This window comes from Toxotes jaculatrix, chromosome 3 (genome assembly GCF_017976425.1).
Source record: "Toxotes jaculatrix isolate fToxJac2 chromosome 3, fToxJac2.pri, whole genome shotgun sequence".
In the NCBI taxonomy this organism is placed as follows: Eukaryota; Metazoa; Chordata; class Actinopteri; family Toxotidae; genus Toxotes; species Toxotes jaculatrix.
The window spans coordinates 10,202,530-10,272,796 of NC_054396.1; the positions used below are offsets into that span (position 1 = coordinate 10,202,530).

At 40.5% G+C, this 70,267-nt stretch overlaps 6 protein-coding genes across 9 annotated transcripts in view; 1 reads left to right on the top strand and 5 right to left on the bottom strand.

Annotated features, from left to right (window-relative positions):
- Positions 1-5,929: 5,929 nt before the first annotated feature.
- myorg (myogenesis regulating glycosidase (putative)) lies at positions 5,930-12,961 on the bottom strand. Of its 3 annotated transcripts, XR_005893861.1 has the most exons (4): positions 10,797-12,857; positions 10,242-10,626; positions 8,192-10,085; positions 5,930-8,158 (listed from the first exon to the last, which is right to left on the bottom strand). XR_005893861.1 is itself a non-coding variant. In XM_041034064.1 (3 exons), the coding sequence occupies exons 2-3, from the start codon at positions 10,502-10,504 to the stop codon at positions 8,291-8,293; spliced, it is 2,058 nt and encodes a 685-aa protein (XP_040889998.1). In that variant the 5' UTR covers positions 10,505-10,626; positions 12,868-12,961; the 3' UTR covers positions 8,190-8,290. The 3 variants fall into 3 exon arrangements, 2 of the variants coding, with proteins under 2 accessions (XP_040889998.1, XP_040889997.1); XM_041034064.1 differs by lacking the exons at positions 5,930-8,158; positions 10,797-12,857 and adding an exon at positions 12,868-12,961 and having other exon boundaries at positions 8,190-10,085; XM_041034063.1 differs by lacking the exon at positions 5,930-8,158 and having other exon boundaries at positions 8,190-10,085.
- Positions 12,962-16,888: 3,927 nt separating this feature from the next.
- zgc:109965 (uncharacterized protein LOC619266 homolog) lies at positions 16,889-21,431 on the bottom strand. Its single transcript, XM_041034450.1, has 15 exons — positions 21,284-21,431; positions 20,815-21,005; positions 20,410-20,554; positions 20,081-20,178; positions 19,925-20,002; positions 19,651-19,754; positions 18,952-19,040; positions 18,695-18,834; positions 18,441-18,619; positions 18,228-18,315; positions 18,064-18,102; positions 17,516-17,688; positions 17,359-17,412; positions 17,198-17,276; positions 16,889-17,022 (listed from the first exon to the last, which is right to left on the bottom strand). The coding sequence occupies exons 1-15, from the start codon at positions 21,429-21,431 to the stop codon at positions 16,966-16,968; spliced, it is 1,662 nt and encodes a 553-aa protein (XP_040890384.1). The 3' UTR covers positions 16,889-16,965.
- Positions 21,432-22,301: 870 nt separating this feature from the next.
- fam219aa (family with sequence similarity 219 member Aa) lies at positions 22,302-32,565 on the bottom strand. Of its 2 annotated transcripts, XM_041034940.1 has the most exons (6): positions 32,351-32,565; positions 28,234-28,330; positions 27,588-27,681; positions 26,806-26,886; positions 25,572-25,626; positions 22,302-25,072 (listed from the first exon to the last, which is right to left on the bottom strand). In XM_041034940.1, the coding sequence occupies exons 1-6, from the start codon at positions 32,408-32,410 to the stop codon at positions 24,914-24,916; spliced, it is 546 nt and encodes a 181-aa protein (XP_040890874.1). In that variant the 5' UTR covers positions 32,411-32,565; the 3' UTR covers positions 22,302-24,913. The 2 variants fall into 2 exon arrangements, with proteins under 2 accessions (XP_040890874.1, XP_040890873.1); XM_041034939.1 differs by having other exon boundaries at positions 24,955-25,626.
- A 629-nt stretch (positions 32,566-33,194) lies between these two features.
- Positions 33,195-52,993, top strand: dnai1.2 (dynein, axonemal, intermediate chain 1, paralog 2). Its single transcript, XM_041034166.1, has 20 exons — positions 33,195-33,236; positions 33,411-33,470; positions 33,619-33,717; positions 33,894-33,974; positions 34,227-34,350; positions 34,607-34,662; positions 34,830-34,985; positions 35,161-35,220; positions 35,343-35,471; positions 35,795-35,879; positions 36,043-36,160; positions 36,334-36,377; positions 36,499-36,746; positions 38,043-38,132; positions 38,383-38,470; positions 38,623-38,702; positions 42,204-42,352; positions 45,375-45,474; positions 48,720-48,905; positions 52,883-52,993. The coding sequence occupies exons 1-20, from the start codon at positions 33,195-33,197 to the stop codon at positions 52,982-52,984; spliced, it is 2,097 nt and encodes a 698-aa protein (XP_040890100.1). The 3' UTR covers positions 52,985-52,993.
- An 11,196-nt stretch (positions 52,994-64,189) lies between these two features.
- On the bottom strand, positions 64,190-66,482 carry LOC121179366 (transmembrane protein 233-like). Its single transcript, XM_041034167.1, has 3 exons — positions 66,052-66,482; positions 65,308-65,442; positions 64,190-64,801 (listed from the first exon to the last, which is right to left on the bottom strand). The coding sequence occupies exons 1-3, from the start codon at positions 66,235-66,237 to the stop codon at positions 64,790-64,792; spliced, it is 333 nt and encodes a 110-aa protein (XP_040890101.1). The 5' UTR covers positions 66,238-66,482; the 3' UTR covers positions 64,190-64,789.
- Positions 66,483-68,192: 1,710 nt separating this feature from the next.
- The window catches only part of LOC121179763 (RNA-binding protein Musashi homolog 1-like), a 23,498-nt gene continuing 21,423 nt past the window's right edge, over positions 68,193-70,267 (bottom strand). Inside the window, exon 14 of the mRNA XM_041034784.1 lies at positions 68,193-70,267. This exon is cut by the window's right edge and continues 275 nt beyond it. The gene's annotated coding sequence lies outside the window, so the exon portion shown is untranslated.

Consider the following 70,267-nt stretch of genomic DNA (forward strand, 5'->3'; position numbering starts at 1 on the left):
AAATGACACTCATACTACACAAAATAGTTTTTGCCTCAGCATACTTTACCTGATATTTCTTCTCAGGTTCAATGAGTTACAACATCCCTTTATTCTGCAGTACACGAGACACGCAGCCACACAGAGTATGAAAGCATATTAAAGACAGACTGGCAGATTATCATTTTTGCACCATTAAATTGTCAGACCACTTCAAGAGAAGAGCGGGCTGTAAAAGGAAACCTGGAGCGAGAGGTTTGAATTTGGCTTGAAGACTTTGAGTCTACTACTGCCTGTCACAGTTCACTATCTTCCAATCACAGTTTCATTATGCCAGTCAAGCGTGAAGCGATGGGAGTCTCTTCTAGCCGTAGGGGGAGCTTTAGGCAGACAGCAGGTGGGCTATCTAGAGACCTGTACAGGTCAGGGCACCATGACACCTGGCGCCCCCTAGCTGCTATGGCCGGGCAGGGGAGGGTCAGAGGGGCCAACAGGAGATTGATGGCCCACCTTCACTCATGTCAAATCACCTGTCAGCACGCCCCTGGCACTGAATCCATTTTGTTCCAAGCCACCATTAACCTTGGACCACTTGGATTCATTCCCCCTCTCCATGGACTAGGGCCCCCGCAACCTTTGTCTACTACAGCTGCCAAACTAGTTACTGGGCTCAACTTTTATCATGTTCACTGAGCTTCCATCAACATGGCCGACTTTTAAACAGTAAACAAGGAAACAGTTGACGCTGGCTTTCTCATCAAGTCTTTTGGGCGCACAAAACTATGACTCTGCGTGTGATTTTTGGAAAACAATAAGATGACAAACAACATCAGAAACGTCTCATTCATTTTGGCTTTATTGATGCGCTACATCTGGTGAGCCTTAAAGTGCCCACTGTTGATTCTGTTATTGATGAGATGTGCCTCAAGGCTACAAACCCCCCCCCCCACCACTACCACCAATCTGCCACTGTACAAACCTTTGGATAAATGTATTGTATTGTCATTGTTAGATCCTGTTGTGCTGGATGATATCATGCAGGATTTGATATTGTATGTATGATCCGTCTATATATGAAGCATGGTTATGAGCAGATGTTTGATCATTTCACAGGCCTATAAAAGGGCGATTGGGCTGCCAGTGGCCGCTGTAATATTGATTGATGGTGGGCAGGTGGGGGCCACAGTTCTGCCCTCAGACAGACTCTGTTTATTTATACAGTCTGCCGTCTGCCCACCTTACCCACCACAGGGCTACATTCACTGAATTTACAGTCATCAGGAGAGAAAAAATATGCAAATGATGCCACGTAGCCCTGAGGAGAAACAAAAACATTTTCAATCCAAACTTTCCACAGTCGTATCAGTTATATCAGGCTGGATCTTGTGCACGTTCAACACCAATATGGCGAGTACAGTATCTCAGCTCTCCACAGTACCAATCCATTATTTGCTACTCTGTCCCCTGGGGCATACATAAATTGGATCCAATAATGAGAGGCAGTAATGATTGTCTTTGCATATTTGGTCTTGATTTTCAATTATATATAATATAATGATATTATTGTTGTGGATGCCGTGTGTTGTGGTATTAAATTGAACTTCTCCGTAGAAATGGACTCAGCATCTTATTGAACATGCAAGGGAAGCATTGTTTTCAGGCAAGGTTTTATTATGGCCAGCCATCCAGCAGGCTTATTCAAATCAGTAATCTGTGTGACCGCTGCGTGCACACTTGCACTGTCTACAAGGTGCCGTTATAACTTCTGCTGCTTCCCTTGATCGGATACTGAATGCACTGTAAAATCTTGATTAAAAACTGTCTCTCAAGGCAGAAATAAGGATAAGCGCATACATTCTATTGCAGTGGCACTGCAGTGCAGTGGCAGAGACAGAAAAATGAGAGACAGGGAGACAGTCCTCTTCACACCATTAAGGATGCTGAATAGTGAAGTCCTTGTTCCATTCCAATTTTCTGAGCTTTGAAGAAGTCAGTGGTTGGATGTGGGCTGCCTCACAGAGTGTGTCTTCTGTTCCACTGAGCACACAGTAGCTTAGGGATCAGCCTGTGTCCCTGACAGGAATGTGTGCCACTGAGTGTTGGCCTGTCCACTGAACAGAGCTGCAAGCCTCAGATCAGTGGCATTGGCTGGCTTACGGGTTGTTCTTTATGGCTGTGTCGCTGAGTGGCTGGCTCTCCGCTGTGCACACGGCAGCCCTCCAGATGGATGCTGGGACAGCGGAGGCCACGGGGCTGAAAATCCCATCAAGCGGCAGTTCCAGGCCCTTGCACTGAGAAGATGAAGCGCACCGGCACGCCAGGGGACACGGGCCAAACCCTTCTGCACCTCCATCACCCCCCAACCCCAATCCCTTCATGGCCCTCTTTCCTTCCTCCCTTCATCCCTGTCTTCCCCTTTTTTCTTCCTTTTACAGGAGAAGACTGCAAGCCCAACCAGCCAGAATATGAAGTGTGGCCCTCGGGGTCTGTGGCCCTCGCTTGTTAAATAAAGGAGCTGACTGGCTGATTGATAGACCCTCAGCAGTCCCTGCACCTCACATGTTTCCCGGTTCGCTGCCTTATATAGGAATCCTTTGTTGGCCAGGCCTGCGTTAGCGTTTGTTAAATGCAGTGTTTGATGGATGGCACCAATTTTCCTCCAAAACCCAGATGAACCACCTAAGCACCTTTCCCCCTCCCCTGGTTTCTCCCCAGGTAAACCCCATGAGCATGAGGGGACAGGAGTGTTCTAAAATGGTATCAATCAAACAACCTTGTGCACAGCTGCAGCAACAACGCAATGTTTCAATTATGCATCTGTTCCTCAGTGTCTGACATTTCGTTTCAACCTCGAACCCCCATGAAGGCACAAGGGAAGTGCCCTGCTTGTTGTCCTCACCTAAGTCCATCATTTTACTCCATATTTCTGTGCATCTGTCGCCATTTTCCTCAACTCTATGGAACACGCAATATTTGTGTACATTCAGTGACCCAAACTCAGTGATCAAATTGCCATTTTTTTCTCAATAATGTGATGATTCATTTGGTCTATAAAATGTCAGAAAACAGTGAAAAATCCTAAAGCTAAAGGTGATGTCATCACATTGCTGGTTTTGTCCAACCAATAGTCAAAAAACTAAAATGCCGTTTAAGTTTACTCTCACGTTAAACAAAGAAAAGAAGACAATCCTGACATTAAACTATTAATTGATTATCAAAATAGCTTATCAAAATAAATAATTTTGCTGTAGATCAATTTCTCAAATAATAGATTAATAAGAAAAATACCAATGGAAGGTGGTTAAGAGGAAAAGACAGTGTACCAATAAAGACAAAGAAATCAATGCAAAAAGTTTTAAATTGTAGTACAATATAAAATATAAATATTTCATGTGATAATATTATAAAATACAATATCAAGTTAAGAAAACAAACATGTAAGTGGACTTATACACGGTAACATACTATCATGCCCAGTCCCAAAGATAACAAATGCTGCTACCAGCCAACACCGACTATCTCTGTCCCCGTAATGCCAGAGGCATGCTCTGAAATCCACAAAGGCTGCAGAGGAGTGTCAGCCTGATGCAGTGCAGTGAGCAGACAGGTGAAAAAGATAAACAGATGCGAGACCAGTCTCTGGGGTGTTGGGTTCATTTGTTACCTAGCGAGGACAGACATATTCCTGTCAGACAAGCTGTGGCAGCACCAGATGCGAGGTCATTCTAGTTACGGAGTGAAAATCTTGGGCTAAGGACAAAGATTCTCACTTCACACAAAAGCCGACCATGGGGTTTTATTTCCCCTGTGGTCATTGGACGATAAATGCTCATTCCACATTTAGCTCCAAAAGGCCGGAAGGCTTTTTTTTTAAAATAAAGCTGAATCTTATTCATCACCTGTTTGTCTCCTGTTCAGTTTGGTTTCTGTGTGAGATGAAACAACAGTTCTAATGATATATTTGGTATCTTTAATATTTGTCAGATCAAATGATCGTACATATGCATAAAAAAAAATCATAAGCTGTTTGTAATGTATACTTTCCATGAATCAGTTATTAAGCTGTATGTTGTTATATTTTTTATTTGTTCAATATTGTGCCAAAGCTCTGGCATTAAACAGCACTTATAACAGGAATATATGCTACAATACTGTGCTTAAATAATTCCTTTTTGCTCTAACCTGTCAGATACTTCCATAAACAAAGGACATAAACCATTGCTCTGACTGGAAAATTAAGCTGGAAATTGTGCAAGATGAATCTCTTTTAAATTTTTAATTAGTTTTGACTCAGCTGTGTTTTTATGGTTGTTCTTCATATCACCACTTCTCTCTGTGTATAATATACATGCCTTACAGGGGAGGACAGACAGCTGACAGACTCATGGAAGGAGGATATGGGAAGGTACTTGAGACACACTGGCTCCTAACCAGAACAACTGGCGTCTCTCCTCTGCAGATGGACACACAGGTGGGCTCACAGGTGGGGAAGGAAGGGAGGAAGTGCTCTGCCAGTTTTGTGTCCTGCTTGGTGTGTGTGTGTGTGTGTGTGTGTGTGTGTGTGTGTGTGTGTGTGTGTGTGTGTGTGTGTGTGTGTGTGTGTGTTTGTGCATAACATCTGGACCATGGTCTACTGACATGTCAGAGAAGGAACTCATCAGTGAAGCTACACTGCACCCTTCTGGACGTCTGCAGCACCACATGGCCCAAAGCAGCTATAGATTTCAGATGTCTCATCATTTAGTTTTCAGTATCTGTGAAAGATTTTAATGTCAGCTGTTTGACAGATAAACCTGTGAGTTTTCTTGTTTCCTTTTTTAGTACTTACATTTTTTTTTCACATTTAAGGTTTCATTCTGTTATCTCCAGTCTTATTTCTATCAATTAAATATGCATTTCTCGTTTTTTCTGAATAAACAAATGAAAAAAAAATTGCAACAACAGTGAAGCATGTGCCTCCACACGCTGAGCTCAGCACAAATTTAATTAATCTAGCCACTATTGTTTTGATATAAAAATCTTTTGTTTTCTCATTCTTTTCTCTTTTCAACCGTCCTTCTAGAAATCTGCCAGTTCCTTCTACAGCTCCTACATAAATTATTTGTCCAGTCTAGGAAAAGATTGGCAGAACCAAACAGTATGATTGTAGAACGCAAACTAACTAATAACATTGATCCCAGCAACACAGAGACAGCTAATCAATGACTGTATGTCCTCCCCGCACAGGCTGCAAGTCCAGATCAATTCTGAAGAGAGATGAGGCATTGGCAAATAAAGTGAAGTAGTTCTGAAGCATATCCCGCTGTTGTGAAATGGAATAAATTCCCCAAACATATGAAAGATCGACTGTAGCTGTGAGAAATGGTCCAGCCAGGCTGTTCGAACTCAGAAAGAACAATCATGTTTAATGCTGTAATTCTAATAAATATCATTGCTATTATCACCCACTGTTGTGAGTTTATCTTTCTTATTCTTGTTGTCTAGTCGTACACTTTTATATCAGTTGTTCTCTGGCCTCACATCATGAACCAGCAGATGATTTATTGATCTGAACACAGCCTCCAAATAACCTGCACAATTGTTTCATCACCTTGTCATTATTGCCCTATGATGAGGCAGACGTCAAAAAGTTAGAAAAGTCCCCTCAAGGGTGTCTCTTTCAATATCGAATTGATAGGCACATTAGTTTTCATGTATTGCAGACTCACAAGAGGCTAGAGGTTGCTATTGGCTATCTGATTGCATGCTCAGCTTACTGACCTGAATTTCAGGTCCAGATTTTTTTTTTCTTCCAGTATTTTATTTGCTGTTGTGTGTAAAATGTAAAAGTTGACCACATATTGATTGATTTAAAATCAGCCATCTGCTGATGGTGGTCATGTAGAAACTGTGATTTAGACATGATGTTTAAAATACGCTAAATAAGGAGAACAAAATTCAAGCGGTCAAACTTAAATTCTTTTAATACTTTCATACAAAAGGACATCAAATATGTACTTTTGCAGAAATTAATGCTGCCCTTCAGTCACATGCAAATGTTGCCAACCTTTATATAAGTAACCTGAGGCAAACAGGACAGACTGGGTCACAAGAGCCACAAGCAAGGAGACATTCAGTCCAAGATTCAGCCTCTCAGTCTTGTCATAAAGCAAGACAGTCTGAGACAGGAATAGCCTTAGAGATTGGCCTGGCCCAGATGCTGAGTGAGAACTGCTATAAATAGGTAGTGTTGTTATGATGAAACTACGTCAAAAGGCACCAACAAAATCCACCAAGGTCAACATGTAAACCACATGTCAAAGCACACAGAGTGAGCATGGGGCTGGATAATGTGTGAAAGGCAGACAGCATTAAAACACAAAAACAAGCAAATATTGCCAAATGGGAAAATTGCATCATAAGAATGTGGATATTTCCTTACTTCACACAGAAACAATATTTTGTCATTGCAGCTTGAAAACTCAAACTACCAGAAGTCGAAAATGGGCATAATTAAACAATAATTTTCAAGTGAGGTCTGGGATTCTGTAAAAATAAAATGCTGATGACAATGATTATATCATCCTTGCTTCCTTACCCCGAGTTTAATGAAAGTATCAGCATCAGTTTCGTCTCTAGATACCGTGATACCGATGCACTTGCTCTCTAAATATGAAATGTTTTTTAGACGTTTGCAGGTACATAGTGGAAGGAGGTTAGGAGATAAGGTTCTGTAGCACACTGTTGACCAGGCTATTGCCCATAAGGGTTAGCTCACCAGAAATATTTCATATTAAATGTACAATAAGTAACAATATAATAATAAATGTATAGCAAACAACAAATCATAGATATTATACGGCAGCAATTATTTACACATAGCATTGGAGGCATCACTGCAGTTACAAAATATTCACATTAACAAAACGCAAGGTGACAAAACACACTGTACCATTTAATGTGATGGTTATTTCTTGAAAGTCACTATATCTATGGACTTCCACACTGCATACACAGTGGGTATAAGGAAACCAAACCTTTATTATTTAGGTTGTTGTGTTTCAGAATTCCAAAAATCAAAACATCTTACAAAAGAGACGCTCATTATCTTGGATGTGGTAGGTACTGTATTATAGTATCACTAGCTGCATTCAGAGTAAATGAAGCACATTAAAGATAGTTAGCAGACACTTCAAACACACCACAGCCTGAGAAAACTGTTACCTGAGGAAGAGCATAAAATATTTAGCTCCTAATAAAAGGCATCTTCTCCTGGGCTAAGAGAAGTTACATGGCACTGTGTTACACAAATGAGCGCACATGCGATTTGTAATGATTAAACTTCAAACATTCATCCCAATAAGTGAAGTATAAAACCTTACTTCCTGAGAAGTATCTTGGAGCAGAAGAGTCATTAGTGTCAAAGGAAAACTAGGATGTCTCAGTCAAACTGAGAATTTTATAGATATAGGTTTCATGTAGCCTACTATCCGTCTTATGACAATAACGACTCCCCTTCTGTCAACTTCCCATCATACAATTTGTTTGGCTTATGGCAAGCTCAAAGTACTGTGATATACAAAAACAACTTTATGGCCGACCATGGCAATCATGCCTTAATCAGTTCACAGTTTGCATATTCCCTTTTTGACAAATACTTCACAGATGTGACTTGTACAGCCTTTAAAATGAGACTGTCAACTTCGAAAGATTAAATAACACATTATTCGCTGTACAAATGAAATGCTGAATTCATAAGCATTAAAAACACCCTCACTCACTTTAATACACGCTGGGGTTTTGCTGTTAGTCTTATTTGGTCTGGTATGACCAGTAGCTTATCATGGCTAATGCAACCTAATATTAGCCAACTTTAGACAGATATTGCTGTGTAACTGTTGGTCAGTTTGTCAACTATGACCATATATATATTACCATTTATCATTAACCTGTAATTGTCACTTACTGTATGCCACAAGGGTTAGTTTTGCTTTAAAGGATACTGCTTAGCTATCTTTCTATTAGACCACAAAAAACACATGATGTTGTATTCATTAGTTTAAATGAAATAATTACAAATTAAGATAAGGTTTTCAGAATTCACATTTGTAATTTAACATGGTGTTAAAATTGACATTTCTTTAAAAAAAATCATATTTTGTTTGAGGAAAGCTTTTCCATAAAAAATGTTTTTTTTTCAGAATCAGAATCAGAATCTGATTCTGAAAAAACATTTCCATCCTGTGTCTCAAGCATAAAAGCTAGATGCACAAAGCTTGACTGGGGCATGGATTAATCACATCTGTCTCTTCAAATTTAAATTCCCCTGCTGCTACACCCAAACAAAGTAAGCAATTTCATCCAGGTCTACAGGATAGTCTGTGAGGTGTAGTGGCTCCTTGATATCAAATCTCTCCCCCTTGTAGCTTCTCCAACGGCCAGCAGGGAGGTAGATGTCACGTTCTTGCTTTCCAGGCTCTAAAACTGGGGCTACCATGAGGTCATCCCCAATCAGGAACTGGGAGTCGATTTTATAGGCTGTCTCATCACCTGTGGCAATCCACCACAGGGGCCGTATGATTGGGTCCCCGGTGTCCAGCACCTCGCCAGCCAGCTCTAGGACCCGTGGCGCCACAATACTCTCGTGAAGAGCTGTGTATTTCCGAGCAATTTCAACCACCTCATTGTCGTATTCCCACGGCGGAATAGAAAACTGCATGGAGGGCATGAAGGCTGACAGCTCCAGCCAGCGGATATAGAGTTCCCGATCGGGTAATGCACGATTTCCATCTGTGCGGTTCAGATAGGCATTCCCTCCGATCATGTCAGGTAGAATGAACTGATAGCCAAGAATGCTAATGGTGAGCACTGTGGGGATAAGAGATTTGAGACCCAACTCATAGCCCCACACAGAGTCTCTATCAATTGGTCTGAAGAAGCAGGATATGTTCTGGGACTGGTAGCCACTACGCAGCTCAGCTCTATCATTGTAGGGAATAGCCATTTCCGTGTAGCGTCTTGTGAAAAAACTTGGGTCTCGAATGGGAGTTCTTGTGCTAAATTTCCATGGTAAGTAGTTGGTCTCTCCTGCATCAAATTTAAAAGATGACACCCCATACCTGGAGCGCAGTGAACGTAGCTGGGAGGAAAACCAATCACGGGCCTCTGGATTTGTGAAATCCAAAATGCCGCCAATGCCATTCCACCAGCGCACCAATGCTGGTAGCCGTCCTGTAGGCTCCCTGACAAACAAGCCCCTCTCCACACAAGTATGGAAGTTTTCTGAGTCATAGTTAACAAAAGGGTGAATCCAGAGTGACACCAGAAATCCATCTGATTTCAGCTTTTGGAACATAGCCGAGGCATTGGGGAACTTTGTTGGGTCAAATTCAAATTCCCCGTAGCGGCTGGTGTAGCGGTCATCTAGTTCCAGGTGACTACAGTTGAAGTTATGCTTGCGGATGCTGGCAGCATATGCCAGGAGTTTCTCTTGGTCAATGTCAGTCTTATGTAGTGCCCACGTCGACCAAATAGGATGGCGAAACATGGCTTTGGCCGGCACTTTGTTTGGTTTGTTGAAGTATCTGCGGACCATGTATTTGTGTATGGATGTTACATCCAAGCCAACGCAAACTCTGTAGCTAAGTTCAGCACATGGAGCCTCCCCTGGGTTTGGCTTGAAGGGACTGTCATTGTATCGCGCCTGGAAGTACATGGTCTTCTCTGTGTCATTCCAGCCCAGATGGAAGGGAACAGAATTATTGATCTTGATAGCTGTAGCATTGGATGAAAGCCAATAACTCTCCAGAATTCCACCAAATTCATTGCGGTTCGAGTAGATGTCACTAGTAACAAAGGGTTTGGGAGCCTGTTGGCCAGAAATAGAAATAGGCCAGTGCTGAATTGCTGACACCGCACCACCATACCAATGTGCAAACTTGTATGTCATGGCATGCTCAACAGGAATGTCAGGAACCAGTTCTTCCCAACGCACACGGTAGCACTGCACCGTGTCCTTAGGTCGTACTGTCTCAATGAAGAAGTTAAGTCTTCTATTATCAGTGGTGCGTCCACAGCTCAGAATCTCTCCTTCTTTAGAGCAGGAATCCAAATCCAGGGTCCCTGACCTGCCAAGGTTTAAAAATAATTACATTCTCATGCAGTCCCTCTTCGTGGCATGTTTAAAATAAGCATTTGTATATTTACATTTTATGTAAATTTTCTGATGCATCTGAAATCTGTACACATACATTATATTTTAAACACCACTCAAATATACCAACCTGAAATCCATTCTGAAAACAATAGAGCCTCCCTGGTTGCGGATAATGTAGCCATCTTTATTCAGATCCAGGAGCTGAGTCTTAAGCAGCTCAGCTTTGCGTAGAGAGGCTATGTAATAACACCACGCAGTCACTGCTGCAATCACCAGCACCAGGCCGATTACTCCAGCTCCGACTAAGGGTCGAGTGTCCTTGCTGTGTTTCTGCTTGGGGATAACATCTGTAATTGTTCCCCCAGCTCCTCCCGGCACCACTTGGTACATGATTTGTACAGTTCAGCGGGTAAATCCGAGAGTTAATATTTTACAGATCATGGAAATGTTTTGCAGGGAACCTCTTTTGTTGCACTCTGGCCCTGCCGTTATGTCTGTTTGCGTGCCTGTCACTAGAGAGAGAAGAAAACATTTTGAAAATCAGTGCCAAGGTTTTCATGCAGTATTTGCTGTTCTCACAAACACTGCGTTTTTATGGTAAATGTGATCAAAATAAAATGATTACTACCAAAAAAAACGTTCCTGTCACCTTTGTACAATACATTCACCTAACATTGCTTACCAGCTGTGAACAGTCAGAATAAACCGACTTCAGACATCCAGGAAAACAGCCCCAACCAGATCCATGCACATTCAAGATGTCAACCTGTTTCTTAGTCTACCTTGTTTCACTGTCAGTTCAAAGCCTCTGTGACATTTGTAGCATTGTCTTGCATGCCCCGCACTGCTGCACAGCAAGTGATTTCACAGCACTTAGAGGTATTACACTGTCAGGAAATAAACTTTAAAGATGTGTTTGAGATTTAACAAAACAAATCTACTGCCAGTTACCCATAAGAAGATAAAGTGGACGTCCCCAGCAGTAATTCTAACATATGAGTTCAAATGAAAGAAGACTCATTTGTATGTAAGGAAGGAGAGAAGCAGAAAAGGGGATTTGGGCCTTAAAGCTCTGCCAATGCAGAGAGGAGAGGAAAGCATACTAAAATTTGTACTCCATCAAGCCAGACCAACCGAAACTGGAAGTTACCTGGTTCACTCTAGCCAAAAAAAAAAACAAAAAACAAAACAAAAACAGCTTGAAACAAAAACAGAAAAGACATGTCCACTTCCATTGCATGCAGTCCTTACTGTCCCACCCATCAGCGATACACGAGAAATTCTTACGGGTAATTAACTGGTTGATGTTAGGTTTTGTGGCTGTGGCTAATCAGAATAGATTAAATTAGAATGCACTGCAGACCAAGGGGAGTTCAGTCCTCTCCAGCTTCCCTGTTTACTGACTAGTCCTAACAGCAATTGACCCTCATGCTCTGCGCTGGCAGCCGGGGTCGATGATAAAAAATGCTTGCTATTAATTAGCAATCTAATTGACTAATTCTGTGTTCAACCACCCTTAGTATAGATTTCCCCCAACAACAGGAGTGATAACATAAGCCCATCATTAATTAACGGAGAACTAACTGTTGGTTCTTTGGAGGTCCACTGAGGATGCTGCACTCTGGTAGGGGAAACTGACCAGCAAAGTCAGGAGAAGATTTGCTATATATCAGACCTATGTAAAAACTGTAAGAAAGTTACATATAACAAATATATGATTTTACAGCTACCTCATTAGGGCTGCAACTAGCAAGAACTTTAATTATCAACTGACTTGATGATTATTTTCTTGATTAATCATTTATTCTATAAAATGTCAGAAACTTATCCACCACTGTTTGCTAGAGTGCAGGGTTACAGCATCCAAAACCCAAAAGTATTCACAACTGGAACTAGAAAGGAAGCTGGGGCCAGGAAACATTTATTTCAAATTACTTTAACGATTAAACTGACTACCTTTTTTTTTCCCCTTGTACTTATTTTAGGGAATACACACAAAAATCCAACAGTAGTTCATCTATCCATCAATTTAACACAGTGGAAGAAGAAAAAAACTTTAACTCATGTCATGTTCTTCTCATTGAATTAAGGGGATGACAAAGCATTAAGCTTTTCACACTAGGACTTTTCTTTGTTTATGGTTTGAGGTTTCATTTCTGCTTTTTCAGCCGATTCCTTATCTATTCTGACATGAGGAAAACAAGCAGAAGCGCTGATACAGATAGAGCAGAAGTCTGGGAAAGTCTCACTACCTCAAACACGGTGTGCGTGCGTGTACGCATGCGCACGTACACGCGCGCGTGTGTCGGCATGTTCCAACTCGCTGTTTATGGTTATGTCTTCGGCGTATAAACTTGAATAAGTAAGTACACAGGAGAAGTTTACAAAGCACCGAACGCAACAGTGACGATCTTCACTTCGGATGTGTCTTGTTTAGAGTGAAACTTTATACTTTGCATAATTTATGTACCCAATTATTACAAAAACGTGCCATACACACAAACACGTGTGTATTAAGGTAACAATGGTACAGAAAGGAAATCTTGTTTACTGCACTCCACAACTACATAGAGTGCTATTTAGTCCGACGTATTCTATAGAAAGGCGTTGTTGTGCGCATTGCTGGTGGGTGGTGCAAGAAAGTTAACGGAGGGAAAATAATACGAAGTCCGCGAAAGTAACGTGGCATAAATAGCGTTTATGCTTATTCTGTTTCCCTGTGAGTTGTTCATTAAAAATAGCTTTTTTCCTACCGATCAGCAGCAGCTCCCACAGCGACTCCAAGGGACAACTTGTTTGCCACAGTTCACAGAAAAGGACCGACAGAGGCATCAAGGCATGCTGTTGCGTATCCGCCTTGTCTACGCCCTCTACAGCATGGGAAATGTAGTCCAGTAGATTTGAACAGCACTCTTTTATTTTCTCATTCCGCACAGATTCAAGAGATTTGAGAAAATGACACTGGCTGAAAAGCTTCACAAATAGTGACAGGGAAATATACCATTAAAGAACTGTGGGGGGAGCAATCAGTAAAGTTAGATTAAAAAAAAACTTTTAATATTTTTTATGGGTACTAAAGGTCTAGTAGTGCTATGCAGTATGGTGTTTATAATGACTTTTTTTTTTGGTGGTATGTTTTGTGTCCTATGTGGTTTCACCAGCCAGTACCTATAATAATCATCATCATCGTGAATCTGTAAAGCCCCTGAGTAATTTCATTGTTTGCAGTTCTATTTCTGTTTTAACTAAATGTGCTACAAAGAATGCTTATACCACGTTTTAAAATAAAAAATTCTCCAACACTAGAATAAAATTTTAATGTCATTCACATTAGGGCCACAGTTCCTTGTTCGATTTGATCACCACCAAGCCCTTATGGGAAGATTTTGCTGCTGATTTAGTACTTTTAATTGTAAAAGAGTCCACACTGCGTCCAGGGGGATGATAGCAATGAGAGTGCAGCCTACAGTTACATGATCAATTCTTACACTTTGTCTCACTGGGTTAATTAGTAAAGAATTAAACAATAGTGAAGTTAACAATCCCTCATTTTGCAGGGGATGCCCCCCTGGAGGCCCCCTCAAGGATCTCTGCAGGCCCCCAGTCCCCAGTTTGGAAGCTGGTGCTTTAATAGTCCTAACGAAGGCATTCAGACACAAACTCTGGGTGTATGATGTAGTGTCCAGCTTGGTAGGGCTTCACCACATGGAAGCAGCTGTAGCACCCGCTGTTAGAAAAACCATAGGAGCAGAAATTAGACCTCAGGGGTTATTATTTAAATGACTGAAGAGAGGCATATTCTTGTCCAGTAAATTATGTTTTATGGTATCACATGTGTGTGAATATGCACCTATAATCCAGAGTGCTGTTGCAGCGAGATCTGCGATATTGTGTCCGCGGAAATCGGTGTGGAGCTGCAGGAGGGTTGCTAGTTTGGGGTCTTGTCCGAATCTGATTATCTGCATGTTTCCTGTCAGAAACAACGCTAACTTCAGTTTTTTTTTTTTTTGTTTGTTTGTTTGTTTCTTTCTTTCTTTCTTTTATTTATTCACATTAACAGGATTTGTAGTATCACTCAATAATGCTCATCAACCTATCCAGTGTTTTAGGGCGTTCAAAGGCCACAAAAAGAGGTAAGAGGTCAGTTTCTTACCTGAGTTGCTGTGCTGAGAGTGGGTGCAGAGTCCTGTAGAGAAAATCAATCAGAATCTGTATTTCTTTAGTGTTATCTTTGGCCCATAGATTGACCTGATTAATCGTTACCTTTGTGGGTTCTTCAAAGCTGTATGGAGCTGAGCACCAACGCCGGCAGGAGGTTTAGCCGGCTGTAGTTTCTGCAGTCTATCAGCAGAGGGCAGAGCTTGTTCTGCCACTGGGTTGAGAGGAGGCATGTGTTGTGGTCTGCCTGTCTCTGCAGTTTTTAGAAAATTGTCAGGACAAGTTGTAAATGGACTGTGAAATGACAAATGTCTGACAGGAGGGAAGAGGGGACGGCCAATGTCCACAGGGGGCGAGGGGTGTGGTTGTGTGCAGGTTGACTTGTAGCTGGGCTGAAGGCTCCGGGGAAACAGAAAGTCCTGGGAAGGCAAGGAAAGGGAGGAATTGTATGGATAGAACTATAAAAAGAAGTAAGAGAAAAAGAAACTGGCTATCACTGTCACAGATCTCTTGTGCTAGTGTCTGCTCGACTGATTGTCTTCTCAACATGTAACTACTGTATATGTCACATCCCATATAATATAGTACATGCACTTTATTAACAGACATTCTTCTTTGTCCTTCTTTTACTCATGAAATAAACCACAATTATTACAAAATAGTTCCTTTCTTATTTATCTGAATTTTATTGTAGTGTAAGAATGTAAAAAAAAAAAGTCACCATCATTCCATAATACACTAAAAATTGTGAAAATATGAGTTAGTGTTGTGCAAAATGTAAGATTTCTGTTTGTTTGTCTCTTGAACACATTATTGTCATTAGCTACTTTTTTCTTTACAGTAAAGTGCCTGTACGCTCCTCTTAGCTCTGCTTACTCCATGTCTGGATAAACAAATAGACATGGAGGAAGTACTGAATAATAGATGGAATACAGCTTTTACCAAGCTCAGGGAAATGTAAACAACCATGCTCCAATTAGTATTAGACACTTCAGTCTGGCCGAATGAAGAACAATAGAATGCCAATAATAAGTAACCCAATTAGTCCTGTCTTACCTTGAACCACCAGGAAACATGAATTCTTATTGTTATTATTATCCATTATATTACCTAGACTGAAGAACTACCACTTCCGCAGACTGACTGATTCTGGAGACTCGTTTTCTCGAGAAATTCTACATCTCTTTGCACAGTCATAAATAATTAATAAATTGTCCTTTTTAAACCTCTACAGTCCATGTGTGCTGGGCAGTAGGCTGTGCATCTTACCGGCCGAGGCTGGGGGTTGTTCCTGCGGTGGGCAGAGGTGGGCCGAAGTTGTGCTCTTTTAGCTCTGCCAGGAGAGGCGAACTGCTCTTTGTATACAGTCATGTAGAGCTGAGGAGCCATCTTCACTTGCTGTCTGACTAATTTTCCACAGCTTGTCCCCCAGTCTGCCTGAAAGTCATGAACATCCTTCTCCTCCCCTGTCACTCGGTGGCTCCTCCCTTTCCCTCATACCTGTGTACCTCCTGTTCATTTATTTCCTCTTTTTTCTTCAAAGCTGTCAAATATGTGAGGGTTTTTTTCTGTTTTAAATTGTTGCTGGGCTGTGCATGCCACCCATTTTGCTGCTATATATTACACTTTTTGTGCTCATCACAACACAGTGTTTCTCTTGTGCATGCTGCTGTAAATCCAGCATGGATTCAAGTCATCGACCAAACAAATGGTGAAAACCTTTTGTTTAATCATGTATCTACAGTGATGAATCTTCTGTGCTGGAAGTAGAGCCAGGTTAAGAGCATCCTTGCTGAACCAGAACAACTCTTTGTGCTACCTGAGCACTCAGCCACTAATCCTCCTAAGCCCCAGGCCCCCTGCAGAGACACACATACCTGGGGTCACTGTCCATGACCTAGTTCCCTCCCAGGAGCCCTGGCAAACTAACCAGCACTGACCTCAAACACCAAGGCTCAGCTTCTGGCTGTTTAACCGCCTTGTGTCGATAAAATAGACTAGTTTTATTAGATCTGCAGAACTGGGACAAGCCAGGGGAGCAATGGGATTTCTAAGATTCTCCCACCACTATCCAGGGTCACCTCTATTCACTGTCAACATGCCACATGAGTATCAATAATTCACCAAGTGCTGTAGGGTGCCTTTGTGTCTCCATCGCTCTCACTGAGTTATCTGTGACAGGAACTGGCTGTTCATCTCGCTGCAGTGGCTGGGCCTTGTTTGACAGCCATGTTAAGCCCAGTCAAATCCATGTCAACAGATGCAGAGCAGAGGACATGGAGAATCATAGTGATTATGTGGTAGGAACGTCCTTCACGGGTGCTCAAATCAGATCCGAGCTGTGGTTTGTGTTCCCTATACTTCAGTATACTTTGAGGCAAGAAAATTCCCCACCTTTGTGCTTTATTTATAAATCTCATCTTCTTCAAACAACAAAATTCAGTCTGTTCTTATGAGAAATGGCTCACATTACAGTGGATGTATGTATAATGAATGGTATAAACAAACATCTTCAAAACAATATACATTTCAAAGCAAATACACACTTTTTAGGTTGTGCATATGATTAGTCTGAGAAGACTGTTGTTGCATTGCTTTCATGTTCTGCACAGCCAGTGAAGCAGAAGTCCAACATGTGCGGCGCAGACTTCAAAGCCGCCGTCACAGACTCAGTATTCGTAGTCTTACAGGATTTACTGGCGCTTGGACTTCACTGCTGCTTTCAGTTTTGTGTAGAAAAAGCCAAAATTCTGTAAGAGAGAACAGACAGATGAAATAAGAAAACAAATCTGACATCAAGCAGTATCTACCTATCTGTCTGTGCTTTGAAAGTAAATGAAAACAAGCAAGGTGACATAGTGTTTGCAAGGAAGAACTGCAGAAAGATGATATGAAGGGGCATTATAAAAGAGAGCACTGACAAACCTGAATTGCATAGTAAACGATCCCCAAATAAGCTGCGATGCAGCCACCAAGGAAAAGATCAAAGGCTGCAGGTTTCACTCTGGAAAAAAAAAAAAGTGTCATTATCCAAGTCATGTTCAAAGCACCTCAAACACAGAAAGAATCATAACACAGATGATTACCTATACATCACTACTGGTTGGTCCATTTGATCAAAAAAGGTAATATCCGGGTCCCTGGATGGAGAGTATTAAATATAATTAACCAACCAAAGCAGGAAAGATGAATGTTGAAAATATACTATTTACTTATTTACTTAGTTGTACCATCACATGATACCTCTTGTCCTGTCGAAAATTGTGTCTGTGGACTTGCTGTAGGTAACGTTTAAATTCGTGCTCCAGTGAGTTGACCAGCAGGATGTGACTAGGCTCCTTGTCCAACAGCTGGGTTGCCCGGGGGACGGACGTCAGGAAGGACATCAGACTAGACATGCGACTGTCCTGAAAGTCCTGCATGAAGGATTTAGATTCACAGAGGGAAAAATGTAGCAAACATTTTGTGTGTCATAACAAGAAAATAGTATTTGCCATGTGCCATATTTCTTTGTGTTGTAATGTTTCTGATTCTACTTAACCACAATAGACCCAATTTGAAACTTACACTACTCGAACACTGTGCTGTGCAAAAAGTAAGTTTGGAGAATTTTAAACCTCTTAATATATGGTAGGGTTTTTTTTTTAATTCCCGGTTTTCAAATGCATTAAATCAACAGGCTACAGTTATTACATGAGCATGAACCTTTTAAGACACAAACACTGTGTAATGCCTTAAAACAAACACCAGAGGTCAGCCATTTCCTATGCATAAAAGAACCAGGCTCTTACCATTTGGCCTTTAAAAACTTGCACATCTTTTGGTGAACCCTGGTGGAAGATAACACAGAGCAATCACACATCAGCATGCTATAAAAAAAACTGAACAAATAATGAATACTCCATTTCTGTATTCATTTACAGTGTGTACACTCTGTTTTCATGAATTTAATCACCTTGTCAGAGAGATTGTACATATACCGTGCCAGTGCCTCTGCTATGATGATGCCATTACGCTTCAGTTTCCTGAAATCCACCTGTGACCTGTGAGAAGATAATCACATGTTCAGGAAACAGCCAGCATAGTAAGTGTCTCTCTGACTCCTCTCTTTATATCAGTAAAGTAAACAAGAGCTTTCAGCAGTTCATACACATAATGTTGTACCTACAGTGTGTCCAGTATGGAGCCACGGAGCTCAGACTTGGGGTCCTCCAGATGAGACAGAGTGAAACCAGGGATCCTGCGCAGACTGTAGCGCTCATGCTCCCAGGCTACCGTGGACTCCACAAGATTGATCTTCTTATGGACCAAACCCACCTTCACCCAGGGAAATCTGGAGGAAACTACCTGGAGGAGACACCAGAAACCTAAGACTTAAGAGACTTGTACGTATTTCGCAAATGTAGCAGTAAAATGTTTTACCTCCTCCAAGTGTTGAATGAAGGAGTGCATGGGAGTTTGGGGTTTAGGAGGGCGGGACACATGCATGTACAGCTCATCAGCGTTGGCCAGCGTATCCAAACATAGAACAAATGCCACATTGTCATGAAGCAGGCTGGACTCTGGAGGGAAGATGTTTGGCTTGAATAAATCAAACTGGACAGTTCATGTTGAAATTCTTACTGGCACACACAGTAGACATTCCACATGCTCAGCGGGTCACAAAGCCAAAAACTTACCTGCATGGTCCAGATTCTCTTCAATCCATCTCTTTGTGCCAAGGAAGTTGTATTTTCCTCCTCCAGTCAAGGAGAACATTAAATGATATCTAAAACACCAAAAACCAGTCTGAGAATAGCCACATAATCAAGCTTTCTATCCTTTAATCCATTAATATAATTCTAAAGTATTTTTACTTATTACACAATATGGGCCAGTTTTTCAGAACATTAACATTTATCAGTATTTATATAATATGTACATTCACAGTAGTTTGCCAGTCAGGTTTGGGATGTCACTTTCCTGGGACACCCATAATAAAAATGTATGTTCTCATAACATTACATGTTTTTATTATTGGTGTAAGTAGATTATTTAGATACATGTGTTCAGTGGTTGAAGAAGTATTCAGATCCTTTGCTTAAGTAATAGCAATACAGCACAGCACACAGTGAAAATACTCCATTACAAGTAAAAGTTTTGTAATCATACTTCTATCTACGTGAGTAAAAGTATGTAAATGTTTCAAAGTATCAAAAGTAAAAGTACATATTATGTATTATCTACACATTATGTAAAAAAATGGTCCCTGCCAGTGGTTTGTAAAGTTGCATGAAATGGAAATACTCCTAGTTGAGTAAGTGAACTTAGTTACTAGCACCACTGCATGTATTGACCAAACTGCAGATACTTTTGTTAAAATGGGAACTGTAACTCACGGCGGTCTGGTTCTTGTACTGCTATAAAGCTTCTGGAAAAGGCGTGCCAACTCTAGCAGGATGGTGACACCACTGCCGTTAGAGTCTGCTCCATAAGACACCCACTGTGTTACACACAAACAGAAGCATATTACCGTAATGCATGAACAGATTATCATACTGTACGAGTTGACATCTTAAGAGGGGGATGGATCAAACAGTTTAACATGGTAGCGCTTTAGAAACTGTTACACACAACTCACATAAAGTGTGTTTTCATTTACATGTAACTCACCGGGGCCAGCCCAAATGAATCATAGTGGGCGGTGATGACAATTGTGGGTACATCCTCCCCTTCTCCTGGAAGCACTCCCTGAAAGACACATTGCCAATTACACAGAGTAGAGCTGAGAACCAATCACTAATCAAATTAATCATATCCCACACTCACCTCCAGCGTGGCTATAGAGCTGTCAGTGATGGCCTTGATAGGGACGTTGTTGCTCACTAATATCTGAAAGGCTGTAGCTGTGACCATGCTTCGAAGAACTGCCAGCATTAAAAATAGGATTGAATTTGAATAAAATCAACATGATGCTTTTTCTGTCTGTCATTTTAGCTTTATTATAGCTTTATTATAGCTCCTTCTATCAGTTCTGCAACTTTTTTCTATTCACGTTCTGTCATCTTCTCTTTAAACTTATGTCTCTTTCGTTGAAATAGTAATAGTACATCTAAACCAATGTACAGTTCCTCCATATATCCTCTTGCTCCTCTTACCTCTGACTATTATAGATGATGTTCTGGTGGCTGCGGCCTGCTTGACCTCCTCATACATGTAAAGCAGCTGTTCATCCTCAGGTGCCACATACACAGGCATGAGGGTCTCCTTCAGCAAAGTCTCGCTCTCACTCACCATGAAGGACTGACAGACGAAAGGGACTGTTAAAACACCTGGGTGAAGAGAAGACTGAAAAAGAGCTGCTTGATATCTTCCAGGCTATCCTGTTTTCTTTCTACTTCCAAAGCAATTGTATGAGGATCCATAATAATACTTCAACATTACCTCATACCTTGGAGCACAAAGATATTATCAAATTCAAAAACTGTATCCTAAATACTGTCTAGTAGAAGATGCTTTTTTTTGTAGCTTTACAGCCTGACCTGGAGCACAAAGAATGTTACCTGTACAGTTTCATGAGGGATACTGGAGATGTTTTTGGGCAGTAGGATCAATATGGCAGCAGCATTCTGTTTCTGGGCCTGCAGGTATTTCTCTGTGGTGAAGTCCGGGACCTTCATGATGACACAGCGGCGGGTCAGCACCGGCTCGTCGGCTGACCGTGCCTCCGCCACCACAATGGCTCCACGGCAACCTCAGTGTACACACACACACACAAAAAAGGGTAAAATTAATTTAAATATCAACTTGATATTTCCATTTTATTTGACAGTTATTGCTACTAGTTGATTTGCAGATTGAGATTTTACACACAAACATATGATCATCTTACAAGATAGGATACATTCCCATAGCCAACCTTAATTTCCTCAACCTCAGCCAGAAATGGTCAAGCCCATGAGTAACTTCAACCACTTGAATAAATCTAATTAGATACTTTTCCCACCACTGGCAGTGACTTTCTGAACTTACCATGCTTCTGTTGTGCTAAGTTGTACTGTTGCATCCTGTAGGCAGTGAACTCATAGGAGGATACAGCAGGAAGAGCAGAGCCATGCAGAGACTGGACACAGAGCAGCAGCAGCAGAACAGCAGCTACACCCAGGCCTTTCAACAACATGATATCACGTCCTGTTCTGCTCTCAGTCTACGAAGGAAGGCCAACATTAGGCTTTAAACAAGGCCAGACTACACACATCGTAGTGCACATGCCATTTAACATTTAACATAGCGAAGTAGACCAGAATTGGCAGGACAGATAAGACGACACCATGTTTACCCAAATCACTGTGTTGTATGGTAAAACAGCTAATAAGGTGATCTCTCATTTTTTCCAGACCCCCTCACAGATATTCTTATATATCATTCTGACTCCTGATGTCAATTATTTGCAGCATTGTGGATATTGAATGGTTCCTCACCAGTCTTCCTGCGGTCCTGTCTCATGAGCCTTCTTACTACGTCTTCCTCAACTTCAGTGCTACTCCTTGCAGTGTGGACTCGCACTACTGTCGCTCCTGGGATTCAAGGCGTCTAGGTAAGCCACCATTCACCATCTGCTCCCAAGGGATCAACTCACAAGCTAATCACAAATACCCAACCCCCCACCCCTCACACTCACTGCTCCTCTATCTATATATCCATCCCTCCTCTCCATCCTCACTTTTCTGGCTGCAATGTTACATTCATTCACTTCACTTCAGTGGGTAATAACACATCACCAGCAGAGACTCTGTGTGGGTGGCAAGCAAACTGTTTCATACAGTAGCTATTTGTTTCATTTCCTGCAGGGACAACAGTTTGAAGCAGAAATGTTGGATTGGAGCTCTTGCATCTGACGGAGGCTGCATGGAGGCTTCACCCCCTAATCTTTCTGTCTTTGTACTGGTGGAACATGTAAGACACGGTCTAAAAAAGAAATGGCTGTTTAAAAAAAACAACAGCTACAAATACAAATTACAGAGGCTATGTGGCAACATCAGAATTCAGATATCTAGTATTTATTTATTTTTTAATATGTTGCACTATACACAGAACTTTAACACTGTTAAAATCTAAATGGAACCAGTTCACAATCATCATAATAAACATCTGACAAATAAAAAGCATCTGTTTGTATATGAATTATTTCCCAACCATGAAAAATAAATTAAAACACACGCAACTGCAAATAAATAGCTTCTGTTACAACGCATTACTTTAGATTCCAAACTCAGGAGATTAGTGAAGCTATGCCCCCAGTGAGACAACACTGGCCAGAAGTAGTGCACTCAATAGAAGACGACTGCGACAACTTATGTGTGAATCTATCAGGATTATGTTAATGACTAAAAAAAAAAAAAATGAAGCACCATAATCAGTCACACAATCAGTCCTTCATTGTTAATATTGTACTGTACTGTACACACCTACTGAGCTAACACACGCCTCAGTTAGTAGATGCCTTGGTGACATCTCACCTGATCTACTGTGCTATTTGTCTTTTTCTTTTCTTTTTTTTTTTCACTTCATACACTATCTACACACATGGCACCTTATTTGCAAAAAGTAATTTTTTTCTATGCTTGTGTACTTTTGTAAATCAAATGCTGTGTCACTGAGGTTGTATCAGGGATATCAGCAATTCCTTTCTTGACCACACATAAGCTTGCAGCCCTGTCATTCTGGAGTTATACATTACACATCGTATTTCCATTCAATGAACCGCGTTCGAAACGTTCGAACCAAAATTGGCAGAACATCAGTTATGAAAGATGTTAGGTTCCCCAAAAACACCCTCATATATTGAAGAAGATTCTCGAAATGAGACTGTTCATCGTAGATGTGCACAGTGTTTAAAATCCCTCGTACATGAGTCAACAGAACATTCTGAACATTTCCAAGAGAAAATAACTTAGACCACAGTGTAAAGTGCACACATACTTAGACTTGTAGTTAAATTAACAGCTTCCTTCCCCATTCGCTGGATAAGACAATATCTAGGGTTAAGTTATTTTAAAGAGAAAATGTTTGTTTGAGCCTTACTAGTTAAAATATGCATCAGAACATCTTACATTTGTAAAAACTCTCTTTCTTGAGGTGTTTTCGGGAAACCCAAACTGATCTTCCACCGAGCAGATCCACATGCAGTCTACTAGGAAATAACTGATGTCTGCAGAGCTCTAGAGACATCTTTAGAATGATGTAAACATGAAAAATAAACAGTATGCATTCAGTACTTCTGTACAGCAAGGACTACTTCCTTTTCAACATCATGGTAAACATCCATTGGCATAAAGCATTGACCATACACAGCTCTGTCAGGTGCTACATCTACAGTTCTTGTCCCCAAATCAGGCAAATTTGTCATACTCAGATTCAAGGGGAGTATGGGCAAATATACAGCCATACAAAACAAATACACTTAAAACAGAACTTTAAAGAAATGAGAATGTTTTATACTTCCCTTGATATGCAAAAAAAGTGTTTTTTTCTGAAAATAAAAATCCCATTTTCATCTCACTTTATACACATCCTCAAGTATGACCAAAATTGCACAACTTTCTATGTATCTGCACATATTCTAAGCCTTTTATCCATTCACTGGTGAAATTACCTTAGGTTTATGAGTTATTTTGTAACCACATTCATTAGTGGAAGAACACACTAACTCATGAGCTGTTCCTGCCATTGTTTCTAAATCACTAGATCTACTGATATCACAGTGGGTGAACCTAAATATTACTATGTTTTTCAAAGCGCACCTCACATAATGTCTCAGGATGTGTTTAGGGGTCAATAAAAACGGATAAATTATCGGCACAGGCTGGGCATTAGACATTAGACTGTTAACAGGCAACATGCAAAACTATTTGTTTTCAGTGTCTTTTAACTGAATGTGAAACAATTAAGCAGTACAACCTTGTTTTAACAGACAAACATTCAAAGAAAAAATCTGGAATTACTATTTTAATGTCGTGACTAAGTATTTGTGTTTTGTCAGCAACTTGGTTTCGCACTACTTTCCTGGACATAATCAGACACACACGTCATTTCCATGTTTGACACATATACGCACAGGAAGACAAAACCGACTGGCTGAAATGATAAAGAGAAAAAAAAAAAAACGGCCACTACAAAACTTCCAATCTCATCCATGGGTGGTGCCAGTGATGACACCTTGTCACCTTTACAAGCATTTGGTCGAGTTCCTGTCATCATCCCATAACGCCATTTCTGTTCTTCCATAACATCGCACAGTTCTTCATGCTCTTTGCAAACCAAAATATCCACAAGCACGAGATGGAAGTCAAACAGAGGAGAAGCAAAGCAACGTGTTTTCCTTAGAGGTAAAGTTTCTGCCATCAGTCGACTCCCCGCTGAACCAACAATGCAGAATAAGGTGCACAGATCCAACCATAGGAGGAACGTGCACAGATGCTGTACATATTGACTCTTCTCAAGACTTGACCTATTTTCGCTTCTTATTTTAGCATTTATAAACCCTTGTTTTCCCTTTGTGCCATTGCAAGCTGATAGTCTTTCCTCCTTGCCACCACTCTGGTCAGTAGTTGGCCTCAGTGAAGGTGGCAGGCAGGAGATTTTTTGGGGGGCAAAATGGTGCTACTGGATTTGACAGGCTGTGGAGGGAGCAGCCTGGCAGCACATGCAGGTGGGGTTAACTGCTTTAGGCGGGATCAGATCCAGGTCCTCGTCATCCGGGATCTCATCGAGCCGATACCCATCCTTTAGGAGCTGGATGTTCAGGTCCTGGTTGATCTGCTGTAGAAGTCAATGTACCAAAATATCAGCAAAGCGTCTGGACAATTCTTTTCTTTTTTTTCCAAGTTTTGAAGCTAGGAATGACCTTTTCAGTCAAATTAGTTATTATGCCGATTCAAAAAAATATCAGTTTTAGGTGTTAAAACCAATGTTGATCTAAATTAATTAAATTTTTTCAGAAACAAAAAGAAGCAACATAGAAAACAAACAGGTCTCAGGTGGTAATGGGACGAGGCAAGAGGCAAAACCAAACAAAATATACTCCAAGTGGAAGACATGAACAGGAAACAGCCTGTTTGGATGAGAAATGGGGATACATCATTACAGACAACTGTTAAGTGGATGCTTGGCAGAGCCAGTGCATATTTTTTTCAATGGGTGCACATATACCTGGTGTGAGTATGGGACTGGGTGAACAGGTGGTGACACTGGTGGGGGTGACACTGTATAAACTACAATATAACGTGTGTATAGATACCTGGTCCCTCAGACATCTCACCTCGGCTGAGGAGTATCCTGATGAGGAGTATCTGGACATGTCAAAGTCATCATCACTGAAAGACAGGAGACATCAGCAGTTAGAGCCCAAAAAAATGAGGGTCCAAAGAACAGCAAAACATAGGAAAATAAAATCAGAATTTTTAAAGGGTTAGACCAGCAATTTAGTATTGTACATTCATATGGCCTCGCAAGAGTCAGATTTTTAAAAATCATTTAAAAAGAAGCATCGGAGCTTGAGGTATCCTGACTTCTTAGGCCCAGTATGGGTCAAGCCTACAAGATGCGAGATCATACATTTCCCATGATGCAATGCAGTCTTTTTTTACCCCCCCCTCCAAGTAAAAGCCCATCCCTTTCCAACTCTATGACCCCTGTTTGTAACACAACACCAGCTCTTTTAAAAAACAAAACACTTATACTAATCTATAGTTGCATCTCATATTTTAATTGACAGACAGGGTGACTAGAAAACATAAAGTGTTTTTCATTCCTAAGGTACTGATTTCACATTATAACCTCCAGAGACATTATGCTGCAGTCTCAGTTTCTATGTAAATAACTGCTCCCATAATGAGGCTGAATGAACAGACAAACAGCAGCATGCACAAGTTCAGGTCAACAAACAGAAACCAACTGCCTTTTTTATATACAATTTTAGGAGTCGTAACATCATGTATGCTCACAGGCTTTTCCCTCAAATGAGCAATCTGCCTTTCATACACTGTAAACAGACAGAACAGAGAGACATTGTGCAAAGGGTGTGCACGTGAATGTAAAATGTGGACAATTAACAAATGGGTGTCCTGTGTTGCTGTGTGCCAGAAAGCTCGTCAGTGGGTGTATGTGATGCAACACATGATGTAAGCTTGGTTTGCTTCCAGAGCGCTCATTTCACATGGGAGAGTTTCCCCTCACGTAGCTGCATACGAAGGGTACAAAGGGTGGGACTCATCTGTGTCAAATACAGACCTGCTGGTACGGAGCGGAGGCGAGTGCTCCCTCTGAGCCGCTTTTCCCTGTCCAAATCCTCACCCCGCTATCCTCTAATCCTGAGCCCTGGGAGAGGCTTTGCCCCTTTTTAGGATCCCTTCTGTTAAGAACTCTGTCAAGTTGCTCTATGGATTAATGTACCATCATGAGAGAGAGAGACCTACAAAACAAGTTAGCCAAATTCTCCTTTGCTCTCCTTTTAGGTCAGCTGTTATAGAAACGGATGTGAAGAATCTATGTACCTGTCAGTGTCCAGTGCAACCAGGGGTTTCTCATCTGGGCTCTGGTCTAGGGAGGAGTAACCTTTGTTTGGCACCACCAATCTGAAGAAGAACATTGAAAACAAGACAAAAATTTTCAACACTCAGCAAAAGTCTTTCACAGTTTCCACCAAGACATACAACACATTCTTACTGAAACACTCACTGAAACACATGCAAACATTTCATATCATTGACCCAAAACAGGATAACTGTCATGAGTTTTATAGTGCTCTCATTTCAGGCCACAAACACACCAAATACTGGGGCAAATCTGTAGCCTTCAGACTGCAGGCATCCCTAGATTATCTTTCTGCCTCAGAGACTTGGGGCTCAGGCCAGTCGGTAGCCCTTTCTTATATTTCCACTAATCCGCCAGGGAGTGGGATTAGACAGATGAGCCAGTTGTCAATATTGTGGGTTGTACTGGTTTTATGCTCAGTGCTTTGACTCTTTTATCACTGCTCACACATACAAAAACATCAAATTCCCCTTCTCCAAAAAGCCTTGTTGTTTGCACTGTTTGTGCTTGGCTGGTTCTACCATTAGGGAGTCTGATGGCGTTTACAGACGGCTGGCAGCAAATAAAGCCTTTAGTGGCGAGCCGTGCAGTCCACGTGTTTTGCATTTCAGTTAGTTGCGGCATTTTGCATTGAATGGTGAACAGCAGATATAAAAACATATTGCTTGAGATGCTAATTAATGCATTTGTGGTTGAGTTGGTCAACATTACAAAGAAACAAGCAGGCAGTGGAAGCTGTTACCTTGTCCTGGCATTCTTCTTGGGTTGTTGATTGACAGGACTTCCCACGGTGCCATTCTTCACTGATCCCTTCCTGGCAAGGTCCCTCTGTTTCTCTGGGCAACCACAGGATGTGAGGTCATCAGTAAATACATCAATAAATCTCACCTCAATGTTTGCAAAGTTAAAGTTAAAAACATTTGAGACTACAACTAATATAAGTAATTAATATAAGTAATGTAAGTTCTTCTTCAGACACTGAGTTCCAAAATAAATGTTTCAGAGGATGGAATTATTTTAACTTTTGAGTTATTGACTGGTGAATTTGAGAAAACAATATTTTTCAACAAGCTTTCTGGAGCAGAACCCTTAGGACTAAACAGAAATGGGGAATCCTCGGTGTGATTAAGGCTTCCACAGTGTTGTAGCAGTGCAATAACAGAGACAGCTAAGAAATGTTCTGACACCTCTGACAGCAGAAATAAATTGCGGTACTGGGGAATATAATTTTGCTGACAAACAATAATCCTGGTGAATTAGTTTATGGCAAATTTCATGCACAAATTTCACTAAAGTGCTGAACGCTTTCAGTTCCACAAGGGGTTTTTATATTCTTTGCTATAGAATGTAACGCTATGCATCCATGTGCAGTGTGTGGGTTGTGATACCTATTTGGACTTGCAGTGGTGAGGGCTTGTAATTCATGGCCACAGTCTCACCCTTGGTGTCAGGGTCTGCCTCTGAGGTGGAGGATGCTGCTGGGTCCTGTGGAGGAGCAACATACAACACAGAGCATTTTAGTTTGGTTTCAACCAAATAACAACACTAACAACTAACGTGATATCTTACTTGCGTACAGTCTCGGGTCCTGTCCAGGTCCTGTCTCTTCATATACGTCCATAATCCTAGCTCTGTCACTGCTGCAGAGTTTGCTAATTCAGTAGCTGACAGGGATTAAACTTGAACCCAGTCTGTTTTCTAGTAACACACTTCCAATTATCTTGTGCTATACATACTTCCTTTGGGCACATGAAATTGAAGGCAGTCCTGAGGGCACAATCAACTCAGTACTGAGTGCAGCAGGCTACCATGGGGCCACATCACTAAGAAAATCAGTTCTTTTATAGAACCTACTTGTGTCCAATACCCTGGCGAGATTTCCCAAGCCTATGGGCTTCTATAGCCGCCTGGTTTGCAGCATCAATAGGCTTGAGTGTTCTGCCTATGTCGCTGGCTCTGTCTCTTTTATGTGTGAGCAGTGATGGCATAGGGAGGAGGCGTGGGAGAACAGAGGGGGTTGCTGTTGGAGCCACGGTTTCCCCAGATTGAGAGAGGGGAGCTGGGCTGTGCTTCGCCTGTTCTGCTGACAGAGCTCCACATTATGTTGAACCTACAGGCCTCCCCTTGTTGCGCTTAGAGGGACTCTACAGACCACATGGGCGAAGGCTACCAGGCATTTGGCTTTCAATAACTCTGCATTTTATTAAATGACTGGAGCTGAAACTTAGACACTTTTGTACAGTTTAAGTTGAAAATGTATACAGGCTCAAACCACTGCTTTATAATGAGATACAGTATGTTACTGGTATAAATATCTTTTAATTTTGTATATAAAATTAAAAATATGTAAGTTTTAGACATCTACATTTAAAAGGCTAAGGTGTGTTTGTACTTGAAAGCATTTTAAAAGCCCAAGTGAAGACTGTGAGAGGGGATTACAAAATATAGGTCTAGACACAGATATGCCTGAATCTATTGCACCAAATCCTTCTTTATGATATTATTGGGAAATACTTAAGGAATTCAGGCCAATTCCATGAGACCAGTAGAGCTTATACACTATCACAGGGCCTGATGAAAAATTCATGAACATTTAGCATGGACAGTGAGAGGCTTATTTTGCATCTTGATTTTCATGTAACACATTTAAGAACAAACTGCCAGCACCACAATCTGGTAATACAGCACAGCAAAGCGCTACATGTTCAGATTCACGCAATGTTTCTCAGCTGTATGTTTTTTGTTGTTGTTGTTGTTGTTGTTGTTGTTGTTGAATGCAGTCCAGTGTAGCCAAAGATACCTTCATTGGATACAACAGTATCATCCTCATCTGGTGATGAAGCATTGTTCACTTGGCTGGAATAATTAAAACGAGCTGCAATAGTGACTACAGTACACACACTAGTAGGAGCTGTGAAAGCACAGGATACAGACAAGGTATTCCCACTGTAACAAGCACAAACATGAGCTCTTTCTGTTCTGTGACAGGCCCTTCCCTCGGATCATTAGGCTTACCCACAGCATTTTTTTTTCTTTTTTTATGCTCATGTTTTTCACACTTCCCTTCTACCACAGAACGACACTGTAATGAGGTGGGGTCATACTGTCTGTCAAATAAATCCTTTTGATTTTTTTTTCAGCAGGGCTGGCAGTGAATAATGAAAGAGATTCAGTATTAAGCTGTTTGTGACAGACTTTCCTGCTACTTCCTGAACATAAGACAGCACAATTACCGATAGGAAGAAGCGGGTAGACCACAATAAACAAAGTAAAACTCCTCTTGAAATATAAGAGCTTACCTTACATCAGTCTAAAGTTTTCCCAAAAGCAATGCTACCAAAGGTTGTTGAGTAAGAAGTAAGTATTCACTGACCTATGTTATATTTTCACCATCTTCATTTTTGGTAGAGTAATAGGTACGAGGCAATGGCAGCACACAAAGTCAACTAGGCCTTATAACATACATTTAGAGCCTACAGTTCCTATGAAATTTGGTGTGACACGTCATGTATTAAAAGTAAAGCAGGTCCTTTCACCATGGAACCTTCAACATGCATTCACACACTCAACACCTACATTAACTCATGGTCTCACACACACACACACAATGTGTATACACATCCGTGTATCATTTTCATCAGCTCGTCCTCCTTTACTGCCTCTGATGATGAAGAGCCACAGGGTTGCTGACACAGCACAGGCACCAAGCTATTGGTAGGATTACACATCATGGCCTCCCATTGGCCAATAGCAGCAAAGACTGATACATCAGGTGACCATTAAAACAGTTGCATGCTATCCTTATGAATAGCAATGACAGCTGGGCTAAATTGGAATCTCAGTGTTTTGCTAGGAAATCTGTCATCAATGAGTTTTAGCCTATAGTAGTCATTCTCAAAAACTGGTTCCAGTAAAGGGATGATTAAAAATAATTTACAAGTTTATATTTCAATCTTAAGCTTGAAACATTTGTCACTGATATTTGACAATTATTCAAATCACATAAAATTCTATATAGAGCTGTTTCATTTGTGTGAAATTTATTCTCAACAAGGAGCCAGGTGCAAGTGCATTCATGCGGCTTAGGAATCACAATGAAGTTATTAGCATTAAAATGCACAGCCATGTGTGCCACAGCAACTGTGATCCTGGCACAATCAGATATGGTGTAAATCTAAAAGTGAGGGGCTGTTTCAGAGGTTGAAACTGCAAAAGATACGAATTAACAAAGAGGAGGCCCACAGTGTTGTTTGACTCACATGGGGCATTATAGCTACAAGGTGAAAAGGAATAAACTACATGGTTTCAAGAGTTTTAGGACACATGCTGACAACATTTCAGCCACAATCCAAGTTTTTTTCTGATATTGGATTCAATTCATCAGAGATCTCACTGGTGGATGAAACATGAGAGCAGACTGATCAAATCTTCATGTGTAGAGAGAGCAATTGCTGCTGCATAACAAAAAAGGAGACTTTATGTGCCAGAGAAAGTATGTTCTTCTGTGATTTCTGCTAGAGTTTAGCCTCAGGGGTAGCAGGGGCTGAACGTTAGAACTTGGAGCTCCGCTTTTGCCTGAACCCCTGAGGCAAAGTATGAAAAAAAAAGGACAGCTGTTTGAGGCTGCTTTGTTTGAAGTATGGAGAATAAGGCTGGCATATTAGAATCATCTATGATAATAACAGGATGTATTGCTGAAATAAAAGCAGAGCTCAATTTTAAATGCAGAGAATAAGAGCAGTGGATCAGTTCATTTTTGGCAGCCATATCAATTCAGATCTTGTGCAGGATTGGGATTATGCTATAATGGCATTCAAACAATGAAGAATAATAATATTATTTTGTAAACAATGAATTACTATGTTTATATATCTATCCTAAATTTACTGACAGGTCAGAAACTTGTCATATCATGGAAAGGTGAGACTATTGCCTTACTAAGGGCCTCCTCGCCCTGACCATCATCATCAGGGCTGCACTCTGCAGTATCTTTTGGACACAGAGCTCCTATTCACGCGATCATCTGGGCTCCCAGCTCATCCCGACCCAAATCACACGTCACCAGATGACGAAAGGTAAAGACAGTGGCCTCTGTCAGCCACTGATGTAAACAAGCGCATCCTGACGTGGATTAAAAAAACAACAACACGATTTTAGTCCAGTGCATAGTTTAATTACTATGATGCAATAAAGCAATAGGGTTTTTTTTTTATCATTAAATAATGATCGGTGTTATTTGTGTGTTTAGTGTACGGGGAGATATAGAGCCGCTACCCTATCATCTGTAGATAATCAATGTACACCCATCCCAAAGATCCAATTTGTCCTACAGCTATCCGTTAGCTCTTACACGCAGATTATGAGGCACAGCTGTCACGATAAGCCACACAGTCGAGATAAAAAAAAAAAAAAAAAGAATAGAAAAGAAAAAGAAAGAAACGTTTCCATTTGCATTCAACAGAAGATGATTTGCTTAAAGGGCATTTTTTGTCTTTCGTCTCTCACCAAAGGCTGTGTCTCCCCGTTGACTGGAGGCACTTGGAACCTGTCGATTTCTTCCATCATTTTGGCAAAGCGTTAAAGAAACGACGCTGCAGTTTAAGATAAACGGTGACTTGTGTCTAACTATCCCGGTTAATGATGCTCGCTTGTCGGGATCCTTCGTTTTTCAGCATGATAGCAGTTCGTTTTCCTCCATCCTGACAGAGGTGACTCGACAGCAAAACAGCAGTACCGCCCCACTTCCGGGTCTATAGAATATTCATGAGGAGTTTGTCCAATCACAGAGGAGACGATATTCAAATGCGTAGTGAAGCAAATTAATAGTTTTAAATTTATGTTTTAATCCTGCATTTTCAATATTTTTTATTCTCAAGCTTTCAGATATTTGATAGTGTTTTTACACCCCTTTCCCCTTCACAATAAAGCAACATAACATAATTATTTCCAACCTAGCATAATGCTTTCTATATTCCAACACTTAGAAGGAGAGGCACTCAAAAAATAAGACGTTGTTTCAAAAGTTAAAGCTAGCAAGTGACCTAGACTTTATGTAATGTATTCATGAGCTGACGCCATCGCTAACACAATTCACAATCGAAAAAAAACGGACATCAAGCGTAGAGATCCGGCCGAGTGAACTATCTTGACTTTAATAGGATCTTTGACTCCTCTGAGTGACCGGCCAAGACGGTTGGTTGTCTTGGCAACCTGTATACAGGAGCAGCTAGTTGCTACAAAGCGATTCTAACTATTTAAAAATTTCTTTTTTTAAGCCTCTTTGTCGAAAAAAGACATTGTTTGAATAGCTAAATTTTTGGTCAAGTCTTTAAACCGGACTCTTGTCGCAATGCCTGTGCATAACAATAACGTTGCAGCATCAGTGAGAAAGGTAAATGTTAGTTTAGTTTAACTTACGGTAACTATCTAATAAAACGGTGACGCCACGTCCCACTAACTCAATAGAAAAGTAAGAGTAAGGTAGTTAATGTTAAGTATGCTTGTTGCGTCTTTTATTATTCTAATGTCACAGCTAACCATTTAGTTGGTCATTATTTTGACACAGAGCTCAAATGTTCAGAAGGTACCTGGTGCGAAGCCAGCCAAAGCTGCAAGTAAGAAGAAGGTGGGTGTATTAAACTCCATAAACTGACAACAGTTCTGAATTTTGGCTGAATGCAGCAGGGAGAACTATGAGAGACATGTGCTGTTACAACATGATGTAATTTTCCATTTAACCATGCCATAAATCTCTTTTGTATGTAATGCTATAGGATGAAGAAGAGGGTGTGGATACAGGCGATGGACGGGAAGAGTGGTCTCATAGGAAAGCACTTAATAAACCTGCAGATCAACTGGAGCTCACTGATGCTGTAAGAGAACCAAGTACAAGGCAGCCACATGGGCTATGTTAAGGGGACTGCTTCAGAATATTCTGCTGTTTTTATTGGTCTCAATTGTCTAATTAGAATTTTTCATTATTGTGTTTTGGTCACTTTTATATGCGATCAGACATGTCCGCCCTGTGTTGTCATCACAATATCATTAGGAATTAAAAGAGGAAATCACAAGGATCTTGACTGCAGACAACCCACATGCACCTCAAAATATTGTCCGCTACAGCTTCAAGGTAAGGAAGTTACATCCAAGCTTATAAATTCACATCACTGACAGCAAACGCAAGATATTGCCACCTCATATCATAGACTGTTTAATTAGAAAGGCAGTCCTTCTTGCCTCCCTGTCAGCTATTTACATTAAAAGATGAGTAAACTGTGTCTGACCAATGTTCCTGTGCTTTTGTCTGCCAACTACAACCAAACAAACTTAACAGGTTCCCCTGCTTGCTATTCCTCACATTCTTGCTTCTTGTGTTTCCCAGGAACGTTCCTTCAAGCCTATCAGTGTGGATCAGTTAGCTGTTCACTTTGTGTTGGAGGGCAGTCTCCTGCATCAAGACTCTGATGAGGCTCGTAGGCTGAGGGCCAAGGAGGCTGTTTCTGAAGGTAGATACTGAAACATGATAAATAATTTTCTGTCTGTAGAGCACAGTAACACTCTTATTAGCTATTCAAAGGCAGTGTTCCTTAGTGTGTTTTTAGCCTGTTTTTTTTTCTCAGGTGTAGTCCATACTTGGTGCCACAAGGTGTCACTTTCAGCATGTTTCAGAAAATTAAAGAAATGTCCTGACTTCTGAGTTTACATGTGAACAAGTGATGTGTTTGTTATCTACATAGTCAAGTTATGATTTAATGTTTCCAGACACTGAAACAGTCGACACAGGAACAGAAGCTGATGAGGAGAAACCAGAAACTCCGGTAAAAATATCTTTTGCTGAACTAAAACCAGACCAGTGGTTTGTGTGTGGCAGTATTTCATATTCCATTTTAAAATGCTTGACCAAGGCCTGTTGATCAGTGTTTCCTCACAAAAGGTTAAGAGTGTGACTAGAGCTACAAAACTTCCCTTTGTTGGTTTTCCACAGGCTACACCTGTAGAGGAGGGAGGGGAAGTGGAGGAAGCTGGAGAAGAAGACAGACCAGACAGTGTTGCCTTCAAAACTGACAAGAAGGAGCCAAAACTTATTAACCAGTTCAACTTCAGTGAGAGGGCCTCCCAGACCCTCAATAACCCACTGAGGGTAGGAGCAGCTAGCAGTAAAGCCAGTCACCTGTATAATGGTTAAAATAACAACATTTAAAAATCGAAAGTTTTAGTATAAGAGGGAATGAAAAACACATTGATGGGTATATGATAAAATATTCATAGCCTAGTGCCTAAAGACTTTCAGTGGAGTCATTTCTATTTTCCTGCAGGAACGAAGCTGCCAGACTGAACCTCCTCCACGCAGCGTCTTCTCTGCCACTGCTAATCAGGTACTGGATTCCATGATTTGTTTGAAAGAGATGTTAGGGCAGGGTTGTTTTCACACTACCGAGTATCAGCGAATATATAGGCTCACATGGGCTGACTGTAATAACCAGTATTCTCTTTGCAGTGGGAGATCTATGATGTATATGTGGAGGAGCTGCAGAAACAAGAAAGAAATAAAGAGAAGCAGAAAACCATGCCATCACAGAAAGACGGTGGCAAAAGCAAGAAGAAGGTGATGCTAATGGAGACTCAGGTAAATTGACTTCTCACCATCTTCTCTGTCTAAACTTAAAATGTACCTAATATTTATATCTGATAATAATGTTGCCACCATACTTACCATGCATACATGACCATACATGACAATCTTAATGACTAACAAATCGTAGTGTCATATCTTCAAAGCTAACAAATTTGACTACCCAGGACTCCTGATAATTCTCTACCATCATGCTTATGTTCTTATGTTAATCTATGATAATTTAATGAGGACCGATAATTAAGCAGAAAATATAGCAGTTTGATGTATGTTTTCACAGTGTTTTCCTCCAAAATTTTATCATGTTTCTGTTACAGAGCGATGACATCACCAAAGTGAGGAAAGCATCCAAGATCATTGAAAGAATGGTCCATCAGAATATGTTTGATGACATAGCACAAGGTATGTCCTGTTAAAACACATGACTCAGTGCTAAACTACAGTCTCATTTCATATTCAGGTTGTTAAATATTCCTCTCTTCTCTTCTCTTCTCTTCTCTTCTCTTCTCTTCTCTTCTCTTCTCTTCTCTTCACTCTTCCCTGGCCTTCCTTCATGCCCTCTCAGATTTCAAATACTTTGAAGATGCCTCTGATGAGTTCAGGGGCCAAGAGGGTACCCTTCTCCCTTTGTGGAAGTTCCAGTATGACAAAGCCAAAAGACTGTCTGTCACTGCCCTCTGCTGGTAGGTTTGCCCATCATCTCTGCTAACATTTCCCCAGAATGATCTTCATTATCATTCTGAGGAAATGGGTAATTTTATATCTCTTTTACCAGTGATTGTATTCCAGTTATTTTATATCACCCCTGCTGTTCTAAGAAGGGCGGATGACTGATTAATGTACCTGTCCTTAACAGCAATAACAAATATCAGGACCTGTTTGCTGTGGGAATGGGATCATGTAGGTACACAGAGTAGTGAGTTTTGATTTTAATTTTATTTGATCTAATCAGATTGTTTTAAGTTATTTACTTATCTATTTTTGCATCCCATCCACTGTCCTCTGTCCCTCTCTTCACCAGATGACTTCAGTAAACAGGGGAGTGGTATGCTTGTCTTCTATTCACTGAAGAACTCTGCGTTTCCAGAGTACATCTACCCCACCAGCTCTGGCGTCTTGTGCCTCGACATCCATAAGCAGCATTCCTACCTGGTGGCAGTGGGCTTCTACAACGGCTGTGTCGCTGTCTACAACTTGAAAGAGGAGGGACTGGAGCCTGTGTACAAGAGTACAGCTAAAACTGGCAAGCACACTGACCCTGTCTGGCAGGTGAGAGTAAAGGACAAGGCAGAAGTGGTGGGACTTCACGGTGTGTGTCTAGCTCAGCCAACTCCACCTTTGCACAATTGCCTTATCTCCATATGTGCAATCACATTTTAATGGAAGCCATTTTTAGAGCTTGCCGAAACCCTCTAACTTCAAGCAGGCAGCAATGCTGAGTTATTATTCTCCCTGAACAAACACAACATTTCATGCACTGGAGAGTAAAGGAATTACCATAAAAATGTAACCTCCTCATCAGATTATTTTGATCCAGTTCATAAAATGTTTTCACAAAAAAACATCCATTTTCTTTTGTTTTCAGTGGATTTATTCATTGCTCTGTTACGATATGATACGCTTTATTTTCTCCACAGGGAAATTTGGACTCAGGTCATACACATGTGTAACCACCTGCACAGTGATATAAAAAACAACATATAAACAAAGCAGCACATACTGTAGCAGATCAAAACCACAAGTTACACAAATTGCACATTACACACATACTGCACATATTGCACGGCCAGTGAGGAGTTATTAGAACACCATGAAGCTATCATACAACTGCTGCAGCGTCAAGCAACATTATTCAAATTTTTAATTGAGGTAGGCACAAATTACAAATACATTGGGGTACTCTGTATCATCTGCCAGAGGGTGAGAGCTGATACTCAGCATGGAGAACATGAGATGGGTCAGATAATATTCTCTGTACTCGGCTGAGAACAGACTGCTCATATACTCACTGAAGGGACTGGTGTTCATTCCTCCCCATGACCTTCATGGCATGTTGTACCAGACGAGCTTAGATTTTGAATGTGCACTGAGATTGCTGTGTCATGCTGACACCCCATACCTAACCATGCTCTCTAATACAGCCTGGTAGAATAAAAACATAATCCTCTGGTCCACCCCATACACACTGAGTCTGTGTAAGAAGTACAGTCTCTGCTGTAAACACATTTTCAATATGGGCCTTCTAGCTATGTGTAAGAGCAGACCTGATTGATTGGTTTATCATGTATGACCACAGTGGACTAAGATCTCCCACTGACCTTGGCTCCAGAACCATCTCCTCAGCTTTTTCCACAATTAAAATGAGATGGTTGGCATCACACAATAGCACAAAACTCTGTTTTGGTGAAATAGGCTGAGGGACTTGTGTCCTTGTGCAGTAGGCTGGGGATGGCAGTATCATCAGAAAATGTAAAAATGCAGTTCCTAGGGTCTCTGGATTTCTTTGTGTGTACAGGTGACTGAATCTTGTGTGGGTCAACCACCGACCTGTTGTATTTCATTCAGGTGCGCTGGCAGAGCGACGACATGGACAACAACCACAATTTCTATTCTGTGTCATCCGATGGCCGAGTTGTGTCTTGGACACTTGTTAAGGTTAGCCAAGAAAATATACTGTTTTTATTTACAGACACTCTCTTTGGGGCTTGTGTTTTCACTGGCTAGTCTTTAATCTCAGCAGAATACAAATACAATGCAACTTTGAAGATGCTTGCCAATCCGATGCTTTGTGTGTGAACTCTGGATATATGTTCAAATGTGCACTTGTTTATGTGTTGTTGTTTTTTTTAAATTGCATGTGCATATACGTGTTCCCCTGCATCGCAGTGTGTTTGTGTATTTGCAGAATGAGCTGGTCTTCACAGACATTATCCGACTGTCACTGAACGGCGCTGTATCTGAGGGGCCAGAAGGTGCACAGCAACTTAGCATCGGTAAGACTCACTCACTCAGCATGTCATGTTGTATGCGTGTTTAAGCATGTAACCATAACATTTTTAACAGTTGTTACTAACATAAAGCACTAGACTTTATATATTATCAGACAGTGTGTGTAATTTAAGTGCTTGATGTCTCTTTTCCACAGCATGTGGTACAGCGTTTGACTTCCACAAACAGATCGACTATCTCTTCCTAGTTGGCACTGGGGAGGGGAAAATACACAAGGTATGTATCAAGGATTCCACTATACTGGCTTTGGCTCGATGAAACAGGTCACATCTGACATGGTTCACTCAGGCTGCCGAACTGGGAATAGAATCGTAGTATAACTTTTGATACAGTAACATCAAGCTACTGTACACTGGCCACAGTACAAATTACATGACATAAACAAATCTATAATAAACAGTACACTACAGTACAGTACAGTACAGGACAATCAATAATGGTATTACATTACAGTATGTGTATAACTGATGTAACTGATATGAGTATGTGAAGCAGCATAATAGTTTTTAAAGAGCAGGAATGATGCCTTATTATTGAGGTATCTTAAGGAACCATACAGACAGTTTTCATTCAGTACAAATTGTGTACTTTGCAACATACTACATTAGCAGGTAGTATCCATTTGATAAATGTACTTTTCTGTCAACTGAACACAGATGTCTTAAGTAGTTGTCCTCCTCATCCTCCTCATTCCCTTTTAGTCAATATATAGCTATGTAGTAATATTTTCCAAATGTTATGTTGACTATAATTTTATGTTTTAATTTGTCCTGGTTGACAGTGCCAGACCATTGGTTCAACATAGAGTCAGTGTCAAATAAGCAGCAATACTTGATGCCAGTGTATCAGTTATGTATCATGACAGTGATGAAAGTGGTGTATATGATTGTCCCCTGACCAGTTAGCTATACAAAGGAGGATAGCCAAACAAAATAAATCTGTAAATTGAAACGTAGTGGAACATATAACTAAAATCACACCATTCTTCTTTCTTCACACCAGTTTTGACCATAAGGTACTTACAGATATCCTGCTGGGCTTTCACTCTAGGGGGTACATAAGCTATAAAGTTTCCATTAATAGTTTTTTTGTGTGTATGTGTGTTGGTGGATGTGTGTGACTGTCCATATGTGCACTTGTGTGTGTCCATGTGTCCCATTGGGAGGCCCTCAAGCTTGACATTAAGCATTTAATGTGTCTCCTTAAGCAGAGGCTCTCTCTCTGTCCACATCAGACAGCTGGTAGTTTTTGGCTGGCCTCCCACCCTCTCTACGCTCATCTTCCTCATGCTCTTGTTACTCTAGGCAGAATGACACTCATAAAAGTCTCATTTATTTGCACTTACTGTCCCCTCATTCTATTGATTTAATAACGTGAAAGTGTTTAAACAGCTCACTGACTAATGCACAGATCACTGAAATCAGCTGATCTTTATCAAATTAAACCTTGTCCTTGAGGGAAATCTATCTCACATGGCCGAGAGAATACCATATTTGGTAGCGAGATTAAGTTAGTTTAGGTTCATTCTTGGCTGCGGAAACCTAAGGCATGCACAGATAAATTTGCCTATTTAAGCACACACACTGACAAGCAGTTATAATGTAAAAATAAAGGATAAGGCTGAATTCCTTTATCTTTTCATTATTATCAACATTAGACCCTGAAGCCCCAACATTTGTTTTATGTTTTAATGTGTTACCAAATACTGTCCGTGTCCCTCTTGTCCAGTATAGCTTGAGCACCAGTAAAGAACTTCACTGTCATCCAACAAACTATCATATAAAACAGTTAAACCATTGCATTTAGTGGCATTTTACTTCATTTGCGAAGATAAAATAACCATGTTTAGTATGGTTCCCCTTGGCACACTAACAGCATGTGCCTGTCTAACTGTCTTACACTGTCTTTCTCACTGCACCTGGTTGTAATCAGACACATTTTTTGCTTGCATGTTGTTGGGATTTGTATGAGGGAAAGTACATGACCAAGGAAGGCTCACAAGTCGCAGAAGAGAAAGGACTCACACCTTGGTTGCACTCCTGTGCAATAACCTGACTTACCTAGCTGTTCTTGCAGACATGTTGCCAGACACACACCCAGTATGTGTGATGAAATATGTTCTGTCTGTCACCTCAAGGTTCAGTGACACAGAAACCCCAGGAGAGGACTGATTAAGAATCTATGACCTAGCTGCAGGTATCAAACTGTCAGTGGTTGGAAATTCAACAGCTGTCCCCACAAGCTATGAAGCTGTTTTATCTTTTGTGGATTGTCTAGTTAATTTATCCTTGCAACCTTAATCTGCTGTTGTTTTTGGTGCTTTTGTAAGCGTTATTCTATCAGTGGTAAACAAACTGGAAATTTAAAGGGTAATTCAACACTGACCCACAGAGAATTGCATTACACTCTGGGTTAAAACCATCGAGCATATTGCACTTTTGGCCTCAATCCAATCGGCGATGTCACAGCACGACTTATCCATCAGCTGTCAGTGGACAGCTTCACATGTGCAGCTTCAGAAAGCATTTACAAGTTTTTCGTCCTTAAAAAACAAAATTTAAATAAACTAGAAATTTACTCATGCTTTGTCCTTTTCACTTTACTAGTCAGGAAGAGTGCTACTCAGCATGGGAAAACAGTTGTATAATCTCTTCTGTGGCCCTGGAGGGGCCCTTGTCAAGTCACAGTGGTGTCATTGGTGTTATCTCAGTTTGGGTTACAGATATTTAACAGAAAGCCCATGTTATAATTTTGAGGCATTATAGACGTGTCTTAATAAAAATCTCAATTGAGCTGCATTATGGGAAGTGTAGGATCCATATGTTTGGAGCTTGATACATGAAATGGACTTTTTTTTAATCTGTCTCCACAAAGTCCCTCAATATCATGGAAGTGCAATGGCAAAAAGCACTGGAATGCTCCTGTTAAATGCTGTTTTCCAATGCACAAATATCCTTCCCAAAAAATAGGGGATGACAAGAACTTATCCTGACTACTGTGAAAGAAAGACGATTTTCACTGGCAAACTGCATTAAAACTTGCCAAGGATGGTTCTGTGAGTCAGAAAAACACCCATGAATACTTCTTTATTTTGTCTTGCCACATTTGTGGCTTCAAACTAGACATGAGTAGTCCAGTTCAAGCTTGCTTTTCTTTCAACGAAGGAAAATAACAGTTTTGACGGCAATGGAAAAATTGAATTGAATTTTGTGCATGGAAACTTTTTTATGGCATTTTTGCCTTTTTTGTTTGAAAGTTGGCAGTGGGAGAGGAGTCATGCGACAAAGGTTCCCCAGTTGGAGTTGAACCTTGGAGGTTGTTAAATGGTTCACATGATAACCATCATCTGCTGGGGCACCTTACCATGGAAACTTTAATGTGTACCTGCCGGGTCTTGCGAAATCATTTAGTATGCTGAGAGTTTGTTTGACATGGTTTTTTTTTTAAAGCCTTTAAGTTTTCTGTTCTCCATTGCCCTTTAATTTATGGTGTTGAAAAATTGCCGTTTCATTGCCAATACAACAAGTTGTTGATTGTTCTTGATAGTTCCCAGATATTTCACTAATCCTACATACACAAAAGTTTACTGCAGGTGGCACCTGGAGGTGTTGAATACATTCAGTCACTGAACAACATATTAAAAAATAAATTATTAAGAGAAAACATGTTTATACCCTCTACTTTGGTCCAAATTAAGACTTTGCCTTTATTCCCTAGTGCTCCAAGACTTACTCAAGCCAGTTCCTGGAGACCTATGATGCCCACAGCATGGCAGTGGATGCTGTAAAATGGAACCACTTCCACCCAAATGTTTTCATCTCTTGCAGTTCAGACTGGACTGTCAAGATCTGGGACCATACCATCAAGTAAGATAACTGATAGAGTGAATACTAGCATCTAATGTGGAAATTACTTTTTCAGTCTGTACACTGCATATCATATCGTATCTTTAAAATTATGATTCTGTTTTGTTTATACTTTATCTATGTTCCATTAGACACTTGCCATCTTCAGTATGGAGTTTTGTTTTCTTTCATCATCTGATGCCATTTCCATTACTATGTATTTTTTCTAGTTCCGCATTATTTTTATTTCATGTATCAAGATATACAAAAACCATGTCCATGACAAACCTGTTGTGCTACATGTTGGAAAAAATTTCTAGCATTCGGATGAGGTTGTGCTGTTAGCACTGACTGATTGCGTTTGTCCGCCATCTCCGACGCTGCTGGATTAACTGGGCATCATGTTGCATCAAGCACAATTGGCAGTGTTGGCTGGTGGGAAGTTTTTGAGGGATCACGTACTTGGCTGGGGCACATTTGCAGAGGAGGGTGGCATTGCTTGAAATACTCACTGTCACTGTGAACCTCTTCAATGTTGGGTGAAAAGAAGGAGGTTATGACTCCATATGTGTTGGATGTGACACATGACAGTATATTCTCTGGGGAGACAGTGGGAGTTAAGCAGTGACAAGGGCTGAAGTGCATAAGGAATTTGGCCATTTCAAATTGGGAGTGAAAGGGGAAAATAAGTGAAAAAAAAATAGGGGATCTGAGTTAATTTGATAGTTGTTATTTCAGTTTAATGGACTGTTTAGTTTATACTGGCTTGAAGAAGACGTAAGACGCATTTGTAATTCACCTCCAAAGGGAAGTACATGCTGTGGTTAGTCACAGAATTGCAACTGCACTTTTGTGCTGTATTATTCCTCTAATCGTTCCATAATGTTACAGTATATCAGTATTTATTACCTTCTTACACTCATCATGGACCTGGCAGAATTTCCCTGCCTTATTTGACTAACCCACAGTGCCTCCCACTTCTTGTCAGCTCAGGCAGCTTGACTGAATAATGACAGTAATCATCTACCTATTATGAGAGACAGGGTTTTCAGGAACGATCCATAACATCCCATAGATACAAGCCTTATTGTTTCCAGATCAAGCAACTTTTCACAAACTGTTTTTGGGAAACAGTTCAGAAGTGTGAGAGCTTGACACTGAAAACTGCTCGTTTTGTTTGACGGATGAGACTCATATATCCTGTAAAAATGTCAGATGACGTGAGCCAGTCCTGAATGAACTGAAAGGCTTGTAGTAATAGAAGAGACTTGCATCAAGTCTTTCAATCACGCCAAAGGTTAGCTTGATGAGTCTGCACCTCAGCTGGGTGATAAACTTCGACACAATTTATGAATCCTAATAGCTCTGACTCTGGATTTACAGTAGGTGCAGTGTCATTCTGCTGTAAAAAACATCTTTTGAAAGACTCTGGGCCAGATTTATAAGCCTTTGTATTTCATTTCAAACATTTTTTACACCTACCGGAGTGCATGTTATTTATCAAACAGACACCCCATCATGGAAGTACAGTTTGTCTGTCATCTGAGGCACATCCTGCACAAAATCATTAAGGGAGGTTGGTGGAAATAATGGAAAGAGTTGTGCTAAGGGTGGTTGATTGCACATTCTGGTTTGTATACTAAGGTTCATGAAATTGTGAGGGTCTGATTTGCACAGAGGATACTCCACCCCTTGTGGAGAAAAAAAAAGTATGCAGTGGAGCTGTAAACAGAGAGGGGGTAGAGTGCTGAGGCTGTTTGTGTTTGTGTGGCTCTTTGACATTCACTCAGCTGCTAAAGAACTGCGGTGAATGTATTCTTGATAACAGATTTCAACATTACTGCATTTTGATTCGTTTTTCTGAGCTTGCTGATGGTAAATATAAAGAGGGACTCTTGCAGAATCTGCCTAGAAGGCCGTCTCAAGCCGTCAAATTACTTCCTGTCTTAATAAATCAAACTTAATAAATCAAATTCCCACAGAAATTGTTTTCCTGTACGTATGTAAGTCGCCTTCTCTGTCAGCCTTTTGTAAAAGTGTCAAGACTATGGGAGGCAAAGACTAGGACCCAAATGCACGACCCCTCAGACGTAGTCAGAATAATAATTTTAATTCTAACAAAGTAACAAACAGAAAATCACTCACGAAGGAGGAAGGCAAAGCAACTGGACAAAGTAACAAACAAAAGATCACCCATAAAGGGGAAAAAGGCACTAAAACAAAAGTTACAAAACGTGAACACAAAAAACAAACTGACACTGGACAAGGGGAAACTTAAAATGAGGTAGCGTAGACTATATATACACAACAGGTAAGGGGAAACAGGTGGAAACAATTAGGGCGGGGAAAACAATTACAAAAGCGGGAAACAAGACAAAGACAGGAAGTAAAACAAGACCAGATACACAAGGGCAGTGAATTCAAAATAAAACAGGAACTACTAACAAACTAAACAACCTAGACAAGAGTCCCAGAGTCCAAAAGGGGGTTCCAAACATAAAAGTTTTCAGAAAACAGCCCCCTAAGGGGCTAATCATGACAAAGAGAACGTTTTCTTTACTCTTGTCTTTGAGGATAAGTATGTGCCTGGTTCCAGCTCAGAGAAACATTTCATTTCATTGCTTCCAGTGGCGTTTCACAAGTTAATAACATGAGGAAACAGTGTGCAGGGGACTTCTGTTTGATCTGCACATGTTTTCTCTGCCAGGCTCTGATGAGACATTGGTATCTGGACATTTTATAACCAATTGCCATGGACGACAATCTAAAGGTGGTTTTCCACCACTCGAAAATAAGATAAGGAAATCACAATGCCGAGACCATAGAAATAAAGTGTACTGTTCTATAGCCAGAAACAGACAAAAGATAGATTGTGCAGACAGTCTGAGTTATACTGAGGATTTTTGTCTCTCAGACTCTGATGAGTAACAGTTCTTGTTCATTCCGAATGACATTGAATTTCAGAGGCATGTAACGTTTCATGCACTATAATTAAAATGTATGCCTTTCCTGTCTGACCTTGTATCTCTCTGTGTTTTTCCAGCACTCCAATGCTCACCTTTGACCTGAATGCAGCTGTTGGGGATGTTTCCTGGTCCCCATATTCCTCCACTGTATGTGCTGCTGTCACAACAGATGGAACAGTAAGTGTCCCTTTAAACTTACATTTAAACTTACTCCTGGTTCATGCTATAGTGCATGAGTTATGCTTATCAAGAATCTGATTTTCATTGTAAAATCAAGTGTTTTGCATTCATAGTTGAAGACAACAGATATACATGATAGATTTGATGTAATATATCAACACTGTGACATGTCACCTGTAGATACTACATGGATTTTATTAATCTTTATATCATCATCCATATACCCTGAATTGTTTTTTTTTGCTTCTCTTTAATTAGAATTAGAAAAAGGGACACATACCTACTGATATTTTCATGGTTGCAGGTGGTATTGACTGACTATACAATCAGTCTCAGACCTATACGAGGGTCTATAGGACGCTTTGTTGGAAAGCTATGATTATCACCACCGCACATCCGCTGTGTAGCTAAGATAACGTGAGCTTGACACTTTCATGACAGACCAGTTGAAATCCCAACAGCTGCACCATCTACCACCTGCCACCCACTTCAGTATTATCCTTATAATATAGTTATAGTCTCAGCTGACTAAACCCTTACTATATTCATTTCAAGGGTAAGTCTCAGATTAATGCAGAATAGCCTCAGGCAACTGAGTTTGTTCAAACATGGTTTCTTGTAACAAAGGCAGCTTCCTGCCTTGCCAGTGGTTATTGATTCCAGCCAAAAGTAATTTCGGTGGATGCCGTGTTGCTTATCTCCACATATTTTCTTAGTATGGCTGCAAGCTGTCCCCATCTGTTTGTCTTCGCACCAGTCTGCGCCACGCTATAAAAGTCCAGAGTGTTGTGTCTGACACATTTCCTGTCCAGTGTGCCAAGAGAAGTCGAGTGACAGTGACAGAGAGGAAATGAGAGCTGAGCAATTTGAGAGACACCTTATGTGATGCTGTGTGTGTGTGTGTGTGTGTGTGTGTGTGTGTGTGTGTGTGTGTGTGTGTGTGTGTGTGTGTGTGTGTGTGTGTGTGTGTGTGTGTGTGTGTGTGTTGTGTCCTCTCTAATGTCAGGATTCAGTCAACACAGGCACAGTGCACACTGGAGTAACGCACCATTGTGTGAAATGTCTCACAACCAAACATCAGTCTTCTGTCCCTTTCATAGTATACAACTTGCATATAAACAACTGGCAGTACATACAGCTAGTGTTTAAATCCAGAATAAAGCAAGCAGTTTGTTTAATTGTAAACATCTTCTCCCTCAAAAAAAAAAAAAATTTGCTAGAAAGCATATGAAGTCTCATGTGCATTGTAATTTATTCTCTGAAACTGGATCAAAAGCAGTTTTCACCAGCTATTAAAAAAACTAATTAAAAGCTCATCAGTTGACATACATTTTACAAGCACAATATCCTTTCCTTCCTAAGCAGCAGGAAGGACAAGAATATTCAATTTGAGTTGATCAAGGTCAATGTGGCTGTTCCATTTTTCCTGTGCGCTGAACTCAAAACTGAAATATCCTTCCAGTCTCATTTTAAGGATATGCTTGGGAGAAGACAGTTTAGATATTTCATGACAGGAGCTAGTGATTATTATGTAGCAATACTAGTATTTACTGTAATACCAAATTTTGTGATAGTGTAAATGTCCCCTGTAAACCTGACAGTGACGTGCAGATTTAACTGGATCCATTAAATAACTCCTTTCTACATTCAGTCCAAGGCCAGACTAAACTCTCCATGACATTTGGTCACTGTCAGATTTTGAAGAATGACAGAATATTGCCAGAATTCCCACATTCACTGGTGCGGTCGCAGTGCATGATGTTAATCGGCATAATCTCTCCCAGGATAGCAGCTTCTTTGCAGTACATTTGTCGTTTTCTGCGACAAGTGTCTGATAGAGCTCGAGTGACTCAGCATGAGTTGTGTGCTCCTTGACATGTATTTACTGATACTGTTGATGACAACCTGGCCTGCTGCTGCGGCTGCCACACTGCAAAATGTCAGGGACACAACGGCGTACGTGCTTGTGTGTGTGTTCATACGTGTGTGTGTGTGTGTGCATGTGTTCATAAGGATAATGACTTGCCTGGCAGGCTGAGGTGTAAGAATGACACTGAGTTGTGCAGTGCAAACAAATATCTCTTCGTTCTCTCTCCGTCCTTGCCTCTCCATCTGAGCTGGCTGTTGAGGAAATAAAGAATCAGGAAGAAATAATGAGAAGTCCAAGCATATCCCCCACTGATTAGTCTCAATATCCTCTTAACTTTCTGCACATGGGCTGCCACATATTTCAGTTAGTATACCTGCATCAGCTCATGCTGGATTTTTATGTGATACTGAAACAACATCAGCCTAAAACAATAAAACTCCCTCAATAATGTAACTCATTTCATATATTAAATTTAACTAAAATATGATATAATAATACAAGATAAATGTATTAATTTATAATTTATTTATTATAGACAATCACTCGTGCACAGTAAAATGTCTCTCTGCGTCATGTTCCTGTGTGATTTACAGATGTAGTCGGTGCATACTGCAATCATTAGTCAGGACTAATGTTACATTAGTGCTTATATCTCAGCAACAAAAACACTAATGGCTGTAGTGATGTAGGTTACAGAAAGTCATACCCTGGTAGAATATGATGATTGGTTTCAAGTGATAACTGTGATGCTTTGTGTGGCGCTGGTACACATAGACAGTGTGAACCCCAGCAGCCTGGGAACAGTCATCTTTTTGGTGAAAAGGAGTGGGCTGTGCTTCAGAGTGGGCTCATTTCTTTTGTCAACAGATTGTCTGAATGCACTTAGCTTCAAAGAAGAATCTCTGTGATCTGGTTCCTTCTGGATAAAGATGCCTATGATTTTGTATTTGGGGCTTCAAGCTTACACATACACACACACACACACACACACATATAGATACGGACAGAAGTGCACACTCATTGAATTACTGGGAACACCCTTCCTTGCACCAGATGGTCAGGCTTGCATCCCTGCAGAGGCTTGTGCTCCACCATTCTCATTCTCACATAAAAGACAACACACACACAAGATATGAGAAGGCAGTCTGTAACAACAGCTTTAGCCTTTATGTACTTACTCACATCCTAAAGCCTAAATATGGTAGTCTTTTCTCTCTAAGTTGGGTCAAGTATTATCCCGTTTTTGTATGCACACTCTGACTGTGCTGTTGGGGTAATGCCATACTCCTGAAATGTCAATTCAATTAGAGGGTCAGAACTGTCAAAATAAAGTTTTATTAACATATTAACTGGTGTAATCATCTTTTTTCAGGTTCATGTTTTTGACCTCAGCGTCAACAAATATGAGGCCATCTGCCAGCAGTCAGTGGTGGCCAAAAAGAAGACCAAGCTGACTCACATCGAGTTTAATCCTATCTATCCCATCATCATAGTGGGCGATGACCGAGGCTACGTCACCAGCCTCAAACTCTCCCCTAACCTTCGCAAGAAACCAAAGGTAAGAGTCTTACAGAATTGCCAGAGACAGTTACATTGTCATCATTTAAGCAAATGTTCTCCCACCCTACCTCATTTTAAGCCTTTGTATGAGTGGAAAGAAGATAAACCTGTTTTTCCAAATGCAGCTGCTTTACCATTCCACGTTTCTTCTCTTGCTGCTTTGTCTTTTTAATTAGGTTTTATAGGCACATACAAATGTAGCTTGCCCACATTATAAATTAGGTATCAAACTTTCTGCCACTTTCAGCACTAAGGAGAATTGTGGGTTAATTTACTGTGTTACTTTATCGTATATATATACCATCTTATCTGTAAACGATTTGAATGCATGCTTGGCCTTTTGCATTATTCACGACTGCCACTTGGTCCACATCAGTGAAAGCCGATCAGCTGATTCAGTCTTTGCTGAGTCCTGACCTAGAGCTAATTTCACTAAATAACAATGGAACACAGGCCATGCCCCCCCCCACCCCCCCACCTCCACCCACTCACCCCCACCAGGAGCTCATTATCAGCATCACTAATCATCTGAATTTCTGTCTCCCTTGCCAATTTAGGCCAGTTAACAATTAGCCACAGAGAACTTGAGTGTTCTTTATAGTTGATTAAGCTTTTAGAGAAGATCATTAAAAGAAAAAGCAAAATGCTTCTGAAAATCACTGTTAACCAAAAATAAGGATAAAAGAGAGTCTTCTGATGGCCCAATGGTTTAAGATATCTACTGCATATGGTGGTTAATGGTTAATGAGCTGGGGAGTAATCACAGCAGCCCTACTAATCACAGGAGGAAACCAAATGGCACACTGAGTCACAACACTTTAATCAGGACCCATTTAGAGTCAGCTCTGCAGCCTCTCCAGTTTCCCTCCGTGTTGCTCATGTTGCCGCATGTAAAGTAGAAGAAATTCTAATGGCTGGAGTAATATGTATTTATTTTTACAACACGTTTTTGTGTATTATGCATAGCATTGCCACGCCTGGGTACAGACACATAAACAGTGCTCCTTCAACAACACTCATAAACACAGTTTATATGGTTTCAGCCTAACAACACATACACACACACACAGTACTACCTCATTAGTGACCTCAGACTGTAGCCCTAAAGCATACAATTGGGAAATAATTGCACAGTTCAGCACCACTGACGGTGCTCAGAGCATTTAGGAATCCAGTGTGGCAAATAAGCATCAGGCACAAACAGCCACAGCAAATATTACCAATAATGTGTCTTATAAAATTGTCACAGCAGCCCACTAAAACTAGCACAATGGGCATGGTCGCGCATTACTATACCCAAAACACTGGCACTGTGGCTTAGCAATCCAAACTTTAACAATACAACTGTGAGTTGCACTCACCTATTTAAAAGGCGTTCAATGAGACTGACGAGGCGGTCCATGTTCTTGGCTCTTTTACTCTTATTAAACGAGTCCACTTGTCCCCTCTTGTCCTCTGGTGCTCCTCAAAAAGGTTTAAATTAATTCTTTGGATCCTCTAAAATTACATGTCGAGTGTTAGAACTCTAACCATAGGTATGTGAGAACAGAAATTTATTGCAGCATATACATCGCCAAAGTGTGTTCTGAAATGCTGCGAGCTCTGTCTGCTGTGCTGAATTGAGCAGTTATTTCCCAGGTGTAAGCCTGAGGACTAGAGTCACAAACGAGGTAATGTCAGGTGTACGTACCGTTATGTTGTGCACATACTTTTGTGTAGGCCTGTAGGTATGTTGCTGTGGAGGGTCTATGAGTGGGCCCAAGTCCCCCATTGCTCACCAGTTCTGTTTTTTGGATGTTTGAAAGTCTGAGATTTGGAGAAATAAGAGTCTTCTGAGATAGATCCAATGGTACAGTCGCTACTTTTGTGTTGAATCTGGTCTTAAAGTGTCACATTAAGTACCTGAAAGTGTATATAATGGTGTACTTTAGACAAACAAAACAAATGTTCATCATTTTTGGATGACCAGTAGCAACGATCCCTTGTCTGTGTCATTACAACACACTCAACTCTGTACAGTGTGAAAGTGTTCATTTCATCTGTTCTCTTTTCAGTGGCCTCTTTCTTTGTCACCCACAAATCATGAGTGACAGTTGCATTATAAAAGCAGCCTTATGCAATACTCTGTGATGATCCATTTATCACTATTGCCTTGCAGGGTATAACTTCTATCATAGCATTTACATTTTTATTGATGTAGAGTGGCTGAAAATGAGCAGACACATAATTATAGCACAGGTGGGGAATTATATGCATTAATTTTATACACAGGAAGAACAAGTCTGGGATTTTACTGACGTGGTAAGCAAACCACTGAGGAAAAACTGGAAATTTGAAAAATAAAAATCAGCACAACACAGTTTCACATCTCAAGAGATAAATGCTTTTTTTCTTATTTTGAATCATTTTGAAAGTTTTTGTTCATTTTAAGTGCTGGTTTGTGCTCAGTCAGCCTTTCTCCCCACTGTGGAAGAAGCTTTATTTTTATTGAGCCATCCATCATTGCACAGATATTATGTGGCGTCAAGATTTGATGCTCATTCGTTCAGGGAATGCAGCTGTCTGTCTGGATTCCCCCCCCGCCCCCCGCCCACTCTATCCATTTCACACTTCAAAATAGCTGCACTAAAATATAATAAAATTTCAAAGCTTCAGTGCAGGAGTTAACAAGTCACCACCAATTGTTCGCCATGTGTTTTCTACTGTACAATGCGCTGTGGGATGAAAGTTTCCTTCAACACTACACTCAAAAATTTAATACAAGCTGGTATCTTTCGTAGTGTGAGCGTACTGTATACAATAAAAAACAAAAAAATCTTGATCAGAATAGACCTTTTTCATAGCAGACATTATGTGATGTTATGGTAGGAAAAATACAAGTGTAAGTAAATAACAAAATTGTGATAATGACTGCAGTCCATTCAGAATTTCTAACATGATTTACTGGGACACTTCAATGTAATGAGCTTTCATTAATGTTACTAGCTACACCTGTGTTTTTCCTGCTTAAACCAGTCAGCATTGCTGTGTACATAGACACAAGGAGCTTCTGTATATCCTCTTTCTGTGGTCTGTATTTTAAACCCCACACAAATTTTGAACTGCCTCCTTCTCAGTTCCTGAGCCAGTTTTCTTGAGTGTCTTGGAGCTAACAAGACAAAGCGTATTGACAGTGCGAGACAATTTTCATGTAGCTTTGGAATGATTTAGGCTTTTGAACCTTATGACATGTTATAATGAATGACCTCTTTGTTCCTTAAAATTACATAAATGTCAACCGTTTAATTAACTCCATGGTACAAGCCGTACAAGCTAATGCTGCCTCTTAAACTCCCAGCAGTCAAACGTGTTATTTCTTGATTAAGATGGTTCAAATTAAATCCAGCTGTTGTGAGAGCTGCAGGATTGTGTCAGGCCTCTTTAATCAAAGTCCAACTCAGTATAAGAATAGTCTTTAACAATATCCAAGGAGCCTTGATAAGGAGATCCCTGTTAAATATTACTTCATAGAGGTTTAATAAACTCCTGCGGTAATACAGGACAAATGTTTTATATTATTTGCTCTTAAGTGGCTGTACACAATAATAACAACATGCTCACACCACAAACAAGATCTCTTTAATTTACCATTTGCAGTAGTACCCTTTAGGCAGTAGCTCCATGTCTTCAAAGCATTTCATAATATGGTAGAAAGAAATTATGATATAATGGAGTAATACAACGACTTTGCTACTATTGACCTTGCATCCATTTCAGTTTATGTCTGATTGTGTTCTGGTCTCCTCCTGTTAACTGGCTTGCCTGCTGGTGAACATAAGGTTAAATAATTTCTGATCTGTGTGTGTGTGTGTGTGTGTGTGTGTGTGTGTGTGTGTGTGTGTGTGTGTGTGTGTGTGTGTGTGTGTGTGTGTGTGTGTGTGTGTGTGTGTGTGTGTGTGTGTGTGTGTGTGTGTGTGTGTGTGCATGTGCGTGCAGGCTAAGAAGGGTCAGGAGCTGCCTAAGGGTCCAGAGCTGGAGGTAGCCAAGATGGAGAAGCTCCTCAGTCTGTTGAGGGAACCGGAGCAAAGCACAGTTTAACGTGGCCACCGTGGCTTCTCTGCCGGACACAGAGGCATGTTTTTTTGTTTTTTTCTTTTACACTCATTCATGCAATTCCCATTTCTTTTGCTCGGTGTGTGTGCAACAGTAAACAACATTGACATAACATGAAAACATGTTTGTATATGTTTGTTAAAAAAATGTTTTCTTCTGATTTATCTTAAGCTGTTAATGAGTTATTCATATTCATTTAATACTGCATTTATTTATACTGCAGTACTTGATACATATTAAACAGGCAACACTAGAATTCCATTGACTTGGCTGACCTCTTCTGCAGGGATTTATTAAACCCATTCCGTACGTATTGTACAAGTTGATTAAGCTAAAAAGTGAGGGGGGGAGAGTTACTGCAAGTGAGGGGGGAGATAAATTAGGGTAATAGATTGAGCATTTGTGGACCATATCCAGGCGACTTATCTTGGCCGGCACACGCCGTCCTGGGCACTCGTTCAAGGATAAGTGAGGGGGCCGTTTAATATCCCATCTATGGGAAGAACTTTGCTTAGAGTCATGGTAGTATCTGTCTTTATTTTGCCTTTTTTTTTCCCTCTGTTTCCCTCCGTCTTAATGATCTTGTCCTTCAGTAAAGTACCGCCCAGTGCTCTGTCGCTCAGCTGGAATAAGATGCTGTCTCAACGTCCCGAGCTCTCACTCTGTCTGTCTCTACTGCAGAGAGCTTCTGTGCCCTTCGTGCAGCACTCTCTTTCCTTAAGAACGATTCATTACTTTATCTCCACAACTTTACTTAGAGAAGACTGCTCAGTTACCTTATTTTACAGACAATGCTTTGCAAATGATTGTGGCCATGGGATATTAATGAGAGTTACCCTCATTACTGCAGTATTAGGAAGCACTCTGCAGGGTTGGCCAAAGAACTGTTTGTTCTACTGTTTGTCAGACTTGTTCATGTTGCATTTTTGTGGATGGTTGTAGCCACATTTATCACACTTGGGTCAGCTAAAAGAACACTTCTAAAACAGAGGTCAAGATTATACTGCAACACCTGTAGGATGCAGTCAGCAGGATATTCTATCTCTTCTTTATATGATCAGTAATGTGACACTCAGTGACTTCCTGGTGTTATTTGGTGACCAGGTGTTGTAAGTTGCTTTGTTCCGTATCCTCTCTCTCTCTCTCTCTCTCTCTCTCTCTCTCTCTCTCTCTCTCTCTCTCTCTCTCTTGCATTGTTCACATCTGCTTTAGTCAATCATTTTACTTGAATGACTTCCAACTATGAACTTCTGTTCGGTCTGATTCGCTTTGAAAGTGCATTTTTGGTCCTACCAGTGGGACGTTCCAAAGTTGGAAATTTTCTAATTCTACAGATAAAAACTTGAAGAGCCATATTTTCATGTGATATTCTGAAACCCTTTCTTACTTCTTGCTCCTTACTGACTGCTGTGTTACTCTGATATCAACTAAATTCCTGGAATTTGTTGAACAGCTTAAAAAGCGCATCCTAAAATCTTTCAGCTCCATCGCATTCCTTGTTGAGTGCCAGCGAAACAGGTCAAATCCTTACGTATTGATAACTTGTGCCGGGCCGTGTGGGAACATGGGCAGTTTCTGTTTGCAATCTGTAGGATTCCATATGATTAATCCCTCTGAATGTTAGCGACCTGTGATTCAGTCCAGTGTGAGTGGGCCATCTCGGACAGCCACAGGCAGATGTCAGTGTGAGGGCCGTATTGAAGAGGGACACAAATCTCAACTAAGCCTCTCTAGTCCTTATGTAACACCCTCAGCAAGGCGCTATGCCTCACAGATCGCTGGTATTTATGAGTGACAGTGACACACACACACTCCACACCGGCTCAAGTCCCTGTTCTCAGCAATAGACTGGTTTTCTCTTGTTTTTTTTTTGTTTTTTTCAGGAGAGAGTATGAAATAAGAGGATATATTTAGAAACCTCCAACAACAAGCCAGCCTCTCTTTGTGTACTGATCATTCCTTTCTCTCAGTCTCCGTGTAACCTGCATCCATCTCCGTGGCCTTGTCCTTTATCTTCGGGCTGTCTGTGTTAAATGTATACATTCACATCGGCATTCCTCCATGCGCTGTGTCAAACCAAGGGCAAGAGCTGACAAGAGATGGCTGCTTAAAAATAGCTTCCTCTCTCCACCACAGTTTAGCCTCTCTGTCCCTGTGAGGCACAGTCATTTCTGCCATCAGATTGGCAGCTGACTTCAAAAACTACGAAGGACAAGCCAAATTCTTCCTTGCAGTCAGTCCCAGTGCTCCCTCAGCCTCCTGTCCTGTGGAGGAGTGCAGTAAGGCCATTGCTCGTTGCTACATTTGACTCATCTTTCTGCAGTCAGGAGGTTAACAGGTATTTGTGCTCGTTCTTCTGCTGGGTTTCCCCTTCGCTCGGAGCCAGCACCGGCAGCCTCTCGGGGCTGGAGGGGACCCTGCAGGCCCGGTAGAGGATTAGACAGAGGAGAAGGAGGAGGACGGCAACAAATGTGTTGCAAGCTATGGCGACCAATGCAGCCGTGGAAAGGCCCTTAGCGCTTTCTTCACTTTCCATAATGAAGACTGGACTGCAGTGTCCAGTGTTGGTCAACTTAGATATGATATTTTAAGTCGGTTCCATGATGTCCTTAGTTCATTATTAGGGAACGTGTGAGTCTGAGCATCACCAACGTCTAGATTTAAGAGCAGAAGCTTAAATCCATAGGATTATGATTACACATGTCCCCAGATGGATCTTATGGACCGTATTTCCATCTTGTAGTTAAATGCCTTGTGCACTGCGAGGCGAAAAACATCAATATGTATCGCGACTATGTAAGGGAAGTGTTCCTCGGCACAGTGGATATTTGGTTTTGCTGAATATTTAGATTGAACAACTCCTGGAAAGTCTGCCTGTACCTTTCACTGCAGAGATGAATGTTTACTCCTCAAGGCTCTGTTTTTCTTTTTAGCTTCTTTAGGGTGACACGCCACCACTCCGTCATACAGATGAGCCTTTGCAGCACGTTCTGGCAATGCTGATTTCACAGAGGTCTGCACTGTCAAAACATTGCTTACAATTCCAATAAATTCCTGCCAGTGTCTGTAAGAGAGGAACAAACAGAACAATTAGGAATAATTGAACACAAGCAGAGTTTGAAATGGGGGACATAGGAATGAGCTGTGTGTAAGTCAGTTAGCATATCATTAAAGAGTGACTGTTCAGCCATCTGAAGGAAAAGGTATATGCTCCATGTGTAGTTTGCAATTGGAGTAATACACACACAAGATCCACTGGAGTTGGCTTTGTTAAATAAATCACTACCCCTATTACAACATAATTAGACAATATTCACAGCCCGCTGTATTTTCAAATGTACAACTCCGCATGTAACACCAAAGAATATTCCTTCGTCTGAAAAGATGCTGATGTGGACTCTCCACTCCTTTACCACAACCGTCAGTATAATGTCTATGATATTACAAGCCCCAAACCAATTCCTAACACACCCACTGCTAATGCATGATAATGGACTCCTCCCAATCCCATCCTGTTTCTAAGTGCACAACTAGTGCACAACATGCCTTTAACTACACACCAAAAGTTTGACTGCGCCTTGCACTGTGTACGTTGATTCGCTGAGATAACACCAAATTCATTAACAAATCAAATGCTACATGGGTTTTGTTTCACATGCACCAGCACACTCCTCCACACACACCTCTACATACTCAACATGCGCATCTTTCTTCATAAGCCTTCAAATTAGCATCTGCAGTACAGATGGGCCATATGCTAATACGGAAGCACAATATTGAGAACTAGATTGAAAATTTGCTCCAATTATCTTCCCATTTGCTAAATTAGCATATCCATAAATTTACATTGGAAAAGCATTTGTAGTGTGAATAGTTAGCAGTGATAACTTATGCCAGAGTGAGTGAGTGAGTGAGTAGTGTTTATCTGGACAGAGTTCTTATCAAGTCTAATCATTTTGAATTCATAAAAACCTCCAACAAAAGGTAGAAACAGATGAACAAAAAGATGCATCGAGAATGGATCAAAGAAATTCTCAGGTTAGAGGATCTGAATGATTTGAGGTTTTATTGAGATGTGCGTTCTGGTCCTTTGCTGAGAGAGATTAATTGAAAGCAGGTGACCATATGCGTCTTGAATTTGTCGTGATTATGCAATAAAGACACTAGATTAGAAGCTAAACACCAGACCACCTGTCATTTCATTTTGTGCACCGTCACTGTGTAGTTCCAGTGTAACGAATTAACAATATAATTTGGAATGGTTCAAGAGCAGAGGCCCTAGTTTTCAATTCAGAAGTTTTGTTTTGCATTCTCAAATAAACTCTTCTACAAACCTTGTGAATCACAAGGGGAATTGTTCACTTGACTCATTTGAATCTCTCTCTTCTTACCAGTCAGCTTTAAATCCTTCTGTCTTTTTCTCTCTTTACGTTACACGCTGCTGTTACACACACACACACACACACACACAAAAAAAAACACTTAACAGTTGGGAAACCCTGCTAGAAAGCTTTACTTCAAAAACACTCCAAAATCTGCATCCATGTGACAACATTGTCACACACAGACCTGCAATTACCTCTTATCAATGAGTCTGTAATCAGATTCCCCATCCCTCAGGAAATTCATTTCATACCCCCGCCTGCAGTGATGGGAAACCTGGCTGCCCACAGAGTGTGACAGGTGGATTTGATCACAGAGCTCACAGAGCTCTGGATCTGGCTTTGGAGTAGCCTTCAACACTCAGGTGGAGAGGAGCCTCCGTTCTTTCGCTCTTTGGGGTTTAAGGACAATTGTTATTTGTGAAAAAACTTCCCCTGAGAATCGATCACAACTAGAGATCTCTCTTGTGTGTCAGTTTTTAACTCACATTCTACTGTATGTCACATTTTAAGAGTCTCAGGTTCCCCCCAGTCCTCTAGAAAAACGTCTTTCATATTGTCGGGATGTTAAGTTCAGCTCACCAAGATGCTGAGACTTTTTGAATTTTATGTGCTGTCACATGCCAAAGCAAAGTCGTAGATTTATACGAGCTGCACACTTACCCCGCAGACCCAGCCAACAGTTTGTCTTCTCAATAAATATTCCGTCTTCCATTCTCCATTTCTGTTCACATGTGCAACGGGTCCCCTCTTCCGCCGTCTACCGTGCTCTTTCCCCTTCTCTCATCTGTCTCTGTCTCTCCCTCTCCTTCTCCATCTGCTCTGCTGCACTATAGACACAACTGAAGACGAGGCAGGACTGCACACTTGTTTGTGAGAGAGCTCTCCAGTAGCAGCGACACACCACGAGAGAGAGAGGGAGAGAGAGAGAGGAGGGGCTGTGCTAGTGGATGTCAGCAGTGATATCAAGCGTAGAGCTTGGATGTAATTACACAGGGATCCTGCTGCAGACAGGAGGAGTTGGGGGGGGGGGTTTGTAACGGAGAACAAGAAAAGCTGCCTGTCAGACAAAACAATGACTTCCGCCTTGCATCGCAGTGCAGAGTATGGCCAAACAAATAATTTCAGCTGTTCAACACAGGACTGGTAACAGAGGGAGGCAGACTGGGCTTCTATGAGAGGAACCCAAATTAAGGCTTAATCAAGAGGTTTGTATTTCTTTAAAATGGTCCAAAGTAAGTTTATGATAAATTGTCACTTCACAAGTCAGAAAAACAAACTAGACCACATGTTTAAACTTTCTCAAGTCAGGATGTAGGACTACATTTTAGCTTCTCAGATCAATACTCTTCATATAACGCCTGTTTCAGATAGTGAAGTGAGCTGAACAGTCATCACTGTGGTAGGGTTTCCAGTAAGTTACACTATCATATGAACTGCTTACATCGTGATTTCAGCACAGAGGCGTCTTTAAGACTGAACAGCAGCTGACAAAGCCGAGAGTGAAAAAGTTCATATTGCAGCATTTGTGGAATGTGCTGTATTTTTCCATTTCGCGGCCATTTTGCTCCACGAGGAGACAATGTGCTGCTGCGTATGAAAACTCTGAACTGCTGCCATATGAGGATTCTGTGTTCGATTTATGGAGCTTCTTTGTCGTCACTCACAATGATCTCTCTCATGGGATCTTTTGTTGCTCAAGTTGCTCCAAGTGATTTAGGAAAGGAAATGACAGATGTTCATGCTGGTAAAGACTGTGAGTCTGCATCCAGCTGGTGTGCAAGAAGTAGAAAGCCAATGAATAGTGTTTTTCTGAATGTCAATGAAAAGTCAATTAAAAACTTTTGAAATAGTTATTACTGACAGTTATAATCCAAGTGTGAGAGATTTAGATTTTAAATCTAAACCAAAGCTGAGTCCTCTCAGAGAGAATGACAGGATTAGTGATGTTACAGATGCAGGTGAAATGGGCAAAAACTCTGCATGACTTTGGAGTTTTACACAACAAGGTGGCTCTGTGAATGGCTAGATAACATGTACCCCGGCAGACTGTGTTGGTTTTTACCTGTTAACTGAAAGACTGACAGAGAAATCTTGATTCATTCTGAATAAGGTTCGTTAAAGAAATCTCACAATTTGCTGCAATAAGCTGCGAACATTTTCACCTGTGTCTTCATTATGTGCAGTACAGTTACTTACCATCAAGGCTGGCACTGTCAAACATCAACAATATTTCTTTTGACAAATTTCTCCATTGCAAAATGCAGAAGTATGTTTCACTGCCATGTTACCGTTGAATACTTGAAATAATCTTTCATTTCTGGATCAGTTTTCAGAAGTTGCAGTTAATTAGTGTTGTAATTTAAGTGTGTTACTACAACCTGGAAGAACTGGGTTAAGTTAACTGGGTGTTGATTTTTTTTTTTTAGTCCAAGTAACCTGCTTGACTGTCTATAGAAAAAACTTTCTGTGCGTTCCATACAAACACAGCTGTTGAAATTGTGGGTTTGTTTTGTTCTGACTTCTCTGCTGCTTTCTCACTGATGATACTGAAAACCATGAATATACAATCTGCTGATTTATACCCAAATCTGGATCAACTGTGTAGTGGGAGGCAGGATCAGATTCAGGGAAACCCTGGACCATTTTGCTTTAGGCCCCTCTGCAGGCCAGAAGTATTATTACTGGAAGTGCAGTTTCAGGGTGTAACTTTGACTTTGGGAAACATGTTTGCTAATTAACAGGCTTCTCAGGAAAAATCAAGAATCTGCAGCTGTTCTCTGAGACTGTGGGAGTGCAACAAAGACAGACACATACACTAGTGCTGTGAGACCAACCACAGAAACTGATTCATAACAATTCAACCTAAGGCTACCCAAAACAACAACATGTGCCCGTGTTAAAAATGAGCAGGATTTAGACTAAATGTAACAGTTTAGCTCTCTCTGTCTTAACTCTGTCAAACACACAAACATGTAGCTCAAAATACCAGGATTCGAGATGAAAGTCAGTTTTCACTCTGAGAGAGAAGCCAGTGCAAAGCAGGCTGGCACCTTGACGCACACAAGACACACTGTAACTCTCTCTTAGCCTCCAAAACATGCCACGGCAGACACACAGATTCTTATGAGCAGGAGCAAAAGCAGAAGCCAAGATGGAAGAAGACCAGGTAAAAAAAAAACAAAACAAGAAAATACCTGTACACACCTGTAGGAGCAGAAAATAAGACTTCTAACACTTTCATCTGTCATCTGGTTGCCATAAATCTAAATCCCATGCACCTGTGAAATGCTTATTAAAATCACTGAGAAGAGAAATGAAAATGCGTGGGAGGGAAACCTTTCTTTAAACTTATTTTGCTCCCAGATTTAGACAGCTGCTGAAGCTCTGGTTTGATGAGACAGTAGAAAACAATATCAGCAGAGGTCTGTTCTGAGAGATTCACTCTTTATTGTTCTCTGAAAGTGCACCAACTGCTTTTATGTTGGACAGTTTGACAAGTGTTTTCATGAAGAAAGCTTCCCTCAGGTTCTTCACTGTTGATTCAAATCTGCTGAGGAATGTTGTGCTTTCACAGAAAAGTCTGATCATATTAAATCCTGCTCTCCTTAAATGACATTATTTGAGACTGGATTATTCTGTCACGTATAGTTCAGAAACTGCAAATGAAATTCTAATGAGAAACTTGAAGAAACTTGGCATTGACCTGCGTACAAAGAAATAGATTTCAGGTTACAGCAAAAATCCCCTCATTTTTATATCTCTAGCTCTTTAACATCTCCTCAAATCTTAATCATAACTGAACAACTAGTATTCACTCTCCATTTATGAAATTAAGATGTATATTAAACCTCTGCCTTCAATAAATGTTTTCTTAAAGACATTTTGAAATTATATATTAAACTTTATGTGCTGTAATTGTTCACTATCTAGGAATCTAAGCAACATGATTTTCATTTGACATGAGAATGCACTGATATAAATGTATACAGTATATTGTTTTGTCTCTAAAGACAAAAACAGGTAGTCTCTTGATATTTATCTTTGTTAATATTAAACACGAGCTGCCATATTTAGGCGGCTTTGATTCATTTGCTTTCAGCCGTAGCTTCATAGGGAATTCCATTTTGACAAAAACTATCTCACAAATCTCAGAAATGTGTTCAGGGATGTTAGAACCAGAGACTCCTAGACAAACCTAAAATGAAGGTCTGATCTATTATCCACTGCATGAGTAAATGTGAACATGAAACTTTAATTAACCTTTAATGAGCATATCCAGCTTTATATATGCAGGTATATAAAGAAATGTTGCTGATGCACATTCAGCCATTATTTGTGTAATGACTACAGGCACTACAAGATGGATCATCCATACTTTTCTAATGTGCATGAGCCACAGTCGTGACCCAGTTTGTGGCAATGATTTTTCTACCTCGTGTGTTTTCAAAGGTCGTTCCTGTCATACAGAGGACAAATTGCAGCAGGTCAGAAATTAGCTTCTGACAGGTATGATATAGTGAATTCCAAAAATAATAAAAATAAATATACTACGAAACAGGGTGAATAGTTATGCAAATTAAAATACACCCAACATTTTTATAGCACCATTTAATGAGCATAGCACACCAAGACTAAAGAAACCAGGTATTTTTCTCAGGAGTAGGTGGAACCTAAAACAGAGCTAAACATGAGAATGAATATGGGACTTTCATTCACCAGGCGGCCAAAAACATGACTCCAAATGAATGATAATGTTGTTCTGTGTAAGTATGTAAATGGGCGAATGTTTGCTCCTGTTCCCTTAGTAATTCTATAAGGTGATAATATGTCAATGTTGTGTCCTCAGCTTGTTCTACTGCCCCCAGGTGGGCAACAAGCTCAGCTAAGCCAGCTTTAATGAAACTAATAAAAAATTAACTGGGTAAAATACAATGTAGCATTAAAGGAAATGTTTTGCCAGTATGGAAAAGTGAGTCCTTGAGGATCGTTATTTTTGTGGTATCAGGTAAAAGCATGTTTATGTTTCCCTGCCCGCTCTTCATCATTCCCACAGTTATCCGCTTTCATTTATCCAAACAGGATCAAACCACTGCTCCCTGGAAGGAATGTGTCATGGGATATGTATGCATGAAGGCTCTATCTGGTGCTAATGGAAGCAGCTGGTTTGAGTGGCCTATTTATGAGCACTTCATGTGAGTCATGGAGCGCTCTCCAAATGTATTGCAGCGAGCAACACAACAGCACAGCTTCAGGTGAGCTGAGGCTGTGAATGTGAGCTGGAAAAGAAAATAATTCATTATTCTGGTACAGAAGTGTAAAAGCAGCTGCCTCACGAAGCAGGAAATCAGGCTCTGCTTTTAATGAAGCATGAAAAATTAAATGAAAATTATGTGAATTCATTTTGTTTGTGTGAAATGTTCAATACAAAGGGGCTTCATTATATTGTGTGGTAATCACTTTCCTGTCACAAAGTCTACCTTGATCCCTTGATAATCTTACTAAGTGCTTTTAAGTCGCCTAAACACTGCACTCATTTCATTTTTCATCTTATTCTCTTGAGTTTCTCTTTGGTGTGACATCAAAGAGGTAGCACTACAAACACGCTGCATTTCTCTTTCAAGTAATGGGAGATAATAGCGTAAGATTACTGCCAAAACTAATTTGTCCAAGTGCATTACAATAACTGCTGAAACTTGGCAGCAGGCCTTTTACATCAGAGGCACTGCTTTGAATAGCACCTGCGTACTGAAAATTGCTTTGACAGAAAAGGCACGTACTGCAAATCACATGTGACGACGCAAACAGAACATTTTATTTCATTTCGTGTAAAGGTCGTATATGTGTTATTTGCTTATGTCCTCAGGATCCATGAGGCACATTGTTACAGCACGGACAGCTGTGAAATGAACGAAAAAAAAGCCTGAAAGTGTTGTTGTCCAGTCGCAACAATAACATTTTTTAAAAAAAAGTGAGTTATGAGATGAAATGAAATGCACACACAAGATCAGGACCCTTCTGCTCGAACCCGTCTGAATCATCACTTTATTTCCTCCCACCTTCTATGACACTTTTCCTACGTTTCAGTTACCTCGCAACAGGGTCGCTTTTGCTTGGACCATATGACAGGTTGGACAACCTGCAATGCGGAGGGGAAATCTGCTATATTTAGATTGGGATATACTATGACATATCAAACTACAAGCAAATTTCCCAGCAAAGCAGGTCATAGTTCAAGGTTCAAGGAGGGTTCTGAGTGAGCTTGGGTGAAAGTGGAATATTTGAAATTATAATTGTCACTCATAATAAAGTTCATTAAAATCGTAATATTTAACATAAAGCTGTGAGGGTCTAATATGTAACAGGTGTAAAGAATCTCGAAGACGAGTAATATGATCTTTTGGTTTGCGTTTAATAATAGCTTTCATGACAAATGTCCTTTCATTAACATGATGAAACTTATCTATACTACTACAGTTCTTAAAAATGATGATTGTAGAAAAACAGTCCCGTTGGAAACTGGTGGTATTCATGTGTTGCTCTCTGACCTATCATCTATGTCGGTGATTTCAAAGCAAACACACAAGAGTGAATGATTTGCACAAGTTGGTGCTCAGGATGAAGAGCAGCATGAATAGTTATCTTGAATTCTGCAGGCGACAGCAGAATGTAAACAAACAAAATCTACATTTTCTAATCTGGTATCCTCGCTGAGATTTTCCAGAGAAAACTGAGGCTTTGGTTTCTAAAAATGTTTCAAGCTAATTATAATACAGAAAGAGAAACATTCCCAAGTCATATACGTTAGATACAAAGGTATTTTATTTTTCTTACCACAAACAGACACAATATCATGACAATTGATAAAAATTTTGTATCACAAAATATCACTGCCGTCGCTTAAGAATTTTAGACTAGTAAAATTAAAAATAAATGTATTATTATTATTATTATTGGAATTAATTTATCAAAAGTTATGGATAAAATACGTGTTCTGAGATCATTCTGTCATTATCATCTTTCTAGTTTTATTGATATTTTAAGCTAAAAACACGAACAGTGAAAATACATTTTGTCACATGATGCATCACAACCTAAACATAAAATAGCCGTGAACTGTGGGTTTCCCACACATTTGTAGAAAGCTGCCTTTGTAATTCAAAGCATCGCTGAAATCAGTTACTGAAAGGTTGTACACATTCTGGTTGACTGTCCACATAAAGAGCAGGAAACACGAGAGGAAGTGATGTACAAATGGACGTAAACATGAGTCGAGTCCTTACACTGGCAGATGGTGTGAACCAACCACCTGACTCCTTCCAGAGCACAACAGAGGGTCACCATGTCCTCTTAGAGTTGTCTAAGTGTCTTATTTCTCTTCTCACCCTTGCTCTTCACTTCCATGGTGTTAAAAATCCATCTGGAATAGGAAGAGAAATACATTAAACCAATTAAGGGCACTCCTACATTTCATGATGCTCACTCACAGCAGCTAAATATGATGTAGCTTTAGGGTTTTGTCTTACATAGTTATGGCAATACATTTGTACAGATCTCATACAAGATTTTCCCCCTCTCTTTCACGCTCCCTTCCTGCACTGCATCAATTTCAAATTACTTTATTTCACCCAGATAATCCTTTCAGTATCAGATCGTCTTTTCAGAATGTCCTGGGTACATAAATAATGATGGAGAGACTGATTTTGGAATGGCACTGTTCTCTACTGTTCTCAACATAAGGATTATGTGTGAATTAGTTTAAGAACTTTTGTATTTACCTAAGAAAAATTCACAACGGCAAACGATTTGCTGCTAACACTTTCTACCTTTGGAGCAGTCTTTGACCTGAAGATCAGACTGTGGTTGTAGTGTAGGGCTGTGGTTGTGTGAGTGTGAGTGGAGCGGGGCATGGTAAGGAAGCCTTACTGTGGTAAAATGAACAATGCAGGTGATGGCGATGATGAGAAGGCCAATGATGATGGAGGCGACAGCAACATAGAGAGCGTTCCTGCCCAGCCGCCTGGACCCGTCATAGTCACCGTGATAGTAACTGTTTCTAGACTGGGAGTAAGAAATCACTGTTACATATAAAATCTGTAACACTAACACATCCGCTGAGCAGTCGGATGTGTCCCAGGAAAAATAAAATGCCTCAGCTCCAAGATTTGCAGATAATTTATTTACACTAACCAAACTTTGGAAACGTTAAACAATCATCTGAAGTTTTCTAGTTTGATTCTCAGGCACTTGGTTTGTTTAATGGTTAAATTGGTTTAATGGTTAAATTGTATTATTTAAAATGTTGGTAAAACAACCAGTCTGGTCTCGTGTTTTAGGTGTGGTCAGCAACCCAATGTTTAGCTCATCGCTATGCAACGTGGAAATTTTGTTCCGTTTTCCAAAATAGAAGATCAAGTAGGTTTGTTTGACGGGCAGAGCAGGTGTGTGTGTGACTGGGTTACGTCTTAGTGTCCAACATATTCACTCACAACACAACATGTCAGAGCACTGTGTAAGGGAAACACATTTAACACCCTGAAGAGAGGAACACATTTCTGTCCTCACTGACGCATTATTTCCTCAATGATACACCGCAGCACATACTTACTGTTAGATGATATATATGTTCAGGACATGTCAGCTTAGCAAAGTCACGTAGTAAATGCTTACCATGATAGAGAAGACCAGGGCCACGATGTTGACGGGGTATGCAGGACAAAAGCAGGAGAAAATAGTCAAACAAAGGTAGCTACGGAGCGGAGGTGGAGGTTCCTGCTCCTCTATAGAACCAAGGCCAAAAAATGCGCTCCCACTCAGGGAACTTTTCACTTGTGAATTTAGGACTCCAAGAGCCATTGTACCTGACCGCAGTGAAACACGGTCAGGGGGGGTTGAAAAACACCCAAATTAAGAAAGGGTGAAAAGTTTCACAAAGAAGGTGCGAATAAAAAGAACCTGAAAGAACAGAAATCCAGCATTAGGAGTTGAAGGCCAGCTTTTAACTAGAAAATGTTTGAAACCAGAAGAGTTCAAAAGTCTGGTTGATTAGTCTGATACGTTGTGTGCGGGTTCTAGTCCTCCTTCAAAGCTTGGAAAAAAGAAAAAGAAGTTTGTGGGGAGAGAGGGGAGCAGGAGCGAGGTGGGAGACAGGACGGGATCACTAACCCTGTTGGCCTCCACCCAGGAGCCTGGCCTGAGTAGGAGTGTGAAGGATCAGACTCTGTTTACCACTGCTGGCACCTCACAGAAAACACACAACATGCTGATACATGGAAATGATTCCCCTCTACAGTTTAGTGCCGTGTAATATGTGTGAATGTTGTTGGAACAGTTCACCACATGTAGTGTACAAGGATCAGGGATCGTGCTGCACCCTATCATTTTTTTTACTGTCTGTTAAATCTAATATGGATAAAAGCACAGTTTAAACTAACAAGCTGTGCAAGGTAAACAGGTCCTCCTTGCAAATTCACTGTATCTTCGAATGTCTTGTCATTTGGAGCTTTTCAGACTTTAAAGTTTTCTCAGAGTGTCAGTAGTTGTTCAGCGTTGCCTGGTGATGGCGTTAGATCACCAAAGAAATTGCAGTTTATTATGTGGAGAACATGAAATCCATCCACTGGTTTGTTAGCAATATTTCAGTCTGGCCCAAAGTGGTGGAAAAGCCGACAAACAGACCGACTGATACTGCCATCCCTGCATAATGGGCCCTGGGCACCTCCCTCATCTGAGACACTGAGGCATGTAGGCCAAAAGAAAGTCTAGCAGATGTGGCACCAGGGCCACAAAGGGTGAGGGCAAAGCCCAGAGCAGACAGAACAATGGTGGAAGGCACAGATTACAGCTGTCAGAAGTCGTTAAAGCCACTATTTTAAGAAATTTTGTATGATTATGTCATCATTCAGAGTTTTATTTTGGAAAGTTTATGATTGTAGAAAAACAGTGCCGTTGAAAACTGGTACAATTCATGTGTTGCTCTCTGACCTATCATCTATGTCAGTGGTTTCAAACCAAACACACAAGAGTGAATAATTTGCACAAGTTTCTCAGGATGAAGAGCAGCAAGAGCAGTTAACTTGGTGACAGCAGAATGTAAACAAACAAATCCTACATTTTCTAATCTGGTATCCTCACTGAGATTTTCTGAAGCAACTGAGACTTTTATCCAAGTCTTGGTAGAAGAGGGTGGTTTTAACTCCAGAGATTAAATAATTAATTATTAAAATTGTCACTGCCTTGTAGGAGGGAGTAGGAGGCCAAAGCTGGTTTTTAATTTAAACAAGGTCAGTACACAGGAAGGCACTCCAAAATCAGGCAGAGTTATCAAAATCGTGAGGCAAGAGGACAAAAACCACAAGGAGAAGAAACCAGGTAAGAACACACAAGGACCAACGTAAGGAACAAATGCTGGAAGGCTTGACTCTACAGACAGACGATCCGGCACAGAACAAAGGGGAGGACAAGACTTAAATACACTAGGAAGCAGGAAGACAATTAGACACAGGTGCAACACATTAGGGGCGGGACAGGTAATCACAGAGGCGGGAAACAAAGGGGGACAGGAAGTAAAAGAGACAGGGGGGTTAGTGATTTCAAAGTAAACCAGGAAACTAACTAAACTGGTATCAAGGAAAACAGACAAACAGGACCTGACTCAAGAGCTGGATGTGACAGGATCAAAGTTCAGTTTAGCTGAACCTTTGCCAGAAAGCCACGTATCTCCAGGTCAAATCTTCATGGAGAGAGGTGATTTTTTTTATACTTATACTATATATTTTTAAAAAAAAAACACCACAGTCAAGTGCTTTAGAATAATTTATTAGGATTTTAAAATTGAAATTGTCAGAAAAAAAAAACAAGGAAAAAAAATAAAAGCATTGCTGTAAAGCTTGGCAGAGGACAGTCCAAATCTTCAACTTTAACCGAGCTCATGTAGAGCTACAAGCTCCATTCAAAGCATTGGCCCTTTTCCTTACATCAACACAACAAAAAGACATCATTAAAAACAATATACAAGGGGAACAAGATCTCAAAACAGAAAAATATAGTTTCTTTTTTTTTTCTGAAAATAAGTCTTAATGCCGCAGAATTATCCACACGTCGTCTGCTATTACCAATAATAGTACTATTTTCATTTGTAAGGTAAAAAATAACTTATTGCTTTATTGTAAGTTAAAAAGTTACAGTGTTGGTGTCCAGCAGTAGTTTTATGTCGTGTCCCAGGCGGTCTGACAGAGGAACTATTGGCTGGATCAGGAAGTTTTCTGCTGTGCTGAACATCAAACAGGCTGCAGCAAGAAGGCTGAACAAACAGCCTACTTGTTTTTGCAAATGTTGAATTTGTTCCAGCTTTTTGACTTTTCCTGCCAGCCAGTGTTGTCTGTACTGAGGTCCTGTATCAGAGCCCACTGGGAGCGAGACCCTGTTCCATTTCTGGTTCCCTGCCCAAACCCCCTCTGTTCACCACTACACGGAGCAGCAACTGTATATTAACAATAATATGTCAGTTCCAGAGGAGCACAAATTTATTAAAACTAAATATGAAATGGGAGGGAGGCAGGGGAGAGGAGCAGATGAGCCGAAATGGAACAGGGCGATCTTTTTTATTTTTTCAGTACCAAAAAAAGGCAATCGAAATGCTCCTTCGTTGCCAAAAGTAGTTCCATATTACACCTTGATGTATGCGCACAACACTCACTCACACACACTCAGACGCAATCACATGCACCTTCAATAGTGATAAGAGGACAGAAAATGACCGTGATGTATTCTACAATTGCTTCTCTGAGAATGTCCTTCATTTGTTTTCACGGTGGAGAACACCGCACAAAAGAATTTTTTTTAAAAATCAAAGAAAATAAACCAAAAAAAAAAAAACATTAAGAAGTGAATCGCACAAAAAATATATATAATATTTTCAAAAAAGAGGAAGTCAAGTCAATCGACCCCGACCCCGTGAACCCCTGATTTCTCCTGTTTAAGGTTGTTATTCTTCCGTCGCCCATCCTCTTAATCTGAAGTAGTTTTCATGAAGATGCAAGAAATCTGGTTCATCATGGTGTTAAAACTATAAAGTCAAAGTTGCTTTTACGAGAAGCAAAGCAAGCAAAGTGATGACTTTGTAACAAAAACAGTTTTTCTGAACTGAACAAACGGGCCAGACAAAACTCCTGGAAGCTCTCGACAGTTATCGTCACTGAGGCGAAGCTGGAGCGGACTGGCCGACAGCGTACACATATACCATATGCATACTGATAAAAGTAGTGAGATGACCACACAAAGTAGTAGATGACATCCAGCTGTTAACCCTTTCCAAACCAACCAATGACATGCCAGCCGGTTCAGTAACCCCTCCACCCACCCACCCCCCTCACCCCAACGTCTATGTACAATATCTTACAGGAAGACATAAAAACATTGCTTTAAAACCAATTACAGAATAAAATACCTTACAGATTATCATTATTATGTCAATATTAATAACAATATTACAAAGGTTTTGTTTTTAAAGACTACCAAAATATACATTTTAGGTTTTTTTTTTCCGTGTTTCCGTGAAGCTTGAGTTTAAAAAAAAGGACTTTGTTGGATTTGTTCTTCCTTTGTTAAAAACGGTTTACAGACAAAGACCCATCTCGCACGGCTTTTTCTCTCTCTGGTCACATCAGTAACAGCTTTGAAGGATTTCATGATGGAACGACATATCACATTGAAATAAAATAATAATAATTAAAAAAAAGAAAAAAAAACTCAAAATAGTCCTCTGTGACTTTGTCAATGATGACAAGTGTTTCCTCCGAGGTTGGTTTTTTTTTTCTGCAGTTTTCTTTTCTCAGCTTCAAAAGAAAAGGATAACAGTGGGTGGAATCTAGTTATTAGACTACAT

What these genes read in the sequence shown, in the direction of transcription:
- dnai1.2 (XM_041034166.1), top strand. Translation starts at nt 33,195, where the DNA reads ATGCCTGTGCATAACAATAACGTTGCAGCATCAGTGAGAAAG. An exon ending in AAGCTGCAAGTAAGAAGAAG is followed by an intron (nt 33,471 to 33,618) that starts GTGGGTGTATTA and finishes GTAATGCTATAG; the next exon opens with GATGAAGAAGAGGGTGTGGA. An exon ending in CCCTCAATAACCCACTGAGG is followed by an intron (nt 34,986 to 35,160) that starts GTAGGAGCAGCT and finishes ATTTTCCTGCAG; the next exon opens with GAACGAAGCTGCCAGACTGA.
- fam219aa (XM_041034939.1), bottom strand. Translation starts at nt 32,410, where the DNA reads ATGATGGAAGAAATCGACAGGTTCCAAGTGCCTCCAGTCAACGGGGAG. An exon ending in ACCACTGCAAGTCCAAATAG is followed by an intron (nt 27,682 to 28,233) that starts GTATCACAACCC and finishes GTGGTTGCCCAG; the next exon opens with AGAAACAGAGGGACCTTGCC. An exon ending in AAGAAGAATGCCAGGACAAG is followed by an intron (nt 26,887 to 27,587) that starts GTAACAGCTTCC and finishes GTTCTTCTTCAG; the next exon opens with ATTGGTGGTGCCAAACAAAG.
- zgc:109965 (XM_041034450.1), bottom strand. Translation starts at nt 21,431, where the DNA reads ATGTTGTTGAAAGGCCTGGGTGTAGCTGCTGTTCTGCTGCTGCTGCTC. An exon ending in TGTACAATCTCTCTGACAAG is followed by an intron (nt 18,103 to 18,227) that starts GTGATTAAATTC and finishes ATCTTCCACCAG; the next exon opens with GGTTCACCAAAAGATGTGCA. An exon ending in TCGTTTACTATGCAATTCAG is followed by an intron (nt 17,023 to 17,197) that starts GTTTGTCAGTGC and finishes TCTCTCTTACAG; the next exon opens with AATTTTGGCTTTTTCTACAC.
- LOC121179366 (XM_041034167.1), bottom strand. Translation starts at nt 66,237, where the DNA reads ATGGCTCTTGGAGTCCTAAATTCACAAGTGAAAAGTTCCCTGAGTGGG. An exon ending in CCCTGGTCTTCTCTATCATG is followed by an intron (nt 65,443 to 66,051) that starts GTAAGCATTTAC and finishes TCTTACTCCCAG; the next exon opens with TCTAGAAACAGTTACTATCA.
- myorg (XM_041034064.1), bottom strand. Translation starts at nt 10,504, where the DNA reads ATGTACCAAGTGGTGCCGGGAGGAGCTGGGGGAACAATTACAGATGTT. An exon ending in GTTTTCAGAATGGATTTCAG is followed by an intron (nt 10,086 to 10,241) that starts GTTGGTATATTT and finishes AAACCTTGGCAG; the next exon opens with GTCAGGGACCCTGGATTTGG.